The sequence below is a fragment of the Ursus americanus genome, chromosome 4 (genome assembly GCF_024610735.1).
Source record: "Ursus americanus isolate L20-20 chromosome 4, mUrsAme1.1.p, whole genome shotgun sequence".
In the NCBI taxonomy this organism is placed as follows: domain Eukaryota; kingdom Metazoa; phylum Chordata; class Mammalia; order Carnivora; family Ursidae; genus Ursus; species Ursus americanus.
In genome coordinates this window covers 5352621-5424709 of record NC_142130.1, presented here as the reverse complement: position 1 = coordinate 5424709, position 72089 = coordinate 5352621, and the positions used below count along the sequence as shown (strand labels likewise).

Here is a 72089-nt window from a genome sequence, read left to right as displayed (position 1 = left end):
AGGCTGATTCCGTGGATGTTCAGGCTGGTATGGTACCTATCCAGCTCGACTCAGGGGACTGGCTGAAAAAGGGGTCCCCTACTCCTCTGCCATCTTAACTCAATTCCGAAATCCAATACTTGTTGACCACCTGCTCTCTGTCAGGTACCACTCTTCACCCCAGATGCCTCAGGGAAGACCCTTTGTGGAGGGAGCTGCCTCTGTAACTACAAGGCATGAAAAGATTACCTTCTGACAGTTCTCTCCCTGAATTCTGAAATTACGCAGCTTTTCAGCTGTCTGGTTAGTTTGTTGTTGTTCTTCTTTTTTTTTTTTTTTTTCAAAAGTTCCTGTGAATTATTTCTTGTAGAAAGTGGTCACTTTTCTGTTCATACAGTTGCTGTTATTCTTTTCTTCATTCTCCAGTTGAGTTTGTAGGTATTCAGAATGGTTTGATAGCTCTCTAGCTGAATTCCTGGGACCAGATGAAAACTAGGTCTTCTGCTCCTCCGCCATCTTGGACTCTCAATCTCCAGGTCTGTTTTTCTGTTTCTCTCTTTTTTTCCTTGTTTTATTCCTTAAATCCACATATGAATGAAATCATGTGGTATTTATCTTTCTCTGACTGATTTGTTTCATGTAGCACTATATCCTCTAGGTCCATCTGTGTTGTTGCAAATGGCAAGACCTCATTCTTTTTAATGGCTTTTTAATGGAATATATATAATTTTCCACTATATATACAGTAGAATATTAACACACACACACACACACACACACACACACACAACACCACATCTTCTTTATTTATCTATGGATGGACACTTAGGTTGCTTCCATTTCTTAGCTATTGTAAATAATGCTACAATATAGATGGGGTGCATGTATGCTTAAAAATTAATGTTTTCAGTTTCTTTGGGTAAATACCCAGAAGTGGAATTATGTACTGGAAAAGTCAGCTACATCACCTGATCTTGAAAGTAGTTGCTTTACAAAGAAGAGATACTATGGTGCTTAGGACATAATGCGTGTTCACCAGCCCCTGGCACCTCATGGGTGTCTCCTGTGTGCCCGTGTGTGCCCGACTGTTTTGAGATTCATAAATAGATCCCCTTCAGTATACCCCGGAGACCCTAGGCACTTTTCAAACTGCTGCTTCTGTGCTGTATCTTTGTTATGCTGGCTCTTTAAGCGCAGGGACTCAGTTTCCTCTAGTCCTTAGGCTCTCTCAGAGCTAAGCCATCTGATTTTTAATTTTTACCTAGAGTTAAGCCCCATTGATTGTAAAAACTAGAGAAGTTAAGCTCCACTGGTTTTCACAGACAGTGTTATGGGGCTCATCATCTCAGTGCAGGTCCCCCGTGCCTGGAGTGCCTGGTGTGGTGTCTGATCCTCTCACTTCTCTGTGCCTGTGATTTTTGTTTGTTGTTAGTGTCCCAGGAGCTTGATTCCAGGCCGCGTCTCTGCCCCTTCCTACCCTTTTCCACTTGGCTTCCTCTCTATGATTAACTGTGGAAAGTCTGTTCTGCCAATCTTCAGGTTATCTTCAGTTAGTTGTGTTAATGTGGTTGTTATCTTGGTGTGTCCATGGGACAAGGAGTGCTCAGGATCCTCCTACTTCACCTTTCCAGAACTCCCCTGGATCTGATCTTCACTTTCATGTTTTCAAAAATCCATATTTTTTTTTAATTAAATGCCAATTCTTTGTAGAACGCATCCAAATTTCAGAGATAAGGATTTTAGAAAGTTAAAGTCATGTATAATCAATCACATTTTACTATATTAATTCTAAAAAGCTAGGCATTTGTTCTTAAAGATGTCCTTATGTGCATATACACAGAATCATACTACTGATTCTATTCTGCAAAAAATTGAAAGATTTGGTATTAATTTATATTTTGGTTATTTACAATTCTTTGTCATTGCTGTTGTGTACTAGTGCACTGAACATGTAAATATATATCAACACTGGGCAGGTAAGCTGTGGCATTTCCTTTTGGTTATGATAATATGAATTTAGCCCTCTGTTTAGGGTTAGGGGTCTGAGGCACCTCTGTTCTTGTCTATACTTGGACATTTTAAATTCTAATAAATATTTATTTCCACTCTCACCAATCATGCATAAAAATTCCCATCATAAGGACTTCTTTGAGCATGCTAGGATTAATCTTTATATTTTTCTTTTTCCAGTTTTTTTGGGGGGTTTGTTTTAGCCAATATGTTAAGAAAGAATGATAAAACAAAACAAGACTTTTTTTTTAATTGCATTTTCTTAATGATTGGTGAGGTTGAATATTTTTAGATAAGTTTAATTTTCAATTGTTGTTACTTATTTGTATATTTTTCTATTTTTTAAATTGGAACTCACATTTTAGAGTTAGTGCACTAACATATTTTAGCATAAGTAATCTATACTCTTTATGACAATATTGCCTCTTTTCTCCCATTGAACTGTGTCAGCTGAAGTCAGCTGATAATAAGTCAAGAAATCCTGAATTTTAAAAAATAAGGAAAAGGAGAAGAGTGAACAAAAATCACCCATTTATTTTTATTACTCGGAGAAAATGATTGGTAATTTCCTTTTAGTGCATTATCTCTGAGTCTAAAGCAATTCTGTCTTCACCTTCTATAATTGTGATTATATGGATCATATGTTCTGCATCTCAAATATTTGTTTTTTAAGGCCCACACATTACGTGGTCAAAATATAAAAATGCCTGGAAGCTCCTTGTAAGTCACATCCATTGCCATTCCCTTCTGTGATTGTCCTATTTTTCTGTCCAATTCTTATTTATTTTTCCCCATTATTGTCCATATTCTCCATTAAGGGCCCTTGTAACAGAGCCTCCTAGCATCACTCCCATAGTGTTTCTTTTTGGCTACAATACCCGGCTCATGCCATAACCCTCAGGATGCTCATTTCTGCTTGACCTGGCTGCCATCAAGTCTATTCTTGACTACATAGCGTCCCTGGTGATTCCACTAATATATGCAGTGGAGGCTTGTGCCCAGGCTGAAGCCCAGGCATGACTGAAGTGGCAGGGAGAAGTCATGACATAAAAAAAATGGTTGTCAGTGATGTGGGGCCTGGAGAGAGCTTGGTGGTAGCAGTGCAAGGGGGGACCCATGGTATTCCATTCACAGGTGGAATAAGCATCAATAATGCTTGGTTGTGAAAAGGAAAAGTAGTTTACAAAATCATATAAGGGAAAAAATTAATATTAGTTGGCTTCCTGTGAAATTGGTATTTGACTATTTTTTGATCTATCAAAGTACCAATTTCATATGGTTCAAACTAATATATATTTTATATATTATATATATGTATATATTATATATATATATATATATATATATATATATATCCAGAGATCAACAATCTGTTGCTTTTTTAATTTCTGTTTTTCTAGCTTAATTTAAAAAAAAATGTTTTCTGTACATTTCCTTGTAAACTGCTCTTTGTAAATAAAGGTTTATTATTTAAATTTTCATAATTTTGTACATATAAGGTTGAATACCTTTCCACTTTGAATATACTATAGATAATTCCTTGTTATTTGAATTTAGGTTACTTCCATTTTTTCCCTTTTTATAAATAATTGTATAACATTTGCCCAGTAGCTAAATATTTTGGCTTATCTGTTGTTTCTACCTTAAGAAAAATTTCTTGTAATATAAGTCTTAGTCCTAAAGCGATTTAAAGATATTTGATATGTATTTTGAAATTGTGTTCTGGAGAAGTTTTATGAATTTGACTGTGAATAATAAAGACTGTTTCCTCATAGCATAACTGATGATATATTATTCATTTATTCTTACATAATAGCAAATCCATATTGTTTTACTTACATTTCTTTGATTGCTAGTGAGTTTGACTATTCTTCATATGTTGACTATTTAGATTTCTTATTCCGTCCAAGTTTTTATGTGTTTGTTCATTCAAAATTTGGTTCATCATTATATTTAATAACTATTTTCCCACATTTGTCTTTTTTTCTAAAAATAGTATGTAGAAGATTACATTTTTTAACCTGAAGGTGTCCATTTTTTTCCGCATGATTTACACATGAGGGGATATGCTTAGATTTTTCTCACACAAAGGATTATGTAAAAATAAGCCTATATTTCTTCTATTTTTCCATTTCTTTTATTATTTAAATATTCATTAAAATGCATTTGATATACTGTTGTAAGGTCAGGAATTTACTTCTACCAAGTTTGGTTAGTTATGTCAACACCATTTATTGATAAATTTATCCTTTCTGTAGTGATTTGATATGATCTTTCGATAGACTCGTAATAGATCTCTCTCTTCCCTCTGGATTACTCTGTTGCATTCTTTACTTTGCAGCTACTGTCAACTCTTCAAGGTACTAATATTATTTCACTGTTCTACTTCAGTGGCTTTCTATCACTTCTAAGATATTGACCAAATTCTTTATACAGAGTAGAGGACTCTACCTTGATCAGACCCTTGCTGATCTTTTATTTATTCCAAATTGTTCTGTTTCTTCATTCTTAAGAGTATTTCCCATGTTTTTCTTCTCGGTAGATCACTCTTCCTACTCTTCCTCACTTATTTAACTCCTACTCATCATTTAGATCTTAGCACAAATGTCTTCTTCCAGATCACAGCAGATGGCACTGCTATGAGCTCTTATAATTCTCATACCCTTTGTTCTTTTCTTCAAATAACTTATTACCATTATAATCATATAGTTATGTCATTAGTTATTTAATGCCTAGCTTCACGACTAGACTACAGACTACATAAAGACAGGGCATTTATTTGTCATGAGCATGCTATAAAGGCGCACACATGAGTTGTGTCTCTCCACAATGTCAGCTTTATTCAGTCATAAAGCAAAATTAAATCACAATTATAAAGCAGGTTCAGGATTCCAAACTCAATGACATTTCACCATGCGATTAAACTTGGCTTCTTACACAGCACACAGAGCAGGACAGAAGACAAGCCACACAACAAACAAGATAACAGAAGGGTGTAGGAAGTTAACGAACCAAACACAAAGTCATTCTGTGGGTGCACAATTGAGTTAAGACCTCCCTCTCCTCTGGGTCAACTCTGGCCACTTACTGCTTCAAGTTCAAGCAGTGAAGGATCTCCATTCTGTTCAGAGATCAGTCGGGCAGAGCGTTTCATGGCAGTTGCCTTTTCTTAAGTGGTCAGACATAGTGGGGTCAGGTCTGAAGAGTCTGACAGCTTATTGCCAAGATCCTTCAGTTTTTAAAGGGATTTAATCAGTTTGGGGTCTCTGCAGACCTCCTCTGGTTTTGCTCCTTATCAGTTCTGGGGTGTCAGCTGACATTGGTCCTGGCGATATCTCCTAGCTACAGTCCCTTAACTGCTTGCATCATTGCTTGACACATGCTCCTTCTTGACATGAGGGACTCTGTACAATAGTATTCCCCAGAATGTGGCACAGTGCCAAGTATGTAGGTCTTCATGATAGCTGCTTAATCAACATTTATTGAATGAATAAACTTTCTATGACTTTTTCAAGGGACTTTTGTGACAAGAGTGAAGTTTTTTCTTTAGTGTCAGAATTTGAAACTCAATGACATCTGTTTCTTTCAATAGCTCTGGTGCATCCCTTTATAATTATTTTTATTTGTCCCTTTCAGGTAACACAAAGTCAATGAATAAATCAAATTACTCTTCAGTGTCTGAATTTGTGTTGCTGGGACTTTCTACCTCTAGACCAGTGCAGCATTTTCTCCTTGCCTTCTCTACAGTGTTTTATGTAACAATTGTTGTGGGAAACTTCCTTGTTGTGTTTGTAGTGACCTTTGACCCTTAACTTACGTTCTCCCATGTACTTCCTTTTAGCTAATCTCTCATTCATTGATTTGTGTTTTTCTACCTTGATAGTACCTAAGATGATTCATGACCTGTACTCTGGGGACAAAACCATATCCTTTCAGGGATGTGTCATCCAGATATTCGCCCTTCATGTCCTGGGTGGATCAGAGATGGTGCTGCTTGTTGCCATGGCCCTGGACCGATATGTGGCCATATGTAAGCCCCTCCACTACCTGACTATCATGAGCCCACAGATGTGCATTTTACTTCTGTCTGGTGCTTGGGCTATTGGCTTCATTCATTCGGTGGCCCAGTTAGCTTTTGTTGGCCACTTGCCTTTTTGTGGTCCTAATGAGATAGATAGCTTTTACTGTGACCTTCCTTGGTTTATCAGACTTGCCTGCACAGACACCTACAGAATGGAATTCGTGGTTACTGCCAACAGTGGGTTCATTTCCATGGGCACCTTCTTCTTATTACTTATGTCCTATATCTTCATCCTAGTCAGTCTGTGGAAACGTTCCATATGTGGTGGTTTGTCTAAGGCCTTTTCTACTCTGTCAGCTCACATCACCATGGTGGTTTTGTTCTTTGGACCATGCATCTTTGTTTATGTGTGGCCATTTCCCACCGTGTCAGTGGATAAATTTCTTGCCATTTTGGACTTTATGATTACACCCATTCTGAATCCTGTTATCTACACACTGAGGAACAAGGACATGAAGATGGCAATGAAGAGGCTGCGTAGTCAACTCCCGAGTTTGAGAATGATCTCCTAAATAACTCACAGGAGCACAAATTACTCTTTGCATTTTCAAACAACTTCAACTAATACAGATTCTTAAATAACTATACAAAATTTGAGGCTGTTTTTTTCTAAACTCACCATTTTTTAATATTCAGAATAGATCACTAATTATGAAAGTATATGGAACTATCAGTTAATTCTCTATTTAACAAGTTGTTTGACAACTGAATTAAAGTCCCAAGAAAAGTTTATGGGAAGTTGATAAAAAAGCACAGATTATAGACTTAGAATCTGCTGAAAGTATGACCTCAGACATTAATTAGACTGTCTGGATTCAAACTGATCAATTTAGAGCTAATATATAGAAACTTTTGAGGGAACTATGAAATATACAGCTTTCCTTCAATTTAAACCCAGGATATGAATAATTCAATTTTATTTTTTCTGAAAGAAAAAATATATGAGAGATGATTTAAACTCTGGAGGAAAAAGGAACAAAGAGGGAGAGTGAGGTAGATAGAAGTAATAAGGAAAGATTGAAATACATAGGTGGGAAAACAAGAAGGAGAGCCTCAGAGATAGCATGTTTCATGTATTTGGCCTATGTCTATTACTCTCACCCTTGCTTACCTCAATTCCATGGACTGAAGCCACCTCCAGTTGGCCTAGGGCAGGGAAATTATATATATATATATATATATATATATATATATATATATATATATATATATATACACACACACACGTATATATGTATATACACACACATGCATACATATATAATCTTTATTATACATATCTAATATTTATATTATACAGATTTACATATCTTATTGCACAATTTTTGAACTTCTGACTTAATGTCTATGACTCAATAAGCAGATAGATACTAATCTGATCTTTTCATGATTGATATCATTATTGAGCAATTACTTTGTCCACATTGTTTGTTGACAGTTTTTCCTCTAGTAACAGGTCTTGTATAACTCTTTTCTTAAGCTCAAGCTATGGGTCTCAAGTATATGTGTGTGCGCGCGTGTGTGTGCAGAATCTGTAGAAATTGCGAAACTAATTTAATGTATGTTTTGGTTTGATAACAAGAAAACCAAGCCAAATTCACTGCTAGACTATGAAAGGACTCTACATCCTGAGTATTTGCAATTCTTTCTGGTTATACAATCAGTAATATTTTACATTTTTCCTGTATTGTTGCTTAATATTTATGTTTGCAATGGATTCTTACTGGGTACATTAAATTGAAAAGGACAAACATTAAGATAGATTTCTGAGTGAGGAATCTGCCATATTCTTGAGGCTAGTAGAAAAAGGGAGAAGACTAAAGTTCTAAGCTCAAAAATTCTGAAGGACAGGGCACCTGGCTGGCTCAGCTGCAGAGCCTGTGACCCTTGATCTCAGGATTGAGTTTGAGCCCCACATTTGGGTATAGAGATCCCTTAAAAATAAAAAATCTTAAAAATTCTGAAGGGCAAAACTGAACCACCTAAAATCTTTCAGATTGAGAAGCAAGAGATCCATTAGAATCATAATTAAAATTTGGAAGGGATATATCCAAGGAGGAGGTATAAACCAGATGTATACTAAGTCTTTTAAAAACTACAATCCGATTCAAAGAAGCTCAGTACTTGATTGGAGTGAGGTGATTACACTTTAACTTTTTATGCCTGATAGATGAAACAGTAAGGAGTTTCTGGAGGAATATATAATGTCAAATCTATAAGATTTTTTATACACAATGCCTAAAACACATAAAATAGGAACATGCAAAGAAGCAGGGATATATGCCTCATAATTAAGGGGAAAATAGTTAAAAGAAGAACACAGAGAGCTCAATTGTTAAGATTAGTAGAGTATAAAATCACTATTTTAAAGAAGAACTTAAAGAGTTGAAAAAAATTGAGAAAACAATAAAAATTTTAACAGAGAAATGGAATATCTAAGGAAGACCCAAATGATATTTTAGAACTGAAAAAGCAACATAAAGCTATGAATTTAAGTGGGCTCACAAACAGTGAACACAGAAGAATCAGTGGACTCAAAAACAAGTCAACAGATAGCATCCAGACTGAGGTACAGAGATATAAAAGACACAAAAAAACTAAGAACATATACACACACGCACACATAGAAATAATAATTATTGTAAATAAGGTTCATGTTTCAGGTGCTCTATTTGGGGATGTTACAAAGTACACAAGACCATGTTGCTTTTAAAAAACAGTATGAAATTGGAGCCTACTCCTCGGCCTGGCCCTTGGCCCTTGGAGCCCATTGCCACCGCCTGTCTTGAGGGCCAGGGCCCGCGTGCTCGCCTGCAGCACTGGGTGGGGCAGCAACTGCTGGAGGCCAGCGTGGGGAGGATCAAGGTCTCCCAGGCAGCAGCAGAGCTGGAGCAGTATCGCAGGCAGAATGCCTGCAAGGATGCCCTGCTGGTAAGTGTTCCAGCTGGAAGCAATGCCTTCCGAGAGCCCAGATCCTGTGCATTATTCTAAAGGCTGTAGAGGAGAAGTTTGCTGAGGAATGCTTTTCAGTGCAAAGCGATGAATGCCTTCAAGTCTCAAGAAAACGCTTTTCTCCAGCCAAATGACTTTCATATATTTTAGACCTTTCCTGTGGCTTTGGTCCTGTAGTCAAAATTCTACGGAAATTGATGAGTTTGTACTCAGATAAGGAAACTGGATGAAGGAGTACACTTTAAATAATAATGGCCTGATTCTTTTGGTAAAGTGTTTTATATTTAAGATCAACAAAAGTTTGGGGCACCTGGTGGCTCAGTCTGTTAAGTGTTTGACTCTTGATCTCAGCTCAGGTCTTGATTTCAGGGTGGTGAGTTCGAGCCCCATGTGTACAAGTAGTCATGAGATTCTTTAAGAAAAAAAAAATGATACCGCCTAATACACCCCTTTCATAAAGGAATTACTAGTGTTTTTATACCCAGAATATTATGTTTGTTTTATTTACTGGATGTTTCCATTTTGGGAAGGAAACATTTTTGTCTGTTAAAAAGTTGAATATTTGTAATTTGTTGTTCCTAAAGTTTTTATACCCTAACAAAACTTGTTCTTTTTTCATGAATTTACAGTTTCTAAATGAAGACAAGCAAGTACAAAACTGGGGGAAGAATAGGCTTTATTAATCAAATCATGTCTTGATTTTTTTTTAAATGAGAAGATTGTTTTATTTGTAACACTAAGGGAGCTGCGTCTTAGCAAACTTGTTTGGAAAGATTCATGTTGTGTTGGGTATTAGATTACCTCATCCTGTGTACAAAGCAGACTTGTCTCTGTCTTCTTAAGTACCTCTACTTTACAGTTGTGGTTATACTTAAAAAAAAATACTACATTATTTCATGTCTTTAAAAAAATGTTTTAATGTGGGGCGCCTGGGTGGTACAGCGATTAAGCGTCTGCCCTCGGCTCACGGCGTGATCCCAGCGTTATGGGATTGAGCCACACATCAGGCTCCTCCGCTATGAGCCTGTTTCTTCCTCTCCCACTCCCCCTGCTTGTGTTCCCTCTCTCGCTGGCTGTCTCTATCTCTGTCAAATAAATAAATAAAATCTTAAAAAATAAAAATAAAATAAATAAATAAATGTTTTAATGTGACCATCAAAACATGCAAATGATTAAACACAAAGTAATGTGAAAATATGACAACCTAAATGAATTCTTAATGTCACAAGTGTTTTACTTAGATGATGTGCCTTTGATTTTATTTGGGACACTTTGGAAAGGATGTTTTGTGTTTGTAATAATCTTTGATGAGCTTGGAAATAAAATTTCTCCTTAATTCATCACTTAAAAACAGTAACAGGAACTTTGAAGTATGTCTGGTCCAGGGATTTCAGATAAGGAGATGTAAATTTGCATACCTTTTTGAGGCATACAGTGGGAAGAATTCTTAAGAAAGTTATTGATGTGGGGCCTCCAGGGCATGGTCAAGAAAGAATTCTTGAGACGTTTTGGTGCAAAAAGGTGCTTTGGGGATGTGAGGGTGATCTGGCTGCAACATCTGTCACCCCATTGATCTCCAGGGTTGATTCAGCTGATCTGGCTGGCTAGGCGGGTGTCCCCTTCCTCCCTCACTGCTCCATGTGCAACCCTCCCAAAGCTGTGCACTCGGGTGAAGAGGACGACCTTCCCTGATAGAGGAGAACCATTCTTCAGTCAAGTGTATAGGAGTAGCTGCGCTCCCCTGCTAGAACCTCCAAACAAGCTCTCAAAATGTGCTTTTGTTACAGCACGGGGATAGGACCCATGGGCAGAAAGGGCTGCACTTCTGCTGTGTGAAGCTGGTGGTTATATGCTTGGTGTTCAAGGCAGAGGGAACATGCAAGGAGTGTTAGATCACAAATGTTTTCTTCAAATTTCTACTCCTAAACTACTTTTGCGAGACTTCTATGGTGTTTTACAGTAATTTTAACTATTGGTGAGATGTACAGGCAGTCATGAGACCTTTTAAAACTGAAGCAACTGGCACATATTTGATCCTTATTGGAGCTATGCAAGCTTCAGATCAGCCTTCTGGGCTAAAGCTGAACATTCTGCTTCCATTCCTCTTCAGTTATGTTGTATGTAGTAATAACGAACAGTTCACAAACTTTGTATATAATCCAGTTGCTTACAGGCCATCTGAACACTGAAGTGAATTAAATGGATAATTTATTCTAAAATCAGACTTTTGGGCCTCACTTTCAGAAAACTTTTCCCTATTTTTATCTGAAAAAAGATAATGAACTTTCTAACCCATTTACAAATAGAAAGAAGTAAAATCCCCAAAGGCCGTTAGTATATCCATGTTTGTATTTAATTTAGCACATGTTCTGAAGGTAATTACACTGTTTCACAAATGACTAAAATATGAGGTTGAGGGGACAATACTCTCATCAGATTATAACTATGATTCATTTCTTTTCTGAGTATGATAGGGAATACTTAATTATTATCTTTACAGCTGTCTCTCCAGATAAGGTAGCTAAAATATCAACTGAGAGACTAAGTATCCATTTATAAATATAAAGAGCAACATTCAATACACTGACCTATTGACCAAAATTTAGAGATCTATGTGAAATGCTTTGCTCAAAGAAATGCTTAGCATAATAGAAAACTTTAAGATAAGTTGTTGAAGTAGCAGCACTAATACTAGTAAGTAACATTAACTTGTTATTAATTTTAAGTCATTCTTGAGCACAACCAAAATCATAGTCGTAGAGATTTGCCAAATTTTCCAGACAGGAAATCATTTTGCATTCCATGATCAACAAATGATTATGGAATATGATAGAATTGGCATAAAAGTTTTACTAGAGATACACATGATTACCATATGTGAATTGGGGAATGCTTCCCAGTCCCAAGCAACAGGACAGGCATGGCTAATTTAGAGATCCTACGGTGGACATTCTGATACTGTGAGACCCTGAAATACAGAAATCCATATGCCGACATCATAGTCTCTTAATGGCATTTTTAATTTCTTTGTTCCTTAGAGTATAAATGGCTGGATTTAGGAGAGATGTGATGACAGCATAAAATACAGCAAGAAACTTGTCCACCCAGGTGATGCTGAGTGGCCACAGGTAGATAAAGATGCAAGGCCTGAAGATACACTACCACTGTAATGTGGGCAGTGCAGGTGGAGAGAGCCTTGGATGCCCCATCCTTAGAGTGAAGGCAGATGGAAAGCAGAATATAAGAGTAAGAGATTAGCAACAGAATGAAGCAGATGGTTGCCAGTACCCCACTGTCAGCATTTATCCACATTTCTAAAACAGAGGTGTCTATGCAGGCCAACTTGATCACCAATGGAAAAAGCTATCCAATTCCCTTGGTCTACAGAAGGGCAGCCTTATAATCATGGCTAGTTGGCTTATTGAATGCACAAACCCAATGATCCATGATGTCATCACTAACCCAATGCACATTTGTCTGTTCATGATGCTGAAGTAGTGAAGTGGCTTGCAGATGGCCACGTAACTGTCATAGGCCATTGACACAAGTAGCACCATCTCACCCCCTCCAAAGAAATGTCCAAAGAAAATCTGACACATGCAGCCTTCAAAAGAGATGGTCTTGTTTTCCTTGAGAAAGTCTGTGATCATTTTAGGGGTAGTGACTGAGGAAAGGCAGAAATCAGTGAATGAAAGATTGGCTAACAGGAAGTACATAGGGGAGTGAAGATGAAGGTCAGCAATAATTAGGAGCACAATGCAGATGTTGCCTAAAATGGTGATCAAATAAAGTGAAGAAAATATCACTAGTAGGAAGGCCTGGAGCTCCCATGAACTACAAAGCCCCAAAATAACAAATTCAGACACCACAGGCTGGTTTACTTCTTCCATTTAGTCCAGTTTGTTCTAAATTTATCTGAAGAAAAGACAGGAAATTAGATTTTCTGAATAAACAGTATGTGAATCAAGAAGATTTCTTCTACATTGCTGATGAAAGTGTATACTAATATAATCAGTCTAGAAAAATCTTGGCCTTATCTTGTAAAGCTCAATATTCACAAATTCTGTGGTTCATCAGTTTCACTCCCAATTCCATACCCAAGATAAACTCTTATGTATGTACATAAAGAGAAATATAATAATCCCCATAAACAAGACAATGGAATGTTATTCAGAACCATAAAAATTACAATTATAAAATGATATAGATATATCTTAGACATAGTAATGAAGGAAAAGGAGTCCAAAATGGATCCACTCAGTACAATTTTTATAAAATGAAAAGCAATAGAAAAATAACAGTATACATTGCAGGAACTCAGATAAGTGATAAAACTATATGCAGAAAGAGAAGATGTACAATGTAAATAACCTCAAGTAAGGGGAGGCGAAAGGTCATCATAGAGATGAGCACATAAGCAGTGTATGTTATTAACAACTGTTTAGATCTTGTATTAGATCTTTGGGTCATGTTTTTATCAGCATAATTTTATCATTAAATAAATAAGCAAAGAAACACAAAATGGGCTTGCAAAAATAGTGAGACTATGTTATGAATCAAGAATTATGATCAATTTGGTGTGCCTGGCTGGCTCAGTCAGTAGAGTATGCAACTCCTGACCTTGGGTTTATAAGTTCAAGCCCCACGGTGGGTATAGAAATTACTTTAAAATAAAATCTTTTTTTAAAAAAAAGAATTACGATCACTTCAATACTATAGACCTGAGGTAAAATAATATTTTTTAAAATGATATTTTATTGTGTAAGGCATGTATGTTAGAAAAATAGTTTCTATTTATAAATTGGAAAAACGGAGACAATGTTTAACACATTATTGAAGGTTAATTTTTTTAATGAATAAATAGATGAATAAGTTTTTAAAAAGAGATAGTAATACTATTTTTGACAAAAGACAAAACTTTTTGACTAATGAACATAGTTAACTAAGTACAAGAGGAGATAAACTATCAAAAAGAAGGTAGTTAAAAATCATTAAAGAATAAATGTTCCAGGCGTAAAGAAAGGATGAATCATGAGCAACAGGAAGAAATTGTTCTCTGTTCATGAAATTCAAAGCTTATGTAACCTGTAAGAAATTACTTACAGCCTGAAGTATACCTCAGCCATAGTGCATCCTGAAGTTTGGTTTTGAGTATCAAACTCTAAAATGTGTTTGGAAGCCATTGTGCCAGACATAGTATAAGACCATTGAATACAAAATCTGCTGTTAGGTTTCCAATTCCAAGCAAGATGGCTTCTGAGAAACTAAAATCTGGAAATCTCCGCATGGACTAAAATGATCCAAAGTCTGTAACTAACTCTGGGGGAGACTCTGCATCAAGCTACCAGAGGAAAATATTTTTTTGAATTACAAATGAGAGTTTCAGAGTTAGGCAAATTCCTTCATTTCCCAATATCCATTGGAAGCCATTTCTGTTCAGTCTCATTTGCTTTAGCCTAAGAAGTCATGATTTTTGAAAGATGTTCCAGGAAGAACAAGAAAAGAAAATCTTTGGCAGAAGACTTTTGCAATAGCAAAGTAAATGGCAAATACAAATTAATTAGATGTCTTATCAAACAAGGTAGAGAAATTTTAAGTTTGCCTTTGAACTTGTCATTTTTGCTGTTTAAATTAATTACTTTAAAAATCGAATAATCCTATCAAGCTAGAAAATAGATTCATATTCTTTCTCTCTTTTCCTTTTTGCATTTCTCTCTTCCCAGTTTCCTTTTTCCTTCTTTTTTTTGCCATCTGCTTCTGCCACTTTCTTTTGAAACTGTGTTTATCAGAAGGGCTTTGCACAGTGGCTCAGTTGTCTCCAGCAGCCACTACTAGTTCTTGATGACTGGTGTTCGTAGCCCTCTGTGAAAATTGGAGACCAGCTCTGCAGTGTTGTTTTCCTTTTCTCTATAACTCAGAGCTATGATGAACATTTTTAATAATTGTTTCATAGCCGTGAGGACAATCATACTTTACTGCTGAAAAGTTGAGTTAAAAGGTAAATGCCCAAAATATCACAGTTAATAGAGTCTATTTGGAGTAAGCTCCTGGAAAGAATGTTGGTGTAGAGAAAAGTTTAGTTCAGTTGAGAAGAAATAGCATTTCTATGAATCAAGAAAAATAATAAAACTCTTTATAAGAATACATGTCCTATGAAGAGGTAATTGACATAAGAAATATAAATGGTCAGTAGCTATAAGAAAAGTATTCTCTGTATCTGTAATATTCTGTTTTTGCTCTTGGCACTAACTGCTTCAAGTTTCCTCTAATTTAGTCTGTTACCCTCACCTCTGTCTATAATTAATGTGTTGTTGATATTATTGTTTAAATCTACAAAGGTGGTCAGATACCAGTGATGAAAATGACTAGAAAGTACTAAATATAGGAGGGCCTTTTAACTTCTTCTAATATGGTCAAGAAGAATTTATTGAGTTTATTTTTACTGCGTACTCTGATCACTTTTGAACACTGCAGATGAAAAAGAAACAGTCTGTAGGTGCTGTAGGTTACACCAAAGAAATAAAAGCTTATTTATGTTTTCTCACTTAATACTTGCCTTAAAAGTTGTTAATATTATTTTAGTTGAATTACAAAAGGCAATATTACTGCTAAATTAAGTATATTAATAGTCATATTAATAATACTGTTATAATTTATTTTCAAGCGTGTCCTAAATGGGGGAGTTAAATCTCCCGATTCCAAGAGTATAATTTAAAAATCAAATGACTTAAAGTAGACCTACCCAAAGAGAATCAAAACTTAGGGGAAAAAAAGAAGGAAAGAAAGGAAGAAAATGAGAAAATTCCTATTTTTGTTTTTTTAGCTACTATTTTCAGGTGGTGTGGAAACTAATCTCCCTGTTTCTTTCTATGTCTCCCTCTTCCTCCCCTGAATACCCACTGTGTACCAGAAACTTTCACTCACATTGTCTAATTTAATCTCCACAATAATCCCATGAAACAGGTCTTATTAGTCTGAGGCTGACTCCCAGTGTAACCTTATAGAAGTCTCAGAGCAGAGAAATAGTGTGACTGGGGTGTACACTCAAGGTCTCTGACTTTAGTCCTTCTCTGACTTTGGTACCATTCTGCATTTCCTTCTGTTCATTTCCAAAAGCATAATTTCATCCCCATGGTAGCTGTTGACTGTTAAAACTTTTGAGAGAGTTCATTCCATATTTTCTATCAGTATTTTTCCTGAGCTTAATTATTAACAACCAATTTTCTCCATGTTTGGAAATTTCTGTTAATTATGCCTACATATCTGTGTCTGGAACAGTCCCGTAATCCAGAAAAACTGTAGACCATGCTGACTGTGGTGCTATGAGAACACAAATGCTTCCTCAACCAGGTATTTAGGGAGGGGTGACACTGAATAGAAGGCATTCTTTCTGATGCTATGGGGAGCCCAAAAGTCCCAAGATGTAGCTGGGTGAAGAAACCCTTGATATTTCTGGAAGCTGTGCAGAAATTCCATGCCATCCCAGTTAGTATGTATGGAAATATGATATTAAAACATTATGAAAGTGTCTTAAATGTGATAGAGGAAGGGAATTAAGGGAGCAGTTAAGAAACTTACAGAGTATAGACTGTAACTTCTTCCCAGAGGAACACCGTATTTGATCAAATTTTTTCCCATGGATAAAGCACAGTTTACATTCTAACTAGAATCTGAAATAAAATCATATTGCAGCAAAACAAATAATCCATTTTCAGTCGTGACCAGTATTCATGTAAGAGTGTGAAGCTTATATTCACTGTAGAGAATAGCCTCTGGAGGAGGAAACTACCTATGCTATGTTCCCATGGGACCTCTTAATTTCTGAGTTTCTCTGAATTGAGAATATCACCTGAAAGTGTGCCTTTTGTCAAGATCAAAGACAGACCTGGTCAGTACAATCATAAAATTTCCAATGATGGAAGTTAAGTACAGTTTTAAAACATTTCTTTGGCTACCTTTTTTTTTTTTTTAAAGAAAAGTATTATTTTAGAATGAAATTGCCATTTAGTTCTAGTCCCTTTAGAAGCCAGATGATTTAGGTAGTGGTCAGAAATGCACTAGCCACATTGCATGAGAATGATGATAAAAACTTGAATAACTGCCTGATAGGAGCAAGCCAAGTAACCAAACAGTAGAAGCTCAGGTATGAGAGGTAAGACACGTGCACACAACTCAAAAAGACTAAAAACCTGAACAATGCCTGTTGGATTTATATTATTCATTAATGTTCAAGGTGGAGGAGGGAGGTGACGTTTAAATAATTATGTATGCAAATGAGTTGTTGCCAATTTAAAAAGGCATCCATAGGTATTTATCTAGGGGATGTTAGGAAAAAGATGAAGACATTCATGTCTTAAATCAGAATGCTGGATTATGTTAGAAAGGACTATTCTAAGACCACTGACTCAACAAGAATTATAATTTGGAGTTAAGTAATTATTGCACAAAAAGGAATTTACTTATACAAATAGAAATTTTCTTGAATGCTGGCCTGGGTCTTCTCCCAGACTGATAGTGTAAAGAGCAATAGGCTAGTGGCATTGGGATCCCTAATCAGCAGACAGCTCATAATTTTCAGTTTGTGCTGGCCACCTAAGTTCAGATGGGCTTCTATGAAGTAACATAGAGGCAATTAAAAACTTTGTTTTTTTTTAATTTTGGTTTATTGTCTTTTGTATCAATTGCTTGTTTGAAAGAAAACTAGAAATTATCAAGGCAACTTAAAACGAGTCTAAGTTGTTTCTCTCACAAAAATTTGAGAAATACCATCTTTTGTTTGTCTTTGGTTTTTGGTCTAAGTAGTTTGGATAGCCAACTAGATTAATAATTTCAATGGCTTTAAAATGTACTTGTATATTTCTCCAGCTTCTAGGCAATGGGGCTCCTGTTCAATTATAATGAGAATAAAACACTGAAAACCCCACCCTGATTAATATAATTATAAATAAGGTCAAGATATCTATGAGCTAAGAATTGTTGTGCAAGGGTAATGAGGAGGTAAGAGTTAAGTGGTATAGTTATGAATGGGCTCCACTTCCCACATTTTTAACAGTACCATTTTGATGATCTCTTTGTAGGCCCTAAAGAGATGATGCTTTCTGTGTTGCTAATGATTATCTTTTGTCTAACCTCAACTTCTGGAAGCTTGGGATATATAAGGTTATGATTTCTTTAACCTGCTGTTTTCAAAGCAAAGTTTTCTTTGGTGGAATACCACCTGCTTGGTGCCTGTCATTTTCTAGCCATCATCTTCTAGCAATCTACCCACGGAAGAGACTGAGTTATGACTATGTCTTAGAAGAAATGCTAGATGTAAATACATATAGGTAAGATCCCTTACCTTAAAGAATGTACTATTACAGTAATAAATATTAGAGTAATAAAACAATGAACAGCAGAAGGTAGTATATAATTAAGGGCTACATATTTCAAAGGATTAAAAGACCAACATGGGCAGCACAGATTGGTGAAAAGTAATATGGAATATGCCAAATTTGACTGAATGGTAGATAGCCTTTCCAAAGATATAGGGAGTAAGCAGTGTAATTTCAAATAGTGAGGACCCTATTAGCATAGTGCATGAAAGAGGATAGTGAATGGTATAAACCAGAGAGCCCAGGCTTTAAAGACAGGCAAATGTAGTCTGAAATTTAGCTCTATCTGTTATAAACTATGGGAACTTAGTCAAGTTACAAACTCTGAGCCTCATATTTTTGTATCTAAAATGGGATTCTTTTATTAGCTTAATATTTGTGTGTGTGTGTGTGTGTGTGTGTGTGTGTGTGTGTGTATTTCTAGACAGTATCCAACCAAAGTAGTTCAGGTAAACAAAGAAATGCACAGTATGTAAAATGGTGATAATAGTGTACTAGATTTAGTTTATGTATCACAGCAGATATTCACTCTTGCCTTCCTTGCTTTCTCTCTAGCTGTAGTATCTATGACAATGATTGTCTTTGCCTCTGCCATACAACCAAGGTCCCAATGTGGGTGGTTGTGTAGGTCCTTTGTGTCTCTCACAGGCACGTTGTCTCCTTCCAACACTTCACCTTTGGCTTCCCACCTCTGGACTCTTAGTTTAAGTTTCCTTCTCCCAAAGAGGAGCTTGAATAGAAGACTTGTATGTAGCTAGTTTATGTGAGAAGGGGATCTCTGGAGGTAGAAATGACAGAAAAAAGGAGATGAGACAGGGAAGGAGGGAAAGGCAACATAAATGCACATTTTTGAGGTCACTGAGGAGAGCAAATGCTATGTCATGTGTCCACAATGTGCAAGGCAGTGGTCCTAGCATTGGGAATATTAGGTTGACTAAACTATGGACAAGAACTTTGAGTTTCGAGGGAAGATCAGATATCAAACAAATACTTATATAAAGAAATAACTGAAAATTATAATTTCTGGGGAAGAAAAGGTATACCGTGTTGTGAGAGAGTGAAAGGGGGAATAATTTATTATTTAGTGTTTTTTATTTGAGTATATTTGACACACAATATTACATTAGTTTCATATGTACAGCATAGTGATTCAATTTCTCTTTATATTATGCTATGCTTACCACAAATGTAGCTACCATCTGTCACAACACAACACTATTACAGTACCATTGACTATATTTCCTATGCTGTGCCACTTATTCCCATGTCATTCATTCTATCACTGGAAGCCTGTATCTCTGACTCCTCTTCACCATTTTGTCCCCTACCCCACAGTAATTATGACTTTGTTCTCTGTATTTATAGGTTTATTCTGCTTTTTGTTTGTTTTGCTTTTCAGATTTCATGTATAAGTGAAATCATATGGTATTTGACTTTCTCAGTCAGATTTATTTCACTTTACATAATACCCTCTAGGTCCATCACAGGTGTCACAAATGGCAAGATCTCATTCTTTTTTATGATTAATATTCCATTAGATAGATAGATAGATGATAGATAGATAGATAGATAGATAGATAGATAGATAGATATAGATCGATCGATCTGTAGGTTGCTTCCATATCTTGGATATTATAAAATAATGCTGTGATAAATTTAGGAGTGCATATATCTTTTCAAATAGGTGTTTTCATTTTTGGGAGGTAAAACCCAGTAGTAAAATTATTGAATCATATGATATTTCTATTTTTAATTTTTTGAGGAACCTCCACAGTGGCTGTGCCAATTTGCCTTCCCACCAACAGTGTACAAGGATTCCTTTTTCTCTACATCATTGCCAACACTTGGTGTTTCTTGTCTTTTTTATTCCAGTTATTCCAACAGGTATGAGGTAATATCTCATTGTGGTTTTAATTTTCATTTCCCTGATGATTAGTGATGTTGAGCATCTTTTTCATGTGTCTGTTGGCCATCTGTATGCCTTTTTTGGAATAATGTCTATTCAGGGCTTCTGCCCATTTTTTAATTGAGTTATTTGGGTCTTTTTGTGTGTTGAGTTGTATGAGTTCCTTATATATTTTGGATATTAAACCCTTAGGGGATATATCATTTGCAAATACCTTCTCCTATTCCATAGGTTGTCTTTTTGTTTTGTTGATTGTTTCCTTCACTGTGCAAAAGCTTTTTATTTTGGTGTAATCTCAATAGTGTATTTTTGCTTTTGTTTTCCTTGCCTGAGGAGGCATATCTAGAAAAATGTTGCTGTGGCTGATATCAGAGAAATTGTTGCCTGTGTTCTGGCATTTTTATGGTTTCAGGTCTCACATTTAGGTGTTTAATCCATGTTGAGTTTATTTTGTGTGTAGCATGTAAGAAGCTGGTCCCCAGTCTTATTTTTTGCACATATCTCTCTGGTTTTCCCAGCACCATTTATTGAAGAGACTGTCTTTTCCCCATTGCTTATTCTTGCCTCCTTTGTCATAGATTCATTGGCCATGTAAGTGTGGGTTTGTTCTGAGCTCTTTGTTCTGTTAGACTGATCAATGTGTCTGTTTTTGTACCAAACCATACTGTTTTGATTACTCCAGCTTTGTAGTATATTTTGAAATCTGGGATTATGATATCTCCAGCTTTGTTCTTCTTTCTCAGGATTGCTTAAATATTCAGGGTCTTCTGTGATCTGTAAAATTTTTACATTAATTGTCCTAGTTTTGTGAATAATGCTGGTGGTATTTTGATAGGGATGGCATTGATGGAATATCTTTCAGTTTCTTTCCTCAGTTTTATAGTTTTTGGAGTACAGGTCTTTCACCTCTTTGGTTAAGTTTATTCCTAGGTAATTTATTCTTTTTGGTGCAATTGTAAATGATCTGGTTTTTTAAATTTCTTTTTCCTCTACTTTATTGGTGTATAGAAACACTACCGATTTCTGGGTATTGATTTTGTGTCCTGCCATTTTACTGAATTCATTTATTACTTGCTGCAGTTTTTAGGATTTTATATGTATAGTATCATGTCTTCTGCAAATTGTGACAGTTTACTTCTTTACCCATAGGGATGCTTATTTCTTTTTCTTGTCTGATTGCTGTGGCTAGGACTTTCAGTACTGTATTGAGTGAAAATGTTGAGAGTGGACATCCTTGACTTGTTCCTGATCTTAGAGGAAAAGCTCTCCATATTTTACAATTGAGTATGAAGGTAGCTGTGAGTTTTTCATATATGGCCTTTATTATGTTGAGGTATATTTCCTCTAATCCCATTTTGTTGAGAGTTTTTATCATGAATCGATGTTGAATTTTGTCAGATGCTTTTTTTGCATCTATTGAGGTGGTCATATGATTTTTATCCTTTTTGTTATTGATGTGGCATATGACATTGATTTATATATGACTATCAAACCACCCTTGTATCCCCAGAATAAATCCCACTTGATCGTGGTGAATGATTTTTTTAATATATTGCTATATGAAATTTGTTAATATTTTGTTGAAGATTTTTGCATCTGTGTTCATCAGGGATATTTGCCTGTAGTTTTCTTTTTTTATGGTATCTTTTTCTGGGTTTGGTATCAAGGTAATTCTGGCCTCAAATATATTGGGAAGCTTTCCTTCCTCTTCTATTTTTTTGAATAGTTTGAGGAGAATAAGTATTAACTTTTCTTTAAATGTTGGGTAGATTTCACCTGTGAATCCATATGCTCCTGGAATTTTATTTTTTGGTAGTTTTTTCTTTTTCTGATTTAATTTCATTACTTATAATTGATTTGTGTTGTATTATTTGTCCTAGTTTTGTGAATAATGCTGGTGGCTCTTCAGATTTTTCTATTTCTGTTCAGATTTTCTATTTCTTCCTGGTTCAGTTTTGAAAGATTGTGTGTTACTAGCAATTTATCCACTTCCTCTAGATTGTCTAGTTTGTTGGTATATTAATTTTATAATCCTTTGTATCTATGTGGTGTCCATTGTTACTTTACTTTCATATTTGATTTTATTTATTTGGGTCCTTTTCTTTTGATGACTTTGGTTAATGATTTATCAACTTTGTTCACCTTTTCAAAGAACAAGCTCTTGGTTTCACTAATTTTCTTTCATTTTTTTTTTCAGTGTCTCTGTCATTTATTTCAGCTCTCATCTTTATCTACACACCATGGGCTTTGTTCTTATTTTTCTAGTTTCTTTAGGTAAAAGAGGGAATAATTTGGATTTGTAATTCAGAGAAGCCTATGTCATAAGTGATCTATGATATTCCTGAAGCACATAAAGATAGAAAACAACTGTAATTTTAGAGTAATAGTAACTAATATACATAGTCTTTGTGTATTCACATGTGATTTATCATATAAACTTATTTTTATTTTTTGGCTGAACGTGAACAGTTGGCTCAAGATCACAAAGTTATTAAGTGGTAGACCTAGATTTCAAACTGAGGCAGCCTGACTCAGAGAACCTGTGCTCCTAGACACTATACTGTGAAGAATAAAGAAAAAAATGGTGGAAAAGATCAGTGGAACAAAGAATATTATGTGGGATCATGCTACAAGAGCCATCGATAATTTCTTATTGGCCTCTGTTCTCCTCCTTCAATGAACAACTATAGTGAAATTAAAAATTCTGCTTGAGGATACCTAGAACAGATCCAGTCAAAGCCAAGTCCTCATACATTTCCACAAGTGCTACATGACCTGATCCCTGTTTATTCCTTTGATTGATTTTCAACTACTCTGTCCCTCATTTACTCTATCCACCTTATATTCCTTACTGTTCCTCAAACATGTTAATCACGCTTTATGCTTTAACTGTATGGATTTTGCCATAGTTGCCCTTCTAGTTGACACATAACTCCCCTAGTTGTCCTTGTGTATAAATCCCTCGGTTTCTTTAAGTCTTTGTTTAAATATTATCTTCTCAAAGATGCCTTTCCCATGCTGACCATTCAGTTTAATACTGCAATCGGCCTGACCCTGGGTACTCATTTTCACTCTTACTCTGCTCTACTTCTTTTTTTGCCCCCACTGCACTGATCAGCTTCTAACATAAACATGTGGTTATTTATTATGTTTATTAATTACTGCATATTGAGTATTTTCTTTCTCTAGTAGATCCTCAAAGAGGTGAATATTTATTTTGTTTTCTAATTTACCTCCAGTTATCTGTACAGTAAAAAGTAATGTATAATGTGTAATCAGTATCTGTGAAATTAATAAACATAATGATTATGCAATATCTCAGGTTATCACAGCTCATCAAGTATATGCAGTATAATTTGATGCGTTATACAAATATTTCTTAGTTTGGAACGTTGATTCCTGGTTGTGAAGTAAACTTCAGGAACATCGCCAACATCATTTTGATATAATTTTTTTTGTCTATATTACTTTTTTATTGCAACTTGAGCTGATTAACATAGTGTCCTAACAACCATTAAAACAGATCATTTGAGGGGCGCCTGGGTGGCACAACGGTTAAGCGTCTGCCTTCAGCTCAGGGCGTGATCCCGGCGTTATGGGATTGAGCCCCACATCAGGCTCCTCTGCTATGAGCCTGCTTCTTCCTCTCCCACTCCCCCTGCTTGTGTTCCCTCTCTCGCTGGCTGTCTCTATCTCTGTCAAATAAATAAATAAAATCTTTAAAAAAAAACAGATCATTTGATATAATTTAATGGCAAGCAAGACAAGACTGAATATGTGTAGACATGTCATTTTGGTAATAAAGTATTTGTGGGTCAGGACAAAAAAGAAATGGTTGATATCAATCAGTTCTGAAAGTGCTGCTCTTAGTCAACGAGAGATATGTAAATGTTAAATTATCACTTGAAGAACATGTAACATATTATGTTTATCCAGCCAGGTTGGTTTCTTGTTACTGTGAAAATGAAATTATACCTCTAGAACAGAGGGTTGGTGAGAAAGCATTAAAATAGAATAGCCACATGTTTTGTGCAAAAATGTCTTACGAAGGTGTTTTAGGAAAAATCTCTTCCCACTGAATGTGGTTAACAAAGTTGGATACAATTTCAAAAGAATCTTTCATTAAATGCATATTATAAGAGATGGCAAGGAAATAAGGATGTTTTAAAATCAGGTTTATTTCAAGGCACAAAAAAAGTAAGAGAAAATGCATTTTTGAGACAAAGCAATCATCAGAACCTGAGGCAGGTATGACTAATTTTGGAATTATTGGATAAGGAATTTTAAATAACTATAAGTAACACATAAAGCGTTCTAGTGGGAAAAGTAGACTATATGCAAGAACAGGTTGTTAATGTAAACAGAGAGATAGAAACTCTAAGAATGACAAAAATAATTCATGCAGAATATTCAAGAATGGGGGACAGTAATAAAGGGGCATATATATAATTGGAATTCCAGAGGAAAGGGAAGAGAAAAAGGAGCAGAAAACATATTTGAAATAATAATGGCTTGAGAAATTTCCAAAAGTAATGGCCAACATGAAAAAAAAAAAAAAAGAAGAAGAAGAAAAGCCTACACATAGGTATATTATATTCAAACTATAGAAAACAAAAGAAAAGAGAAATTGAAGGAATTCAAAGAGGGGCAAACACATTATTTATAGTGGAACTGTCATAAGCCATGTTGTTAGAAAGAGTGAAGTGAAATATTTACCATGTTAAAAAAACTAATCTACACTTGTATATTTAGCAAAATTATCCTCCAAAAGTGTAGGAGGGAAAAAAACTTTCTCAGAGAAAGAAACAGAAAGCATTCATTCTTCAAAAAGACATAACATTCCTTAGTGTGCATGCATCTAATAACAGAGCATGAAAATACATGAGGCAAGACCTGATATAAATCCAAGGAGGAACAGACAAATCCACTATTATAGTTGGAGACATCAACTCTCTGTTTTAAATGACCGGTGCATCTGGAAGGCAGAAATTTAGTAAGCACATAGTTGCTCTCAAAAGAACCATCAGTCAGCTTTATCTAATTTACATTTATAGACCACTTCATCCAACAATAGCAGAATATGCATTCTTTACCAGTTCACATGGAATGTTCTGCAAGATAGACCACATTCAGGGTCATAAAATATACCTTAACAAATTTAAAAGAGTAGAAAGCATACCAAGTATGTTCTCAGATCACACAGGAACAAAACTAAAAATCAACAGAAATATAGCTGGAACATTCTAATATATTTGGAGATTAAGCAAACACGTCTAAATAACACACAGATCAAAGAAGAAGTCTCAAAAGATATTTAAAATGATTTGAACTACATGAGGATTAAACTACAACTTATGAAGTTCTGTGGGAAACAATGAAAGAAGTATTTAAAGGGAAATTTATACCATTGAATTCATAAATTAGAGAAGGATAAAATTTGAAACTCAGTAATTTAAGCTTACACCTTAGAAAACTGAAAGAAAAGAACAAGTTAAGCCTAAAGCAAGTGAAAAAAAGACACAAATATTAGAGCAGTAATCAATAAAATTTAAAGCAGAGAAACAATAGAAAAACTCAACAACAAAAAGGTGGTTTTTTGAATAAATCAATAAAAATAATAAACTTCCAGCCACAGCAACCAAGGAAAAAAGAGAGGAGACACAAATACCAATATATTAGAAATAAAAAGGGGTCATTACTAATGATTGAATACTATAAGAATAATAAGGAAATGTTATGAACAACCTTAAACCCATGAATTCGATACCTTAGATGAAATGGACCAATTAATTCCTTAAAAGACACAAACTACCAAAACTTACGTAAGGTAGAAATAGATAATATGATAAGCCTGTATGTAATAAGAAACATGAATCAGGGGCGCCTGGGTGGCTCAGTCGTTAAGCATCTGCCTTTGGCTCAGGGCATGATCCCAGGGTCCTGGGATTGAGCCCCATGTCTGGCTCCCTGCTCTTTTGGGAGCCTGCTTCTTCCTCTCCTACTCCCCCCACTTGTGTTCCCTCTCTCGCTGTCTGTCTGTCTCTCTGTCAAATAAAGAATTAAAAATCTTTAAAAAAAAAGAAAGAAAGAAAGAAAAAAGAAACATGAATCAATAATTAACAAAAAAGTCAACTGGCCCAACTTTTTACCAAACATTTATGAAAAAAATGATATTAATTCTCTACAATTTCTTCCAGAAAATAGAAACAAAGGGAACACTTCCTAATTTACTTTATGAGGCTGGAATCATTCTTTTAACTTAATAAGTGCTAATTATTTATTATTTTTATTATCACTTATTACTACTACTACCGTTACCATCATCATATATACCTCCCTAGTGTTTTTCATTTTGTTTTGTTTGAAGTTTTTATTTAAATTCTAGTTGGGGGGGGGGAGGCGCCTGGGTGGCCCAGTCGTGAAGCATCTGCCTTCTTCTCAGGGCATGATCCCAGGGTCCAGGATCGAGCCCTGCATCAGGCTCCCTGCTCTTTTGGGAGCCTGCTTCTTCCTCTCCTACTCCCCCCACTTGTGTTCCCTCTCTCGCTGGCTATCTCTCTCACTGTGTCAAATAAATAAATAAATAAAATATTTTTAAAAATAAATAAATTCTAGTTGGTTAACATAGAGTGTAATATTAGTTTCAAGAGTAGAATTCAGTGATTCAGCACTTACCTGTAACACTCAGTGCTCATGATGATAAATGCTCTCCCTAATGCCCATCACCCATCTAGCTCATCCTCAGCCCACCTCCCTGCATCAACCCTCAGTTTGTTCTCCATCTTTAAGAGTATCTTATGGTTTGCCTCCTTCTTTTCTTTTTCCCTTCCCCTATGTTCATCCGTTTTGTTTCTTAAATTCCACACATGAATGAAATCATACGGTGTTTGTCTTTCTCTGACTGACTTATTTAGGAGTCTAGCATTATTCTTATACCTGAAGCAGGTGTAGACATTACAAGAAAGAAAAACTACAGACCAGTATCTTTCATGAACATACATGCAAAATCCCTAACAAAATATTAGCAAATCAAAATCAACAATATTTAAAAAGATTATACCCAAGGCCAAGGGGAAGTTATTTTCATATTCTAGCAATCATATTAAAAGGAGGCACTATAGTGTAGGGATTAAATTCATGTACAATGAAATCGGAAATTAATTGTGTTTGAATGTTAGATCTGATTCTAGCATAGTGACCTTGGCCAACATATTTCATCTCCATGGTATATAATTTAGTATCTCTAAAATGGGGATGGTAATTGCATAAATGAGGTAAAAAGCAGGTACAGTGTTTTCATGGATAGTCCATGAATATGCTTCCAAAAGAATTCTAAATAATTCTTAATGAGTTTGTTAATAACTATTCCTTTTTCACTGGTATTGATCTAAATGATAATTTATAAATGGACCTTAAAATATTAGAAGATACTGCTTTTCCTTGAAGATATTTTTCTGTCAGAAAAATACAACTATACATTGCTTTATTATACATTGCTTTCCATTTACTTATTTAACCAAAATTCTGATACCTTTTCCTTCTCTTAATGTCATGCCATGATTATTAAAAGTAAAACTCCCATGATGAATGGCTTGGGGACTCAGGTCATGGAATCATCAAATGGTCACCAAAAGCTGTTATTGTTTGAGCTGGAGCAGTTGTGAGCAGCACCACCCATAGAGCATCAAAGAGGGAAACGTTTTTTAAAAGATCCATTTTAAAATGAAAATACTGCTTTCTGGGTTTGTTTGTTTGTTTGTTTGTTTGTTTTTAATTTCGTGGCCAGGTAAGTGGAGGTGATATACGTAAATAGCCTGCTAAAAGTATTGGCTGTTTTTGTTATACTGGTAATGCATACATTTATGGCACAACAGTATAAAGTTTCTCTCTCTCTCCTTCCTTTTTTTTAAATCTGCATTTCTGTTTTTGAATTCAACAAGCACTTTTTAAACACCGTGTGGTGTCAGTCTCTCCAAGGGAAGTGAGAATTTTCATTTCAGGTTTTATGCATTGCTCCATATGCCTAGATTAAGTCTTAATTTACAGGGAAATTTCTGACTCTTGATTATATTACATTTGGATAGGGACAAGAAAGGACCTTGGAAATTGGTTTTAATGTGAATAGCCTTACACCTGCCATATGTTCACAACAATTTCTAGAGTAACGATTATTTTTTATTCTATTGGCGTTAGTTTTAAATAGGAATAAGATGTAAAATAAAAGTCTTTACCACAAACCATTATCATCAATTACCCACACATTTTTGTACACATGCATGCCCACATCCATCCAACCACTCATCATCTTTCCCAAACTCACACCACTTATGTGGGCCAGGATTTAGGGCTAGGACAGTCCCTTCTGTCGAGAAGCTCATAGATCTAGCAGAGGAGATGGAGAGACTATTTAATTGTAAATTATACTATTATGAAAAGTTTATTATGAGAAGTTTGCAAGTATGATGTGAAAGCATGGAGAAGGAGTCTATAATCCAGACTGGAGGAGAGGGAGAAATCCTTGAGTAATTGTTGCATAGGTGGAATGAATTTTTAGAATGAGAAGTAGTCAGCCAAATGAAAACAGGATATGTTTAGTGCAGAGCAAAAGGATGGGTAAACCTGAGCGTTCATGAAAGTGCAAAGGGTGTCCTTGTAGTTCGTGTCATGATGTTTGTGAGGTGAGGGGGAGATGGGCTGTGGACTGATCCCAAGAGTTTTATATGCCAATCCTGTGACATTGAGAGAGCAGGAAAAATTACTGAGGAATTTGAAGCAGTGAATAGGCAACAGAAGAAACAAGAAATATTCTGTTGGTATGTCTGTTAACTGCCTCTCTTAAAACCTTTATGGTATTCCTTGCTTGCTTCTATTCCTCTCTCCTCTTTCTTTTCTTCTTTGTCCCTGTCCCTTCTCTTTCCTCCCTTTTCCTGCCTCTTCTTACCATCTCCTTCCTTACTAGTATCCATTAACTAAACGATAGATACATTTTTAGCAATAGACTGCTCACATGAGATTTTATCATGGTGATGAATCTCCAAAAACATTTTTTAAGTGACTGTTGTGATACTTCATGACTATACAGTTGTTCACATATTTGTCAGACTTTATGTCATATTTTAAATGCTTATTTGAATGATACTGACATCACTACAATCTGAATTTGAAAGACTGCACATCTTGAACCCCTTATTTTGTATTTAAAAATCATACTTTTTTAACATTTAAAAAATTATCTATTTATTTATCTTTTTAAAAACATAACATTTAAATTTCATTACAGAGAAATAATGGATCTTACAAAATGGAAGTGGGGATTCCAAGTTGAAAGATCCTAAGAGAGAGGGAAGAAGTGCCTTTTGGGTGCCTTCCAACTCAGAGATTCTCAGAGGTGCTGGATTCCAGAACTTTGTACTTGTACTTGCATTCTGAGGTTGGACATGACAGTGACAGATTAAATTTAACCCTCTTAATTTATTACCCTATTCCAGGCTCCTCCTAGGGCTGATTACAGTTATCAATTTGAAGTATACCCTTCCAGAACCATTTTATAGGCATGTACATACAACTATTTGTTTGAACGGAAAAATTATGGCTTTATTTTGTGAGTCCCATGCCTTTTTCTTGGAGAGAAAAAAAAAAGTCATGATGTGTTTTTTTCTGCATATAAAAACACATTTTTAATACTTGAGCCAGGCCCCAAGACAATAGAGGTTATTTCCATAGTGTATACATTTGTAGTGCTGCCTCATCTAAAACGTTTCCACTTTAACCTTGGCAGTCTTTCTTAGTCCCAGGCAAAAATAATTGCAAGGAAGGGATTTGGCAGAAGCCTCTTACAGGTAGCCTCCTTCAATGAGGCTTAGGGAATTGTGACCCCTGGTGGCCAGGGAAGGACTTTAAAGAAAGAGACCTGCCAGCATTCCGTCAGATCGGTAACTTCTCTCCCTCGCCTCGTGGAGCGGTTGGCTGGGGATGAGCTCCTGCCTCTTTAAAGAGGTCCCACTACGGGGACCCCAAAATCATGACCGACCCCGGGCCCTCCTACGTCGCCTCTTCTTGGAGCCCTCTGCTTAGTGGCGCCCCCGGGACCAGCTGGGGCCCTGCTGCCCTACCGACTGGCGACTGGCAGAGGCCCCACTGGACCACGCCTCTCCCGGCGCCGGCTTGCCCCGCAGGGCTGCCCAGTCCCGCCCCGACCCGCCCCGCTCGGCCCCAGCCTGCCCTACGGAGTTGCGCCAGGAGCTCTGACTCTCACTCCGGCCGCGTCTCTTCGGCGGAGTCAAAGACGCGAAGATCCCTGGCCGTGTGGAGGGCGGCCCAGGCCGTGCTTGGAACCCCCGGAATCCCCTTCCTGCTCCAGAGGTCGATATCCACATCGGCCCCTCTCTCCCAGAAGGCTGCGACCCTGACCATCACGCCTAAGACTGGGCTGGCCGACGAGCTCCTGGATGTTCAAGTGGAGGCTTAGGCCCGAGGGAGTGGGTGACCCTGAGGGCGTCGCCGTCAGCTACCGAGGCCACCTCTTCCACTCGCTGGCCCCCTACAAACCGGAGGGCCGCGGGGGCTTGGACCTGCAGGGACCGGGCTCTGGGTGGCGACTCCACGGGTGTGGAGCCCATGGGGCTCCTTGGCGCCTCACACCGGTTGGCTCAGAGGATCCCTGCTTCAACCAGATGCCGAGGGGCATGATGAAAAGCCCCCTCGAAGTGGAGGTGACCGTCCACCACGCGCCGCGGCAGCCGGCGGTGCCCCTGGGCCCAGTGCTGGCCTCTGCCCAGGTGCAGCGCTGGTTCTCCAGTCCGGAGCTGTGCGGTGCTCAGCTGCGGCCGGCCTGTGGGGCATCTTCTTGCTGCCCCCGGTGCGGGAGGTCTTTTCCATAGAGGGCTTTGCATGGATTTAGGGGATCGATTTAGGAAAGCTGGCCTGCTTTGCTGGCTGATTTATCTGCTGAAAACAAAACGGGCGCCTTAATTGCTTTATTTTGTCACCCTAGACGCCAGGTGGGACAGTCACTCTCCTAAATGGTGACTGGGATTTAAATTTAACCTGCTCAGGGACCTCTTTTCTGCCAGCTGCCCCCTCCCCCCCAACTCCTAGTGCGGCCCACGCTAGTCCTTGCGAGCATCTTTGCTATGCAAGCATAACATTGCTGTACAGGTGCTAGCGTTAAGTACTTTTTAAAAAGATTTATTTATTTATTTATTTATTTATTTATTTATTTATTTATTTATTTATTTATTTGAGAGAGAGCGTGTGTGCACCAGCTTGCAGGGCAGAGGAGGGCCGGAGGGAGAGAGACTCTCTCAAGCAGACTGTCTGCTGAGCGCAGAGCCCTACTCAACACGTGGGGCTTGATCTCAGGACCCCCAGATCATGACCTGAGCTGAAACTGAAAGTCGGATGCTTAAGTGACTGAGCCAACCTGGTGCCCCTTAAAAATCATACTTTTTTTTTAATAATAATTTTGTATTATGTTATGTTAGTCACCATACAGTACATCCCAAGTTTTTGATGTAAAGTTCCATGATTCATACTTTTTAAGTCAAAAGCAATGTAAATTGTTTTAGACCATTTAAACAGTCCAGAAATACAGACTTCAGGAAGTGAAAGCCACATGTTACCTTACTTTTCAGGACTTAACGATTTATAATATTTTGTATTCATTCTTGGATAATTCTTTTATTCAAACACAAAGTTTCTCCTTAATTTTATGCACTTTCTTGTGTTTCGCTTAAAATTTAAATCTTTCCAAGATCTGTATGCATAGAATCATTTAGTTGATTTTAAGAGCGTCATAGTATTCCATTGTATATATGTACTAAAATGTGATTAATACCTTCTCTGTTGATTGACATGGGTCAAAGTATTCTACTGTATGTATACATGTCTGTATCTGTTTGTAAATACATATATATTATATGAACGTATATGCTGCATACTAGGAATAGATTTGTACATTTTAAATTCTAATAAATATTATCAATTTATAGTCCCTTCATGAATGTATAAGAGTAACTTTTATATTGAAACCTTGATAATACTGAGAATTCTCTTTCTCTTTCTCTGTTGATCAGTAAAACAAAAAACAATGAAGGTTGATGGTGATCACTGATGATGATGAGACTGAACAATAAATATGTTTACCAGACAGTCATACGTGTTGCTGTTGTTCCTGGTGTTAGTTACCTGTGTATGCCTTCCCACTTTTTAAAGTTAGACCTCCTCCTTGTGGAGTTAATATAGATTTCTTCTATCAAATATAGTACTCTGATTGATGACAATATTTTTTCTTCTTATTGAAATGCACCAAACTAAGGCAGTTTGTATTAATAAAGGAATTTTTGACATTTGGAAAATTTTTAAAAAGAGAAAAACAGGGTCAAACACCCAGTTTCCCTACTAAGAAAAAAATTATTATTTTTTTCTTTTTACTGACTTTTCTGTTCGTTGTTAAAGTATTTTTATGTATTTTATACAGTTGGGAACATACTAAATGTGTATGGTTTTTTATATTCTGGAATATCCCCATTTTAAAATATCCATGCATTGTGTGCTCAAAATCTTCAGCTGGAGTTGATTATAGGTCCTTTGAGATGTCATGTCCACTGCTATTCACCTCTGTGATTATCCTATTATCCTTTGCTTAATTTTGCTGTATTTTATCTTAGTTGTTGGCTGTAAAATTCTCCATCCATTGCTCTTGTGGTGGCTCCTCCTAGCACCACCCTTATAGTGTTTCCTTTTGGCTACAATACTGTATTCGTGTCCATAACCCTCGGGATTCCCATTACTGCCTGGCCTGACCCCTCAAGTCCATTCTTGGCTGTAGAGGGATCCTGATCTTCCACCTCTGCTGCTTTCCTGCTGAGGAAGCACAGACTTGTGACATGCAGAAGCCTGGGTATAATGCGGGGTGGCAAAGGGAGGAATGATGATATAAGAAAGATGGTTGTTAGGAGTGAGTGTGGGGTCTGGACAAAAGCTTGGTGTTGGGGGCGCCTGGGTGCCTCAGTTGTTAAGCATCTGCCTTCAGCTTAGGTCATGATCCCAGCGTCCTGGGATCAAGTCCCGCATCGGCCTCCCTGCTTAGCAGGGAGCCTGCTTCTCCCTCTCCCACTCCCCCTGCTTGTATTCCCTCTCTCACTGTCTCTCTCTGTAAAAAAAAAAAAAAAAAAAAAAAAAAAAAAAGCTTGGTATTGGCAGTGCAGGTGGAGGAGCGCATGTTATTTAATTCAGGTGTGGAATAAGCATCCATCATTGGATTTGGTTGTTTAATGATAAGGTATCATTAAACATAATTAGAAAATTATGTAAGAAACAAATAAGTTACTGTATTAGATTGAAATCTGTAACATTAAAATTTATCTTTGGAGCTTCACAAAGAACAATACCATATGGTTCAAACTAATAAATACGTAGAAGCTCAGAGAGTAACAATTTATTGATAAGCATTAAAGATAAGCATATTTCGGGGCGCCTGGGTGGCACAGCGGTTGAGCGTCTGTCTTCGGCTCAGGGCGTGATCCCAGCATTGTGGGATCGAGCCCCACGTCGGGCTCCTCTACTATGAGCCTGCTTCTTCCTCTCCCACTCCCCCTGCTTGTGTTCCCTCTCTCGCTGGCTGTCTCTATCTCTGTCAAATAAATAAATAAAATCTTTAAAAAATAAAAAAATAAAAAAAAGATAAGCATATTTCTATTTTTTCCATAGATATATAAGTTTTAAAAATGGGTTTCCGGGGCGCCTGGGTGGCTCAGTCATTAAGCGTCTGCCTTCGGCTCAGGGCGTGATCCCAGTGGTCTGGCATCAAGCCCCACATCGGGCTCCTCTGCTGGAAGCCTGCTTCTTCCTCTCCCACTTCCCCTGCTTGGGTTCCCTCTCTCGCTGGCTGTCTCTCTCTCTGTTAATAAATAAAATCTTAAAAAAAAATGGGTTTCCTATTAATTTTTTTTTCTCAGATCTAGGGTTAGGGTTAGGATAGGTGCCTGGTATCCTGCTGTTCAGAGACTTCTCCGAAGGATTAGGGTTAGGGATTAGGGTTTCCTATTCATTTTATTTTATAACCATTTATTTTTATTTAATGAAAATTATTCATATCTTTCATAGTATGGACTTTGATTTCAATATAAAAAATTGAATGCCTCCTCAGGTGGAATTACTATTAATAGTTTAATTCTCTATTGTGGACATTTAGGTTATTTCTTTTTTCTTTTTTTTTTTTGAGCAAGTATGTGGCTTTCATGATTTAATTACAGAACATTTACAGGAAGTGATCCCATATAGATTAAGTCATGTGCCTTCTGAGAGAAGTCAAGGATCACTTACACACTCAGTTCAGCACTGATAAATAGAGCATAATCCATTTTTTCCTATATTGTTCTTTAAAAAAATCGGTCTACAGTTGTGCACCCATACTCCTGCCCATGGTGTATTTATATTTGATTTTTAATCTCAATGTGGACAAATAGATTTTATTCTTACTCAGTTTTTCAAAATAAAATGTCGTTAACCATTTGATGTTCAAATTGTCCCCACTTTGGCCAGTAGAAGCCTCTTCAAGCTGTTTTATGTATTGTTTTGACGTGGCATTATCTATGTATATGAATAAATGTATATATGCGTATATCTTCATGTAATCATATATGTATGTATATATCTATATGCTTGCATGCATAACCACATACATATGCATATGTATATTTGCATATATATTTTTTGTTTTTATTAATTGTAAATTTATTCTGATGTTTTTAATTTTTTTTGAAGTTTTTTATAAATAATTTTTTTATTATATTATGTTAGTCACCATACAGTACATCCCTAGTTTTTGATGTAAAGTTCCATGATTCATTACTTGCATATATTTTTTAAATAACTATGGTGCTAATAGGTAGCCCTATAACTTTTTTTTAATTTATCTATTATAACAGTAAGCAAATTTTCTTGAAGTGAGATTCTTGGTCATAAATTAAGGAAAATTAATACCCATCACCAGCCTATGGTGCACTGGGTGTGGTACGCAAGTAATGAATCATGGAACTTTACATAAAAAACTAGGGATGTACTGTATGGTGACTAACATAATATAATAAAAAATATTATAAAAAAATAAATTAAGGAAAATTAACCTTTTTTGGTATGTATTATTGTTATTTTAAAGAATTCTGCAGCTTGTTTTATTGAAGTATTGTTGACATACAATACTATACTAGTTTCAGGTGTACAGTATAATGATTCACCAATTCTATACATTACACAGTGCTCCCCATGATAAATGCAGTTACATCTGTCACCAAATGTTATTATAATATTATTGACTATATTCCCTATGCTGTATTTTCATTCTAATGAGTTACTTATTTTAGAACAGAAAGATTGTACCTCTTAATCCCCTTCACGTACTCTGCCCATCCTACCACCCCCTCCCCTCTGGTAACCATTAGTTTCTTCTCTGTGTTTATGAGTCTTTCTCCTTTTTTTTAATTGTTGTTTGTCTTGCTTTTTGGATTTCACATGTAAGTGAAACCACTTGGTGTTTGGCTTTCTCTGTCTTGACTCATTTCACTTAGCACAACATCAAAGTAGTCACAAAAGGCAAGATCTTATTCTTTATTATGGTTGAGTAGTATTCCATATTCCAGTAATAGTCCATATATTCTAATAAATATATAACCCATACAATCGAATACACACACACAATGTATCTGCATCCATTCATCTATCAGTGGACACTTAGGCTGCTTCCATAGCTTGTAAATAATGCTGCAGTAAACATAGGAGTGCAGATATCTTTTCGAATAGATGTTTTTGTTTTCTTTGGGTAAATACCCAGTACTGGAATTGTTGGATCATATGGTATTTCTATTTTTAATCTTTTTTTTACATTTTAAAATCACTTTTATTGCTGTATAATTTACACAGAATAAAATTCACTAATTTTTAGATACACAATTCAGTGACTTGCCAAATATATGCAGTTATGTAACCACAAATGCAAGAAATGCATTTAAAATGTACTTGGTGGCTAATCGTTATTTGGAGAAAGTTTAAAGAATAACACAAAATCCATAATTTATAAAGGGAAATGTGGATATATTAAATCTAGGTGGTTAAATGTGGACAAATTAAATTCTAAATAATAGAAAGCACTATTAATGACTGTATCTGATTCCTCACAGCCTCATCCATGATAAATCATCAATATTTTAAAAACTTAGATGATGTGTTAGAACAAAATGGCACTCTGGCATAATCTTATTTATATTTAATTGATTACTGAGTGTTTTATTTTCATGATTATGATTAATAGACATTTTGTTTTGGTTAATAGTTTTCATGTTTTATTCATTTTTAAATTGGTATATTACATTTTTGAAATGTATTTGGAAGAATTAATTTCATATTAAAAATGCTAATCATCTGTCTGATATTTTCCACAGTATTTTTACTTTTATTTTTATAGTGTTTCCATTTTCATATAAAAATATCAATATGCATATCTATGTACACTATCTTTCTCTATCTATGTATAGCTATGTATGATATGATTTTGATTTTAATGTCTTGGTTACTGTCAGCTATTTCCTCTTTGTTTTGTTAATGAAGAATGTTAAGAAAGAATTTTCCAGGGGTGCCTGTGTGGCTCAGTCAGTTAAGTGTACGACTCTTGATTTCAGCTCAGGTCATGGTCTCAGGGTTGTGAGATCTAGTCCTGCATTGGGCTCCACACTGGGCCTAAAGCCTGCTTAAGATTCTCTTCTTCCCTCTCTGTCTGCCCCTCCTCCCTCCCTCTCAAAAAAAAATGCATTTTCCTTCTTAATGTCTAAGTATTTATATATTTCTTTTGTTTTTTTCTTGACATTTAAATATCCATTGAAAATTTCCTTGAGTTCATGTTGAAAGTCAAAGAACTACATTTTTCCAAGTTTCATCTCCTTGTGCCAACACTGTTGATTGAATAATTAACCTTGTCCACACTGATATATGATTCTTCAGTAATCTGAGAGGTCACTAAGTTTACTTAGGCTTTTCATTCAGTTCTTTACATCGAAGCTTTGGTGACTGCTTGACAGCAGAACTATAGCAAGCAACTCCTTAAAATCCCCAATAATTTTCTGTTGCTCTTAGGATGTAAGGCAAAGGTCAATTCACGGATACAAGCTTGCATCCTGGCTGGCCTATTACTCCAGCCTGATTTTAATTGTTCATCCTCTTGCCCTGCTAACCTTTCTGTCTCATGATCTTTACACATGATGTTTCCATAGTCTGGACTCTACTTTTCAGTAGTAAGTCCTTGTTAAGCATATTCTGAACAATCACCACTTGAATGAGTCACATAGTTCTGATGGTACTCTGTTCATTTCCTGTAAATCTATTATCAGAGTTCTATTTGTATAAAGCTGTTTAATGTCTAGATCCACCATTAGCCTGTAAACCTCCTGAAGTCAAGATCAGTGTTTTACCTCAAAACTTGACACAGTACCAGGCAGATGGTAGATCCTCAGTAGGATTATTACCTTATTCTCTTTATGTATATTAGCTGAATGGATAAATTAATATATGAATGCTTTTTAAAAAGTTAATGTTTAATTTTTTTTTTAAATGATGCTTTAAAGAAAACACCTTATGGCTGTTACTGAAGATTTCTTCTTAAAATCAGACTTAATGAAAGCTCAAATCTGTGTTTTTAAATAATAATTTTTGATAAATTCTTTCTTCGTTATTTTGGTTTGGTCTTTTAGGTTCACCAGGCAAAGCCAATGTATGAAGCAAATTACTCTGAAGTGCCTCAATTTGTATTCTTGGGACTTTCTACCTATAGACCAGTGCAGCACTTTCTCCTTGTTTTCTCTACAGTGTTTTATGTAACAATTGTTTTGGGAAACCTCCTTGTGGTGTTCACAGTGACCTTTGACCCTTACTTACACTCCTCCATGTACTTCTTTTTAGCCAATCTCTCATTTATTGATTTGTGTCTTTCTACCTTAATGGTTCCCAAGATGATATCTGATCTGCACTCAGGGCACAAAACCATATCCTTTCAGGGATGTGTCATCCAGATATTTGTCCTTCATGTCCTGGGTGGATCGGAGATGGTGCTGCTCATTGCCATGGCCCTACATAGGGCTGTTGGACAAATATTAATAATGAAATCATTTATGGAAATAAGAAATCATAAGCAGTTTAGCTGTCCGTCATTTGGTGAATAGGAAGTAAAGTAAGTTTATTCGTACTGTTGAATAATAGCAGTGCTTTGAAGTAATGAGCTCTCTTTATATAAAATTATATGAATTGTATTCAGAGGAAAATAAAATAGAATGGCATTTTTGTAAATTAAAGCACCTAGATTCATAAAATAACAGTTCCTATTTCATAAAGAAATTGACATATTTAAAGGGAAATAAATACATTTAGAATGAAAGAATTGCAGTCAAGAATTAATTTAGAGATGAAAATAAATACACTCTAATTGTACAACAAACTGAAGCATTGTTTTTATCTCAATGCTACAAAATGGTTACAACAGAAAAAGTAGGGGAAAAATGACTGATAAATGTTGTCTGGTGTTCTCAATCTTTTCTTGCCTGCATGATATAAAGAAGCAATTAATTAAGGCCTGTCATGAAGAAGAGGGTCTCTCAAATGTTCAGCTAATAATTTCTCTTAAAAATTACAAAGAAGAATGAGCTTATGTAGCTGACAAGTTATGTCAGCGATGCCTGCAATCTAATCAGTCAGTCGGTCACGCAGTGTTTAGTAAGTAACTGCTTTATGGCAGACAGCCACTAGGGATATTCCAGTGAATAAGATAGACATGGTCCTTGACTTCATGATTTCTTTATGTCCTAATGGGAAATATAGATTGATGCAAGCATTTGATTAAAATATTATGGTCTGACAACCACTACAAAACAGCATGCTAGGCTGCTTTGGAATAATACAACACAGAGTCCTAGTCCAGTTTGGAGGGTTAGGGAAGGCTTCTCTCAGAAGATGCTGCTGAAGCTTTCCCTGAAAAGTGAGCAAGCTTCAGTGTAGAAAAGATGGTGATAGGTGGAGGGGCTTATACTCAACTTTTAAAAATAAGCTGTCATTACTGCATTTTAAACTGTTTTAGACAATAGAAAAAGAGAGAAAGTTGTAGAAAGAACAACTCTAAAACAAACCAAAAGGAAAACAACTAGTAAATTAAACCTGGAAAGATGAAAGGCAAAAGAAAAACCGTATTATTACAAACTGGAGCTTAAACTACAAATTCAAGGAAATGTTGACAATATTAAGTTAATCCGCTAGTATAACAGATTAAATGAAAAAAGATACAATTATCTTAAAGTGTGCATAAACTTTTTATAAATTCAGCAATCACTTACAATTTTAAAAAGATTAGAAATTAATAAAAGAAACATATCTTAATTTTAAATGATATTATTTTAGAAGCAAACACTTATAAATTCAGGGGGGAAAATGCCTTCCCTTCAGCATTGTACTGGTGGTTTTAGCCAAAAGCAATACAACCTACTAAAATATCACTAAATATTATAAAATAAAATGTAACAAAATAAAAAGATATGCTGCATTGATGAATTATTTTATTTACAAATTAATCTGTAAATTCTGATTTCAATTGCTGTTCTAAAATTGTTTTTGTAGAATTTGACAACTTATCTTAAAATCATCTGGAAGAGTTAATTGACAAGAACTGGGATATACTTAAAGTAGAGCATTTGAGACTGCAGATTCACTATGACAAATAACAACTATGTTTAAGATAGTGTAGTGTAAATGACCAATGAAAGTATTGACAGAGGCCAGAAACAGACCCAAGCATATAATGGGGGATTCTTGATATATGGCAAAGGTGACATTTCAATCAGTAGGGAAAAGCTTTTCAGTAGATGGTATTTGGATGGCTGTTTATGTCCATATAAAAATAAATTAGATTCCTATCAGATACCAATACAAAATTTAACTTCCAGTTGGATTAAATAACTAAATGCGATAAAAGAAAAAGTTTAAAATTATAAAAAAGAGAAGACAGAATATTTTGGACAATCAGTTGTAAAGGTGTATTACATAAGAGACAAAATCACAAACCTAAAGGAAAAGATAATTAAATGTAACTATTTTAAATTTTGTGTATTTATAAACAGCACAAAGTTTTATAATCTATAAGAGCAAAGATATTTTCAATTCATATAATAAATATAGTGAAAAGGCAAGCTATAGAATGGAAGAAAATATTTGCAAATCATACATTTGTTAAACAGTTAATATTGAAAAATAAATGAATAAATAAACAAAAAGCAGAATCAGGCCTATAAATACAGAGAACAAACCAATCTTTGCCAGAGGGAAGGATAAATGGAGGTTGGGCAAAGTGGGCAAAGGGGAGTGAGAGATACAGGCCTTCAGTTATGGAATGAATAAGTCACAAGGATGGAAGGTACAGCATAAGGAATATAGTCAATGATATTGTGATAGTACCATATGGTGACAGATGGCAACTATACTTGTGGTGAACATAGCATATATATGTATAGACTTGTTGAATCACTACATTGTATGCCTGACACTAATGTAACATTGTGTGTCAACTATATTCAAATAAATTATAATACAAAGAGTTAATATCCAGAATCTATAAAGAACTTCTACAATTTAACAACAAAAACCAAACAGTTTAATGGGCAAAGGACTTGAATAGACATTTATCCAAGAAAAATACACAAATAGCCCACAAGCATATGAAAAAATGCCCAACATCACTCATTATCAGGGAAATGCAAATCAAAACAACACGTGTTAGGGTGGCCACTATCAAAACAAAAACAAAAACTAAGAATTCAGAAAATAATGGGTGCTGGCAGGGATGTGGAGATGTGGAAGAATTGGAAACTTTTGCTCCGTTAGTAGGAATGTAAATGGTGCAGCTGCTCTGGAAATCTATGGAGGTTCCTCAAAAAATTAAAAACAGAATTCCCATATGCTACACCAATCTGACTTCTGGGTATATCTCTAAAAGAATTGAAAACAGGCTCTTGAAGACATGTTTACACACTTATGTTCATTGCAGCATTATTCACAATAGCTAAGAGGAGGAAGCAAACTAAATGTCCATCAGTGGATGAATGAATAAAGAAAATGTGGTATATACCTAACATGGACTAGTATTCAGCCTTAAAAAAGAAAAAATCCTGTCACAGGCTACTGTATGGTTAAAATTTGAAGACATTATGCTAAGTGAAATAAGCCAGTCACAAAGTGACAAATACTGCATGATTCAGTTATATAAATCTCAAGTAGTCGAAGTCTTAGAAGGTGGAATGGTGATTGCCAGGAGCTAATAAGAGGTGGAAAGGGGAGTTTTTTGTAAATGAGGTTAGAATTTTAGTTTTGCAAGATGAAAAATTCTAGAAATCTGTTGCACAACAAGGTGCACATAGTTAACACTACTGTATACTTAAAAATGTTTAAAATGTTATATGGTTTTAACCACAATAAAAAATGAACCAGAGAAGCATATATTTAAATAGGTAAGTCATTAAAACATTAAACTGAGTAAAAAAATAAATTTTAGAATAATAATATTTATATAGATTCCATTTATATCAAGTTAAAAACATGCAAAATGTTTTTATACACAATATATGAAAAATGAGGGAAATAATTCTTAAAAACAAAGGAATAATAATGGAGTTGACAGTGATGTTCTTTGCTACAATAAAATAACTAGATGTAAATGGTTGCTTGGGAGTCTTTATTATCTCTTATAATACATTTTTGTAGTAAAAGAATCTGAAATAAATGTGGCAAAATGTTAGAAATTTGGTAAAGCTACATGTTATATCAATGTCTACACTTAATTTTATGATTGAATTAATTCATAAGAAATAGATACAAATATATATATGCCCAATGATCCTTAGGGACCCAGTTCCTATCCTCTTCAATGTGTTTTTTAAAATAAAATTTGAGTCTAAAATATGTCATGCACATATGGCTAAGAATACATCTTTAAAGCACCTTTTAGTCTATAATTAGTATATTACACATATAAGAGGCAGTGATGAACAAGTACTGGATAAAAGCCTGCAAAAATGTTCCTGAGTGTGTGGGAGAGAAGAAGGCACATCAAAGAGGCCATACAATGTCTTTTTATTCTAATACCCATGAACCACAGATGAAACATTTTAATTGAATACACTTTATACGAGGTAGGCAGCTTGAATACTTCCTGTTTTGTTGTGATGTGATTGCCTGGAATATGTAGGCGCTTCTTCATTTTCCCTTGTCCATGGGAATCAACATAATAGTAATGCTCTTACTTGATCCTTGAGAGATACATGAGAACAAATACGTATACGAACATGAAGGAAAGAGTGAAGTAGAATGAGCTGAGTGTAGCATATATGTCAGGTGGAATTTCTATTTTTTAAAGAAAGAAATATGTGTTTTTTGTGAGTAAATGATACTTAGATCTATCTACTCACAGAAACTGGCCCATTTGCCTTGTTAAAAGATAATTCTTACATGTATTAGGATCCACAGAACTGTGAGTTTATGTGTGTGTGTTTAGGAGTTTACAAGAGTTCATATAATTATATGCACATTTAGTCAACTAGAGAATTTAGTTGAAAGTTCCCTAATTCTGAATTAAAAATAGATAAATAAATTCCTTTTTGATTCCTCTTTATTTACTGAAATTTAGTCTTGGGCATTTCTTGGTTTCCAACTATAGTTAGTGAGTCAGTTTTTTTTCTATTTACTTCTTTATTACATTAAAAAGTATTAACCCTGACTTAATCGAATTTTAATTAAAATAATTATTCTCCAATAAAACCGAACATGTTATAGAAGTGTAATGATGGAACATTTGACAATTTCAATATGTATTATGAATATTTAAAAAAATCTACAAACAAAATGAATTAATATCAACTTATTCTGAGATGTATTGTACATAGATTTTACACTAAAAAGCTTCATCATTATGATTGTTGCCTAGAAGGTCTGTCTGGATCTGATGTGTTGGGTCCTCAGTCTATTCATGGCTGCTTTCATTTCCTGGTTCCTTAGACTGTAAATAATGGGGTTCAGTAAGGGTGTGATAACGAGTAAAACACAGAAAGAAATTTATCCACTGAAAAGCTACTGAATGGCCAAGCATAAATGAAGATGCATGGTCCAAAGAACAGGGTGACCACACTAATGTGAGCAGACAGTGTGGACAGAGCCTTGGAGAGTCCACCAGAGGATCGACATCGGACACTTACCAGAATGACAGTGTAGGAAATGAGCAAGAGTATGAAGCAGATGAAAGACAGCAGACCACTGTCAGCAGTTACCAGTAACTCCAGAACATAGGTCTCCATGCAGGCAAGTTTTAGAACTAGAGGAAGGTCACAAAAAATATTGTCCACTCTATTGGGGCCACAGAAAGGTAAGGTGATAGTAAAAACCATCTGGCTCATGGGATGCACAAAACTGACAGCCCATGATAGCAGCACAGAGCCCACGAGGACCCGGCGATTCATGATGGATGTGTAATGAAGAGGTTTGCATATTGCAATGTACCAATCAACAGCTATGACTATGAGAAGAGTCATCTCACTGCCACCTAAAAGGTGGAGGAAGAACATCTGAGCCATACAGCCCCACAAAGAAATAGTTTTATTCTCCCTGAGGAAATCTGTGCTATTGTGGAAATCGACATATCCAGGAAGGACAGATTTCCAAGGAGGAAGTACATTGGCGTGGAGTACAGAAGTGAGTCAAAGGTTACGGTGACCATGATGAGAAGGTTTCCTGCCACAGTCACTGCATAGGCCGACAAAAATATGAAAAAAAAGAAAATCTCAAGTTCCTGAGTGTTGGTGAGACCTAACAATACAAACTCAGATGTTGACCTATTCATTATATCCATCTACTCTATGTAGGGGTTTTCAGAAAGGCGTTAAAATGTAGAAAATCTGGAAAAAGTGGTAATTTAACCTGTGATAGTTTTGAAGCTATAGACATATAGAAAGTATTTGATTCCTATAGAAAGAGAAAAAAATGAACATTTCAGAAAAATACATTTAATTTATTAATTCAAGCAACATTCACATTACCAAATTTATTTTCAGCCAGAAAGGCACAAAAGATAAGAAAGTCATTGTAAAAATTTGTAAACACAGTTTGCAGGCATAGAGTGCATCTCCACAGTGATTTGCTGTTTCTGTCATGAGTTTGTGTTTATGAACCATGAGTTCAATAGGCCAATACGTAAAAGAGCCAAATGACCCTTAGTCAAATGATTTAGTTCAAGTGAGTAGTAATATAGTTGTGTAACTCTGTGGTGCTGGTGACTCGTATTTGATTTTTGCCTCTTTCGCTCTCCCTAATTTAAAATACTCAGGTGCACGGAAGTTGTTATATTTTTCAGCAAATTGCTTTAGCGTAATTTCCCTATCAGCTATACTGTATTATCACCCCTCTCTCTCTCCTTTTAAAGATTTTATTATCTATTATTTATTTGTCAGAGGGAAAGAGAGAGAGAGACAGAGAGAGAAAGAGCGAGCACAGACACAGGCTCCCTGCTCAGCAAGGAGCCTGATGCAGGACTCGATCCCAGAACCCGGGGATCATGAACTGAGCCCAAGGCAGAAGTTAACCAACTGAGCCACCCAGGCGTCCCTCCCCTCTCTTTTATCCTAAAGAGGTGTACCAATGATTTCACTTATTCCTTATTATAATAAATTATAATAAAACAACCTTCCTAGGAAGTTTCCAGACAAGACCATAAATGTTTCTCAGTGTCCAGGTTTCTTTCTTTACTTCTTTCTCTCTCTTTCTCTCTCCCTCCCATCTTTCCTTCCTCACTCCTTCTCTTCCTTCTTTTATACTTTCTTCCTTCCTTATTTCTTTTATTCTTCTTTCTTCATTCCTCCCCTCATCTCCTTGTCCTCTTCCTCCTTCTTCTGAATAGTGCTGTGTATCTCATACTTTGATTTCTGAACAAAACTCGTGACCTCCACTGTTGAGCCTTTTTGCCTGTTTTCCTGAATCTATTGTTGCCGGGTTCTTGACTAGAATTTTCTTTCTTGTTCCTTTACATTGTGTATATAGATGGTCTCTGAACAACCAACAAACATTTGACTAATAGTTTTTATGTTTCCTTGGCTCCTAAATGCTTATCATCTTTGTACCCAGTGCTTTCCTCTGACACAGTATCACACTTGCGTGCAGACTGACTCAACTCTTATTTTGGCTCATACAGCCTTGACACTTGTACTCTGTATGTGTTTCCACATTGACCTGATATTGTTGGCTAACTTTTATCTACTTTTCATTATGATTTAGATCTTTTGGTCCTAGGTTTTCTGTTTTGTTTTGTTTTGTTTTTGTTTTTGTTTTTTCCTTTCTTTCCTTCCTTTAAAAAAAAAAAAAAACACTGTTAGTGAGTACACCAAACACACAGATCCAGACTCATACGTATGCAGTCATAGAAGCACATACTTAAACCATGTTCTAGTCCTGAAGCACCAAAACAGAGTGTGGAAAATCTGCTCTGAATTTCCATTTTTTTGGCTTAATAGTTAATGAAGTATTCAGAGGTTATTGTTTAGCTTAACTATCAGAATTTTAAAAAAACTGAATCAAGAATGAAGATTTAAATTCTAGTCCTGGCCTCAGCATTTACTAAGGAAATGTACTCGTAGCTTTTGAACATTGATTTACTTTTCCATAAAAATGAAATGATACCTACACTACTACCTCACATATTGTTATGAGACCCCAGGGTAACATATACGGAATATATTTGTGTGTTTCATTGACTACATATAGCTCTTATGTATGTGCATTCACATAATTCTATCTTTAGCATTTTCTCATTTTCTGATGATGTAAGGATACTCAAATCAGTAAGAACCAGAGAAGAATTTTACTATGGAAGACTTGCTAAACAAGACAGTGTTAATGAAAGCATTTTTCTCTATGAAATATAAATTGTATAATTACCTAGTTGTCTTCATTATTAAGATTTAATATTATCAATGGTATATATTTCATGCAGTAATTGAGTCTACATACTGGTTATGCATAGCTTTGAACTATGCAGCCCTCAGTCTCAAAATACTAACAAGAGAGAATCTTGAGAATTATAAAAGTAATTTTTTAGTTTAATTTGTAAAATTGGAAAATTAAAAGCAAAATTTATATTTATTAATTTAACCTTTTTTGAAAATTTATAAGCCCCTTCATAAAATATTTTTTAATAATTTTTTATTATATTATGTTAGTCACCATACAGTACATCCCCGGTTTCTGATGCAAGGCTCGATGATTCATTAGTTGCGTATAACACCCAGTGCACCATGCAATATGTGCGCTCCTTACTACCCATCACCGGTCTATCCCATTCCCCCACCCCCCTCCCCTCTGAGGCCCTCAGTTTGTTTCTCAGAGTCCATAGTCTCTCATGTTTCATGCCTCCGTCTGATTATCCCCCCTTTCTTTATCCCTTTCTTCCCCTACTGATCATCCTAGTTCTTATGTTCCATAGATGAGAGAAATCATATGATAGTTGTCTTTCTCTGCTTGACTTATTTCACTTAGCATTATCTCCTCCAGTGCCGTCCATGTTGCAGCAAATGTTGAGAACTCGTTCTTTCTGAAAGCTGAGTAATATTCCATTGTATATATGGACCACAACTTCTTAATCCAGTCATCTGTTGAAGGGCATCTCGGTCCCTTCCACGATTTAGCTATTGTGGACATTGCTGCTATGAACATTGGGGTGCATATGGCCCTTCTCTTTACTACGTCTGTATCTTTGGGGTAAACACCCAGGAGTGCAATGGCTGGATCATAGGGTAGCTCAATTTTTAACTTTTTAAGGGACCTCCACACTGTTTTCCAGAGTGGCTGTACCAACTTGCATTCCCACCAACAATGTAGGAAGGATCCCCTTTCTCCATATCCTCTCCAACAATTGTTGTTTCTTGCCTTGTCTATTTTTGCCATTTTAATTGGCGTAAGGTGGTATCTCAGTGTGGTTTTGATTTGAATTTCATTGATGGCTAATGATTTTGAACATTTTTTCATGTGTCTGTTAGCCATTTGTATGTCTTCATTGGAAAAGTGTCTGTTCATATCTTCTGCCCATTTTTTGAATTGTTTATTTGTTTCTCGTGAATTGAGTTTGAGAAGTTCTTTGTAGATCTTGGATACCAGTCCTTTATCAGTAGTGTCATTTGCAAATATATTCTCCCATTCCGTGGGCTGCCTCTTAGTTTTTCTGACTGTTTCCTTGGCTGTGCAGAAACTTTTAATCTTGATGAAGTCCCATAAATTCATTTTATCTTTTGTTTCTCTTGCCTTTGGGGATGTGTCATGAAAAAGGTTGCTTTGGCAGATGTCGTAGAGGTTGCTGCCTATATTCTCCTCTAGAATTTTGATGGATTCCTGTCTCACATCGAGGTCTTTCATCCATTTGGAGTTTATTTTTGTGTATGGTGTGAGAGAGTGGTCAAGTTTCATTCTTTTGCATGTAGCTGTCCAATTTTCCCAACACCATTTATTGAAGAGACTGTCTTTTTCCCACCGGATGTTTTTTCCTGCTTTATCAAATATTAGTTGCCCAAAGAGCCGAGGGTCCATTTCTGGGTTCTCTGTTCTGTTCCATTGGTCTATGTGTCTGTTTTTGTGCCAGTACCATGCTGTCTTTGTGATCACCGCTTTGTAGTACAGCTCGAAATCCGGCATTGTGATGCCCCCAGCTTTGTTTTTCCTTTTCAACAGTTCCTTGGAGATTCAGGGCCTTTTCTCTTTCCATACAAATTTAAGGACTATTTGTTCCAGTTCTTTGAAAAATGTCATTGGTATTTTGATCAGGATAGCATTGAAAGTGTAGATTGCTCTGCGTAGCATGGACATTTTAACTATATTAATTCTTCCGAACCATGAGCATGGAATATCTTTCCATCTTTTTATGTCTTCCTCAATGTCTTTCAAGAGTGATTTATAGTTTCTAGAATATAGGTCCTTTACGTCTCTGGTTAAGTTAATTCCAAGGTAATGTATGGTTTTTGGTGTTATTGTAAATGGGATGGATTCCCTAATTTCTCTTTCTTCGGTCTCGTTATTCGCGTATAGAAATGCAATTGATTTCTGGGCATTAATTTTGTATCCCGCCACGTTACTGAATTGCTCTATAACTGATGAAGTTTGGGAATGGATTCTTTTGGGTTTTCCATATAGAGTATCATGTCATCTGCGAAGAGTGTCATTTTGACTTCTTCTTGCCGATTTGAATACCTTTGATCCCTTTTTGTCGACTGAATGCTGTTGCAAGGACTTCTAGTACTATGTTGAATAATAGTGGCAAGAGTGGGCATCCTTGTCGAGTTCCTGATCTTAAGGGAAAGGCTTTCAGCTTTTCCCCATTGAGAATAATATTTGCTGTAGGCTTTTCATAGATGGCTTTTATGAGATTGAGAAATATACCCTCTATTCCTACACTCTGAAGGGTTTTAATCAGGAAAGGATGCTGTATTTTGTCAAATGCTTTTTCTGCATCAATTGAGAGGATCATATGCTTCATGAGTCTTTTCTTGTTGATATGATGTATCATGCTGATCGATTTGCGAATGTTGAACCACACTTGCATCCCAGGTATGAATCCCACTTGGTCATGGTGGATAATCCTTTTAATGTACTGTTGGATTCTATTAGCAAGGATCTTGTTGAGGATTTTGGCGTCCATATTCATTAGGGAAATCGGTCTGTAATTCTCTTTTTTGAGGGGGTCTTTGCCTGGTTTGGGGATCAAGGTAATATTGGCCTCATAGAATGTGTTTGGTAGCTTTCCTTCTGTTTCTATATTTTGAAATAGCTTTAGGAGAATAGGTATTATTTCTTCTTTGAATGTTTGGTAGAATTCCCCAGGAAAACCGTCCGGGCCTGGAGTTTTGTTATTTGGAAGGTTGTTTATCACTGACTCAATTTCTTCATAATTAATTGGCCTGTTTAAAAAATCAATTTCTTCCGGTTTCAATCTAGGTAGTTTATAGGTTTCCAGGAAGGATTCCATCTCTTCCAGATTGCTTAGTTTATTGGCATATAGCTGTTGATAAAAATTTCTAATAATCCTTCCAATTTCAATGGTGCTCGTCGTGACCTCTCCTTTTTCATTCATAATTTTAATAATCTGGGTCCTTTCTCTATTCTTTTGGATAAGTCTTGCCAGTGGTCTGTCAATTTTATTGATTCTCTCAAAGAACCAGCTTCTAGTCCTGTTGATCTGCTCAACTGTACTTCTGGTTTCTGCTTGATTGATTTCAGCTTTAATTTTGGTCAACTGCTTCCTCATGCGTGTATTAGGCCTGTCCTTCTCTGTTGCTGTTCCAGCTTCTTGAGGTGAGAATATAAAAACTGCATTTTAGATTTTTCTATTCTTTTGAGTGAGGCTTGGATGGCTATGTATTTCCCCCTTAGGACTGCCTTTGCAGTATCCCATAGGTTTTGGACTGTTGTATTTTCATTCTCATTGGTCTCCATAAATTGTTTAAATTGATTTTTGATTTCCTGGTTTATCGAGTCATTCCTGAGCAGGATGGTTCTTAGTCTCCAAGTGTTTGAGTTTCTTCCAAATTTTTCCTTGTGGTTGAGTTCCACTTTCAGAGCGTTGTGGTCTGAGAATATGCAGGGGATAATTTCAATCTTTTGGTATTGGTTGAGACCTGTTTTGTGTCCCAGAACATGGTCTATTCTTCAAAATGTTCCATGGGCATTAGAATAGAATGAGTATTCTTTGATTCTGGGGTGTAGTGTTCTATATATATCTATGAGGTCCAACTCATCGAGTATGGCATTCAAAGCCTTTGATTCTTTGCTTAGTTTTTGCCAGGGTGTTCTGTCTATTTCTGATAGTGGAGTGTTGAGGTCCCCTACTATTAATGTATTTTTATCTCTATGTCTCTTTATTCTGGTTAAGAGTTGGCTTGTGTATCTTGCTGCTACCCTGTTGGGGGCATATACATTTATAATTTTCATATCCACTTGTTGAATACTTCCTTTAAGAATAATATAGTGCCCTTCTGCATCTCTAACTATAGTCTGTAGTTTAAAATTCAATTTATCTGATATGAGAATTGCTACCCCAGCTTTCTTTTGAGGTCCATTTGCGTGAAAGATGGGACTCCATCCCCTTATTCTCAGTCAGAATGCATCTTTGGGTTTGAAATGAGTCTCTTGTAGACAGTCATTTCTTTTTATCCAATCTGCAACCCAGATGGGAGCATTCAAACCATTCACATTGGCACTAAGAACTGAGAGATATGATTTTAATGATGCCATATTGCTAGTAAAGTCTTTGTTTGTATCGGTTGTGACTTTCTTTTGTGTATCACTCTTGGGGCCTTTTTACCTTTATAGAACCCCCCTTAATATCTCCTGTAGGGCTGGTTTCATGGTTACAGAATTGGTTAATGACTGGCAATTCTGAAATGTCTTTATTTCTCCATCAATTCTGTATGACAGCCTTGCTGGATAAAGGATCCTTGGCTGCATGTTTTTCTCTGAAAGAGCTTTAAAAATGCTCCCCCAACCCTTTCTCTCATTCCAGGTCTGTGTAGACAGGTCTGACGTAATTCTGATGCCTTTGCCTTGGTACGTGAGAAATTTCTTTGCCCTGGCCACTTTCAATACTGCATCCTTGGATCTAATATTTGCGAAATGCACTATGACGTGACGTGGCGTAGGTTTGTCGTGGTTGAGCTTGGGAGGGGTTCTCTCTGCCTCTTGGACATGAATGTTTGTTTCCCTTGCTAGATTAGGGAAGTATTCAGCTACAATTTCTTCAAATATCTCTTCTAGACCTCTGTTTTTCTCCACCCCCTCGGGGATGCCGATGATTCTAACATTGGATCGTTTCATTGAGTCAGTAATCTCCCGTAACCTACATTCATGGGCGTGGATTTTTTTAAAACCATCTCCTATTTTTGTTTTTTCCTCTATTAACCCATCCTCCAATTCACTATCCCTTTCCTCTGATTCGGTGACCTGGCCGTCAGAGCCTCTAGTTTTGACTGCATTTGGCTCATAGAATTTTTAATTTCTGTCAAATTCGCTCTCACTTCTGTCCTTAGGGATTCTATATTCTCAGTAACCTTTTTGTTAATACTTTTTTCAATTCCACTCATCATTTTGACCATCGTGACTCTGAATTCCATTTCTGATACTTTGGTTACATCCATATCCATTATTTCTGTGGCAGAGGCCACAGACTCACTGTCTTTTCTTTGCTGGGGGGGGCTTCTCCTTCTTGTCATTCTGATGAGGAGAGGTTGCAGGGTTGTCCAGAGCCCAAATTATTGACTGGGTCTCAGGCTGTGCCCCTTGTTTTATAGGGATCTTAGGGACGTGGCCTTCTTCTTTAAAGATTTTATTTATTTATTTATTTATTTGAGAGAGAGAGACAGACAGTCAGCAAGAAGGGGAACAGAAGCAGGGGAGTGGGAGAGGAAGAAACAGGCTCCCAGTGGAGGAGCCCGATGAGGGACTCCTCTCCGGAACGCCGGGATCACGCCCTAAGCTGAAGACAGGCACTCAATGACTGCGCCACCCAGGCGCCCCGGGATGTGGGCTTCTTGATTTTTCAGCCTGCCTTCTGTGTTCTGGGCGAGGGGCCTGCCACGCCGATACTCAGGTAACCCTGTTTGGGTAGAGTTTCCGTGTTCCCTGCGAGGGGGGATGGGGATGGGCATGCTGTGAGCTGGTATTTCCAGGCTTTTGTTCTCTGGTGGCTTTCCCTGGCGGTCTGTTATGCCTCTTCTGAAAGTCAGAGCAGCAGAGGCTGAATTGTCACAGAACAGAGGGATTGCGGCCCATTCTCCACTGATGTTCTGCCCACTTTAACTCCGTTACTGTTGGTGCTGCTCAACCCTGCAGTGTCCCGGGATGTGTGCCCCACACCCGGCGTCCCAGCCTTCATTTCCAGGGCCGGCGCGTCTCTGTTTTGTGTTTCTAACGCCGCCAGCCGCCAGCTGCCCCTGCACGCTCCTGGATCTCCGGGTCTCAGTCTATGCCCGGTGAGCACACCTGGATTCCTGAGTTCCGTGAGAAGCCTGGTGGCGCGCGCACCCGGTTCAGGGTCTCAGTCTGCTGTTTCTCGGGTGTTGACCCTGAGTCCGCCCGCTCCCCCATGCAGGTGGCCCGCCAGCCACCAGCCGACCTGCACACGCTCCGGAAGCTCCCGGTCTCAGTCTGGATCCTGTGAGCACACTGGGATTCCGGTGTCCGTGAGATGCCTGGTGGCATCCGCTCCTGGCTCACCGGTCTCAGTCCGCTCTCTCGCGGGTGCCGTCCGTGAGTCCGCCTGCTCCCCTGTGCAGGTGGCTGCCGCTTCCTGGCGCCCGAACGCGGCGGCTCCTTCCCCCTTCCGTTTTTCTTCCGATATCTGTGCGCGGTTTCACGGCTCCCTGCTTCATACCTCAATACTCAGCGCTGGAGATGTTCATTTGTAGAGATCCAGATGTATCTTCCTGTGTCTCAGGCTGATTCCGTGGTTGTTTAGGCTGGTCTGGTACCTATCCAGCTGGACTCGGGGGACCGGCTCCCCTTCATAAAATATATCCAGCAGATAGATGGATCCAATTCTGTTATGATAGGTGAAATCATTCATTATGACAGCTTGAGATTTCTTTTATTGAAGTGTACAGTTGCAGTTTGTTATTAATACTGATATTTAAACCTACCGGTTCTAGCTGAGGAGTGGTCTCTTCAAAGATGCAGACACTGTGTCATCCTGTATATATATTATCTTTCTTTACCCCCTTGAATATATATGACAGTCATCTGCAGGTGAAAAAAAACGACAAGAATCATATACATAAGGTGCTGACCGGTGATCAACCCCCAAAGGGAATTATTAAAATAAACATGCTAGTGTTCCCTCGAGTTCAGAACAGGGACTTACTCTCTCATTATTTAAGTGGATTGTGAATTCACCAAGAGTATCAGCCGTGTGAACTTTCTCTAGTAAGTGCTTTGCACTAACTCAAGTGTTTTGGTTGGGCAGTGATGAGCACATTTATAGAAAATGGATCTATTATAGATGATAGACTTGAGGAAATTATAATTCTATCAATTTGATTACATCAGTCTGGATATTTATGATTAATTTGATAATCGAATGCATTTATTCAAGTAAAATTAGAATAGTGCCCACACTGAACAAGGCATAGAAGGAACTTCATGGTATAGACCAGTTAACAGAGCCAAATCTCCTTTTATCATGTAAAGGGAAGAGAGAGAGAGAGCAGAGAACTTGAGGGAGCAAGCAGGGGAGTCTTTCACCATGGTAATCAATAAATGAGTAATGGTAATCAATAAATGATTACTTAGTGGATTTTTGCAATCAACCATTCTAAAGATACAGAATTCTGTTAGCCCTTTATAATTCTATAGAACTTTGTGATGACTCAAAAATATTAAGAAAGATCTGTAGCAAAACCTTTATAAAACAATGCAGTTAAGCAAGTAAAATTCTGAAAGCTAACAGCCTAACAGTATATGATTGCAGATGAGTTCATATGCTACAGAAATTTTTCTATATTTACTCTTATATATGACTTTTCCATGTTGCTCTGATTAAAATCCTCTTGAAAAGGTTACAAGAAAGTGAGGGTAGTAAATATATGATAAGTGTGGTGCCACATTCATTTCCAAAGCCCATAGCAGACATTGTTAATAGATTTCTCATACTTTTTAATTGAACCCCAGAATTTTTTAAAAATTTGGTTCCTTATATAGCCGCTAGCAAGTAGAATTGCCACAAAAAATAAACCTTTTAAAAATATTTATGGATGGGGTCCTTGGGTGGCTCAGTCAGTGAAGCATCTGCCTTCAACTCAGGTCATGATCCCAGGGTCCTAGAATCCAGCCCCATATTGGGCTCCCCACTCAGCAGGGAGTCTGCCTCTCCCTCCCCCTCTAGCTCTGCCAGTCCCCCCCCAACTCCTGCACTCTCTCTCTCTCCATCAAATAAATAAAAAAATAAAATAAAAACAATATTTATGGTGAGGAAATATATACCATGGTTTGTGTGGCATTTGAAGAGATGTTTGCAAGAAGAAGATTCTTAAATATAGAAATCAGAAAGATAATATTAGAACAATATTGGGAACTCTGACCCGATTACCGAAACCAGTTGGTAAGGATGGTACACATAGAATTTTTTAGAAGAAAGCTGAACTGTTAGGAACACATGGTCTAGGCCAAATCAAAGTAGGGCAAATATACTTAAAAAGGGGATAAGGAGGGAAAATATGTAAGTTTGATATAGTAAAGTTTTGCACAGTAAATGACACCATCAGCAATACAAAAAGGTAACCTACTGAATATTTGGGAGTGATGGATCCAAGAAGGGGTTAATATCCAAAATATATAAAGAATTTCTACAGCTCAACACCAAAAAAACCCAAACAATCCAATTAAAAATAGGCAAAGGACCTGAATACACATTTTTCCAAAGAAAAATTGTTAACGGCTCATGCAAAGATGCCTGAAATGATTAATCATCAGGGAAATGCAAATCAAAACCACAATGGTGTATCACCTTACACCTGTCAGAATGGCTAGAATCAAAAAGACAAGACATTATAAGTGTTGATGAGGACTTAAAGTTGTGCTCTGTTGGTGGAACTGTAATTGGTATAGCCACTGTGGAAAACAGTATGGAGATTCGTCAAAAAATTAAAAGTAGAATTATAATATGATCCAGTAATTCCACTGCTTGTTATTTAACCAAAGAAAGTGAAAGCACTGATTTGAAAAGATATATGCACCCCTACATATACTGCAACATTATTTACAACAGCCAAGATATGGAAGCAACCAGTGTCCATCACTAAATGAATGGATAAGGAAGGTATAGATTAGATACAGATATAGATGTAGATGTAGATATAGATATAGATATAGATAAATGATAGATAGATAGATAGATAGATAGATAGATAGATAGATAGATAGATAGATAATGGAATATTACTCAGCCATAAAAGAGAATGAATTCTTGCTATTTGCAACAGCATGAATGGACCTAGAGGGTATTATGTTAAGTGAAATGAGACTCAGACAGAGACAAATACCATATAATTTCACTTATAGGTGGAATCTAAAAAACGAATTAAAAAATAAAAAAGCAGAATTAGACATATAAATACAGAGAACAAACTGATGGTTGCCAGAGGTGAGGCAGGTGGGGAAATGGGCAAAATAGGTAAAGGCGAGTGGGAGATACAAGCATATAGTTAGGGAAAGAACAAGTCACAGGAATAAGAAGCACAGCATAAGGAATATAGTCAGTAATATTATAGTAATTTTTATGATGACAGATGGAGCTACACTTCCGGTGAGCATAGTATAATGTATAAATTTCTCAAATCACAATGTTGTATACCTGAAACTAACGTAATATGTATTTCAACTATACTCAAAAAATTTCATCATAAAAAAGCAAAAAAATATTAAAAATTTTTTTAAACTGAGACATTTTAAAAATTTTAAAAAGACATCAAAAGAGATGATCCCCAAGATGTTCAAATAATTTTAGGTTTTCAATTTGCCTTTGAAAGTCTTTACAGTTTTCACAAACTCATGTATTATTACTATTATTTAATATTTAAATATTGTTTTATTCAATATTATTGTATTATTTAATAAATTCAGGCTTACTATCTGAAATAGTCCACTATTTCCTCTGCTTTTACTTTTGCTACATTATGTTCTCTATTTAAGAGGACAGAGCTATACCAAACTGTAATATATGGGATCCCAACTTTCCCTTTATCAAAACACATTAATGGCTTTATATTGACAATAAAAAGGAATCCACTAGTCTGAAAACTCTGGTCCTTTCCTTTCTACAAAGTCTCAGCATAGATCTTCTCTCTTTTGTTGATCAATCTCCTTCACCAAGGTCTCTCTTTAATACTAACATAAACTCTTTCTCACTTAACAATGTCTAGGTACACTGACCTCTTGCCTGGAATACTCTTTTCCCTGCCTAAATGTCTAATTCTAGAGCTTTCTTAATGTGTTAGTATAAATGTCTCCCCTTAAAGTGATCTTCTGAGACCATCACGCCTAACATAGATCCCTCCCCTTGGTTACTGTCTCTGGAACAGGGACTAGGTCTGTATCTATAACCATGTGATAGATACAGTGGTTGGTACCTAGTAAATATTTTTTTAATGTTTCACGAATGATGGAATTCAGTTGAAAAAGTATTGTGTGTCCATGTGATCTGGTAAAGCAAGCTGCACTGAGCAGTTCATGGTTTTAATCTTTAATATTTCAGTTATATTGATTCTGTGAAAATTATTTGAGTACTCAAAGATATGTTGGGAATATTTATTTTTAGGCATATTTTTACCTTCTACTAAATATACAGTGTATTGAGGCTATCCAGTGAGAAAGTATTCTTACCCTCAATCAAATCACAACCACTCTATGAAGTTCCATACGGTTGCCAAATATTGATAGACATTTGAACACCTATTAAGTTAATATAACTTTAGAAATAAAAATTGATACTAAATACCATCTAGTGTGCTATCTTACTAAAGTTACCTATTTTTCCATACTGAGCCATTAAAACTTTATAAAATTTTTGTAAGACATACACTTATGTATTTTAAATGTTCATCAGGGTTGTTTCTCTGAATTCTTTCTTTTTTTTTTTTTTTAAAGATTTTATTCATTTGAGAGAGAGAGCACAAGTGGAGGGGAGACAAAGGGAAACAGCAGAAGGAGAGGGAGAAGCACACTCCCCGCTGAGCATGGAGCCTGATGCAGGGCTCAATCCCAGGACTCTGGGATCATGATCTGAGCCAAAGGCAGATGCTCAACCATCTGAGCCAGCCGGGCACCCCTGTTTCTCTGAATTCTAAGACAAGGAAGTAATTAAGGCACACTTATTTATGTGTTGAATCTGTGCTGTGAACATTTTCCATTAGATTTTTAGTAAAACTGACCTTAATAATTGCATGGATTTTGAGGGAGGAAAATAGATAGTATTTAATATTTTCATTTTAATTATTCCAATAAATATGTAAGACTGTAAACCCCCAAATAGCAGAGACCACAAACAATCAGTTGTTGTAGACATTACTTAGTAAGTGAGCCAAGAACCAAGATGCTGGCTGCTGAGTCTCTTAATGGCTGCTTTCATTTCCTGATTCCTCAGAGTATAAATAATTGGATTAAGGAGGGGGGTGATTATAGAGTAAAACACAGAAAGAAACTTATCTACAGAGTAACTATTGAATGGGAAAGCATAGATAAAGATAGTGGGACCAAAGAAGAGAGTGACCACAGTAATGTGAGCAGATAGTGTGGACACTGCCTTGGAGGATGCACTGGAGGAGTGCTGCCAGATGGTGACCAACATGATAACGTAGGACATGAGCAAGAGAATGAAGCAGACCAGGGACAGGAGTCCACTGTTGGCAATCACCAACAGTTCTAGGATATAGGTGTCCATGCAGGCAAGCTTGATGACCAGGGGAAGGTCACAGAAAATGCTGTCCACAACATTAGGACCACAGAAGGGTAAACCTGCAGTGAAAACCATCTGGCTTGTGGTATGTGTGAACCCAACTGCCCATGAGAGCAGTAGAAACACAATGAGCACCCTGCGATTCATGATGGTCTTATAGTGCAAGCGTTTGCATATTGCAACATACCTATCCATGGCCATAGCTATTAGAAGAGACATCTCTCCACCCCCAAAGAAGTGCATAAAAAACATCTGGGCCATGCAGCCCCACAAGGAGATGGTCTTGCGTTTTCTAAGGAAGTCTGCAATCACTTTGGGAGTTGCGGCAGAAGAAAGACATAAGTCAAAAAATGATAAATTTGCCAGAAAGAAATACATGGGGTAGTGAAGATGGTTATCGACTATCACAGAGATCACAATGAGGAGGTTTCCTACTATGATGGCTACATAGACAAGAAGGAAGATTGCAAAAAAGAATATTTGAATTTCTTGAGAATTGGAAAGTCCCAGCAAGATGAACTCAGAAACACTTGATCTGTTGTTTGGGAGATCATTCATCCTTTTGTATGAGTTCATCAGAGGTTGCCTAGAAGAGGGAAAAACACACAGGATGTCATAGGGACTGACAAGTCAATAAACCTGATCTTTACTTACATCCTGTCTCATATGCAGGCAAACAGTCCTTTTGGTAATATCTCCTGTATTTTGCAGGAGATATTTCACAAGACCACATGACAGTAGAAAGTGTGGAGGGAATGGAGCCAACTAAATGAAATGTGCGTGTTGATTAGTAGGGGCAAGGTCAGTTGGACATTTGAGAAAACCTCTCCCTTCTTGTTCAGCTGCAGATCAGACTGTATGTGAACACAGCTTATTAGAATGATAGAAAAGAGTTTTCAAAGGCATCCACAAAATAGATTTTTATCTTTTTCAGGAAGTGCATTTACTAACACATTTTTGTGACATTCTCAGTATGCACTAAAAAGTTTCCCATATTAGGGGCACCTGGGTGGCTCCGTCAGTTAAGCATCCAGCTCTTGGTTTCAGCTCAGGTCATGATCTCATGAATGGTGGGATTGAGCCCCTTGGAGGCTTGCACTGAGCCAATGGAGTCATCTTCAAATTCTTTCTCCCTCTCCCTCCCCCTGTGCTCATCCTCTGTCTCTCAAACAAATAAAATCTTTAAAAAAGTTTGCCACATTAAATAGTGCTGAAATCACAAAATCTACATTATGCATCTTAAAAAGAACTGATTACAAACCATGAGCATATTGTGGTTAGAAGGTTGAATATGGAGACAGTTATATTATTAACTGAGATTAAAGCCTATTACTTTAGGCTTTAATGAGGAAAGATTAAGGTTTTTAGAATTGAATGACCCACATTGACTCTCAAAACTACTGATGTTCATCTACATGTCCCTTCAGTTCATTTGCTCAGACATCAAGTGTATCCCATCTGTGCGTTCTTATCCATTGTTGCAAAATTGGATCAAATAACCATTTTTATCTGATATTTGTTTTAAGTTGCATTTTTTCATATATATGAGTATATACAAACACCTAAATCACTATTATTAAGACTAGTGAAGTTTACCATTGTAGTCTTGTTCCACTTTCCTCCATTAGTGAGGGGTAACGAGTAAGGTGAATCATTTACCTTTGTAAACATGACTTTAAAAATTTTTAAATATGATGTATTGTTTGAAGAGAGTACCATCTTTGGTTACTTAGCCTCCTTGGACCTATCCACCCTCGCAATTATTTTCCTGAAAATTCTTTTAACCTTTAACATCGTCAAGGATGGGAAAAAGTCATAGATATTATGTTACTGCCTAAGGTGAATTCTGCTAAGCGAAATGAACTATTAAAAAATGCACACATTTAAAGGGAATCGGTCAGTGCTCAATTTATATAAATTCACTTGTTTAAGCCCTTCCTAATTTTCTTGATTTTAGCTCTATTTTTCAAGTTTTATTCCAGGCTTGTTGTTCATCTCCAGTCCTTTCCTTGCTACTTTGAGAGCCTAGACCCAGATGTAATGCAGATTGTCAGAAAAGAAAATAGAATATATATGGTTTTGGGATGCATTTTAAACTTTTAGTTACACAGTTCAAATTTGAAAAAAATATAGTATGTTTAGGTAACCATAATAAGCATTTAGTCATATTCTCATATATATATATATATATATATATATATATATATATATATATATATATATATATATAATAATACAGTTACTATCACTAAGACACACAGTTATTGTAAATGGCCCATAATCTCCCATTATGTTTGACACCATCATTCAGAGTAGCATAAAAACTTCCTTCTTTCACAAGGTAATAGAACTGGAAATGGAAATCTTTGTTAGTTCTCATTCACAGATGTGAATGTGTATTTCTTTTTTGTGCTTCATACCCTTGCTATAAGATAATGATCTTACCTAAGCTATGGCTCCTGGACCTTTTGTATTTGTCTGACGTATGAAGTAAATACATTTGCAGGTGCACATGGATCTGGCAGAGATAGAGTCCTAGATAAGATGCTTTCTCTAAATTTTTTTTCAGCTTAAAAGTGTTTACTTGCCCATTTTCAGACTGTTGCCATAGGAAAGTTGAATTTTCTCATACGTTTTTCTAATAATTTCTAACAAGTATTATGATAGCATCAATATTTTATGAGTGGTGATATTCTATGATTTTCAAAGTCATGAATCAAGCACTTTATCCTTGCATTTCTATCATTTATCTCTCTTTTAAGATAATTGCATTTATAAAAACAATAAAGGAACTTTCTCAATCTTTCTGCTACATATAATTCAAAGAATATTATCATTTAATCTGATAAGGATAGCCAAACAATTTGATTTCTAGATTTCTTTTCTCTAAGCACAATTTAGTTGGCCTGGATTGCTGGGACTATTATCTTAATTTCCTGTAATCATTGGTATAGTGTTTCTGAATCTTGTATTTTTTCCATTTCTAACAAAATCAGGTATATTCTAGTTTAATTTTCCCCTTTCAGCCCTCCCTTCAGTTATCTTTTTGGCATTTGTACTTATCACTTATGGACACATTTAAGGTTATTAATGAAAATAATGAGATAGATGTGGTATGTACGGTAGAGTAACAGGTCAAGATTATGTAACCTACCAGTTTGCAGTTGGACTTCAGAAGTAACATCAGTACGAAATGGATGCTTAATCTTTCTCATCCAGTGATTTTATTTTCTGCTCTGAACTTCAAAAGACAGCAGTATATCAATGTATCCCTTGGTAGAAGGCACAAAGGAGAAACTCATTTGATTGTTTTAGATTCCTCAGAGACTACTAGTAAAAAAGTAATTGGGATGTTAAAATACACTTTTGACATTACAGAAATGAGACACCATTTTTCATCCGTAAAATTGATAATACTTTAAAGACAATTTTCAATACTCAGATGAGCAGTGGAGAGATAGGACTAGAGTTGAATTATGAGAATTTTGTATGATGTTCATTCTTTTGTTGTAGTTTGTTTTCTATAGTAGACATTGATAAATATGATATTTAGGAAAATATATTCTAGATTATTTTAATTCTAAATTTTATTAAGGCTGAAATTTTCACATTTAAACTCTAATCTGTCTAGAATTTATTGGTAAATAATGTGAGATAATTTTTCATCTTTGCAATTAAATAATAATTCATTTCACTAAGAATTTGTTATGCTTTCTTTATAACCTTTTAAATTTGCTAATAGATCAGGCTCTTCTTCAGGTGTGCTCATTTACTTTTTTTCCCCCCTGATAGTTTTTGAGGAGGTGCTACGTATTTTACTACTCATTATGTTTACAGTGTATTTCATGTATGGAAGGGCACGTTTGCTCCCACCGCTTTATTCATTCACAGTTTTCTTGGGTAGTTTCATATGTTTTTATTCTAAATTAGATTTATTTTCTAATGTTAAAACAAGCTCCACTGATATTTTGATATCACAACATTAAACTTATAAGAAAGGTAGAAAAATGAACAGAATTACGAAATTGAGTCTTTGATCCAAAAGAATGTTATGTCCCTCTTAATATCTGCCTACTTATGACACAGTAAAATTTTCTCATCTTCATTATCAACACTTTTTTTGTAACACATTTTTGTTATAAGTAATTTTGCCTATTTCCTACTTTGATGCTTTACTTAATGTGATCTTTTCCTTTATCATAATTGATTTTATCACTCTAGTTTTCATTTTTTACATATTTAAGTGGTAAATGGTATTGTGGAAATCTCATTTATAATTTTTCCCCAGTTCATTGTCTTCTTTATTTCAGGTTACTTGTAAAATAATCTACAAACATTAATAACATATTTTTAATGCCTTTCTTGTACCTTATTGCATTAATTAGAATTTTAGAGCAATGTTGAATAACAGTGATGATAACTGGCTATGGCAGAACTTGTTAGTTTCCCACCCATGACCCTTCCTTCTTTCTTGAAAAAGAAAGCTCATTTTCTTGGGATCAGGTGTCTGTGCACTTCCATGGAGTTTCCAGCCCCATGCGCAAAGCTGCTTCTCACTACCCTGAGCCAACCACAGTTCTTTATTTTCCTCACCAGTTTAGCAATGAGTCCAGACCATGTACCAGAGACTGCTGAGTAGCCTTCTCCCATTCTTCATTAGTAACAGACACCTGAATTCATTAAATGACATTGCGCAGCCCTCCTTACAAGTAAAAGTGGCCAATAACATGAAAGTAAACAGTATTATTAGGCAGCTACTTGGTGAAAATTCTTTATAGGGGTTGACTCCTGGGAGAGCTATGCCCTTTGTCTTTCCCCAACTCCATATTTTCTCAGGTCTAATTGGAAAAGAGTGAGTTTTTGTACTAATATTAAGTACTGTAAATGCTTAAAGTTTAATGCTATCAGTTAAATATTGTACAAACAGAAGGATGTTAAGTAATTACTCAAGTGACAAAATATCTGAGTTGCTAACAGGAAATGTTCAGGGAAACCAAAGACAAGCTGTTGCTGGAAGCTACCACCAAATCTAAGCTGCAAGGGCAAAAGAAGATGCAGTCGTACCATAGCCCAAAGGTGTGATCATGTGTTCATTTCATTCCTCTCCCTTGAAAAACTTCCATAAACATTGAGGCCTCATCCAACTACATTTATTATCTCATAGCAGTGTGGGTCCAAAATCCAACATTGGTCTCACTGAGATATAATAAAGTTGGCATGGTAGCATTCCTTTCTGGAGGCTTTGAGGGAGACACTGCTCAGACTCATGCTGGCTGTGGACCAACTTTAGTTCCAAGTGGTTGTAGAATAACATCTCATTTTCTTGCTGATTTTTAGTCTGGGGTTATTCTCACTGTTTAGGCATTACCTATATTCCTTTGTCATGTCTTCTTCCTCTTCAAAGCCAGAAACAGTACATTAAAGCCTCCTCAAGTCTCATCCTTCCTGGCTTTTTTTTTTCTTTCTCTGGATCCATGAAAGGTTCAATGCTTTTAAATACTCACATATTAGACTGAGTCCACCCAGATTATCCAGGATAATCTCCCCACCTGAAGGTTTATAAATAGTCATATCTGCAAAGTTCTTTTTGCCATGTAAGGTAACATATTCACAAGTTCCTTGATTAGGGTGTGGACTTCCTTGGGAGACCATTATTTTGGTTATAACAGCTTATATACAAAAGATGGAAGTGTTGTGGCACATTTTACTAGGAGAGCTAGAGCCAGGGAAGTGTTTCTGAGTTCCAGAGTGAGCCACAGAAGTACTGCAGATGTTGGGGCCAGTTTGAGTGTGTGTGTGTGTGTGTGTGTGTGTGTGTGTGTGTGTGTGTGTGTGTTCTTTGTTGTCCTTTCCTCCCACTGTATGTTAATCTAACAGTGATGCTCATTTGTAACCATCTGGAAGTCAAGTGACTTAGAGTCCTGGAAATGCAGTCTTCGTGGATTAGGGCTGCCTATAATACAAAACAAATTTGTAGAAATGAAAAGAATGTATTGGAAAGAAAATGGACCTATAATGGCACACATCCTTTTATTATTCAGTCTTTCTGGAATACAAGCGTGGTGTGTGGGATTTTTACAGATAATTTGTGACAAATTATTAAAAAAGAGCACACACAGGAGGTTTGGGAGTGTCTGTAGATACCGTGGTACTACTATACCAACATTGGACCAAGATACTACTTGTTTTACTCTAGAAAATAAACTTCTATCTAATTTAACTATAACACTGTAATCATGGTTGATTACTAGCAGACCAACAATTTTAGTCAAGGACATGTGATATATAGTTATTTACAGGGAAGTTAAGTGAAGTTTTCAATATTCCTAAGATAGGGCATAAGGAAAACAACATTTTCTCTTCCCAGATTAAGTCACTGTAAAGGATAAATTGTGAGGACAAAAACCTCATTCATTGAAGATAGCAGGGTCCTGCCATATTTGTGAAGTTTGGTGGAGTTTATATAGGGCAAGTATGCTGAGACATCAACTTAAATGTTAAAGTATTGCATCTTGTACCCCAATTACTATACCACTAAGAAGAAAGCATAATGTCTGGTAGTCCTGTCTAAGTTCTAGAAGCAGTATATTCCAACATGTATATATTACTTATTTATTGATTAAAATGAAGGTTCTAGTTTTTGTGAACTTAGCTCAGGAAAGCATCTTAGCATATTTAGTACAGAGTGAAAGTAGCCTTACCACTAGGGCCATATGTCCAGGCAAATTCTACAATATTAAAGCTATCTATGCTGGGAAACCATTTATAAGGTTTTCCATATCCTAATAGGAGAATCATAATGTAGTTTCATAAGATTATGTAGCATGGCCATGCCATGTGCAGGAGAGAACTATACATGAGTTCGAAATCAGCTCCTGGTATTCTGCTATGCCCATGTAGGAATGGATCTTGTGACCATAGAACTTCAACTGACTATTGAGATGGAGCTGTTCTTCATGTTTGTGTTCTTTTATATTAAGACTGACTAGAGAGCATCACAATTTTAAAATTGTATCCTTCTATCTTGGGATGGCATCTCCTAGGGTGTAGCATACACTCTTATTTAATGACATTATATGTAATTTGTTCCCAGTAAGAAGAATCTGCAGGGGGGCACCTGGGTGGCACAGCGGTTAAGCGTCTGCCTTCGGCTCAGGGCGTGATCCCGGCGTTACGGGATCGAGCCCCACATCAGGCTCTTCCACTATGAGCCTGCTTCTTTCTCTCCCACTCCCCCTGCTTGTGTTCCCTCTCTTGCTGGCTGTCTCTATCTCTGTCGAATAAATAAATAAAATCTTTAAAAAAAAGAAGAATCTGCAGGCTTTTTAGGATAGTCCCCATTCTTCATTTCCCATAAAACAAGTGTAGAATTTATGTTTTCTTTTTCCACAACTTCAGGTTCCCTAGTTCCAGAAGTTCTGGGATGTTTTCAGCAGTGATGCAGTAAAATTTCTATTAACCTCAAGCTCAATCACTTTTCAATTTTCTTTCCCAGAGACGTAAAGCCAAGGAAAGGTGTTACCATCTTGTAAAGGATAATTTACCTTATCACCCGAAGAGGTAGCACTGCTACTATACAATGATTAAGTAGGATCATGGAAGATTTTTTTTTTAATCCAAATTGAAATGTGGAGTTGAACTCTCCTATTTCTGAGGTGAAAAAAATGCATTGGATGGTTATACTTACAGAGATGACACTGAAGAAAAAAAGATTAGTGAACATGAAGACATAGCAATAGTACTATACAAAATAAAATATGAGAATAAAAATAATTTTTATTATATACATCTCTTTAAAAGGTAAAAGACCATACACAGCAAAGATAATAACAATATATTGTTGAATATATTATCTCAATGTGTAATAGTAGATGTTAATATAAAACAACACAAACACCAGGACCAAGAGAAGGTGAGTGGAAGTATACAGTTAAACTTTCATATATGATACCTGGAAAGATATAATATTGATCTTAGACTGTGATACAGTAAAATGTTCAGTATGTATTTTTAACCATAAAATAAACACTAAAAACCTCACAAAAAAGATAGCTAAGAAGTCAAGATTATTAATATGAAAAAATTTAGCTAAACAATAAGTAGAAAGAAAGAAAACATAAATGACACTCAAGTATCCAAGAAAATACATAAAAAAACTGAAAACAGATGAAACAAATATAAAATAAAAGCATTGTCAATTTTAACTGAAATGGGTCTTTTATGATATATATAAATGAACTAATAACCTATTTAAAGGCAGAGATTATTGTATTGGATAGATATATGTTGCATACAAGAAACAACCATTAATAATAAAGACCTATATAGATGAAAAGTAAAAGGGTAGTGAAAGAAAAATTACTTTAATATGTTCCTATTAAACCAGATTGTGTTGTTTCAATTTACTAATTCACTGTAACAAATTACCACAAACTTAGTGACTTAAAATAGCAAAAATTTATTATCTTACAACTCTTTAAGTCAGAAGTCTGGTCCAAGTCTCACTGGGCTACACTCAGAGTGTTGGCAGAGTTGCATTCTTTTCTGGAGACCCTATGAAAGAATGTTTCCTTGCCTTTTCCAATTAAGCCAAAATGAAGCAGAAAATGTGAAAAAATATAAATATAAAACATCTGACAGGAAAGCAAATTTTAGTCCACTCATATTGATAATAATCATATTACATGTCATTCATTTTACAGGACTATCTTCATATATATATATATATACACACACACACACACACAAACCCAACAAGACATCATACTATTTTTTGTACAGTCAGTATTAGTACATACTTATTTACATATATCAACATATTTGACAAGCTACTACATTCCTTTTTTGGTCTTGAAATGTACCAATTTGTAAGATCTTTGTACCCTTGCACTGGTCATCCTCTCTTTCTAGAATTTTTTGTCCCCATGTAATTCCATGGGTGTTTCTTTCAGATTGTCTGGTTATCAGCTAACCACCACTCTAAAAGACCTTGCTTAACAACCAAAAGTAAAGTAACTACCATCTCCCAGTCAAACTCTATCATAACATTAGTTTTTATTTGCTTCAGAGCACTATCTCTTTTGGATCTTATGGGTTGTTTTCAATTTAATAGTTTAATCTGTGTTTATCTACCTGAAAATAACCCCAAGAGACCTGGAATCTTACCTGCCTTATTCACGTAGCTAGAATAGTGCCTGAAAATTGAAAGTACTTAATAAATGTAGTATTTGCTAAAATGACTGACTGATTCAGTGCATTATTGAGGAAGTGATTTAATCGATTCCAACTGGATTTTCTCCTTTGTTGCTTGTCTCATCTTCTATTTTGTTCAGCAAACCATGTGACGACTCAGTAACTTCTTCATGGAAGCTTTCGCTTCCTGATTGCGAAGGGTATAAATCACAGGGTTCATCAAAGGAAAGATGACTGTGTGAAAGAGAGAAACCACTTTGTCAGCTGGGAAGGCTCTGAATGGGCGAGTGTAGATGAAGATGGCAGGTCCAAACATCAGAAACACAGTGATAATGTGTGTGGTACATGTAGAAAGAGCCTTATTCTTCCCTTCAGAGGAATATCCCTTCACACGGCAGAGGATGACCGCATAGGAGGCCAGAAGTCCCAGGAAGCAGAGCAGGGTGAGCAGGCCACTGTTGGAGACCATTAGGAGCTCCACCACAAAAGTGTCTGTGCAGGCCAGCTTGATGACCTGTGGCACATCACAGAAGTTACCCAGCTGGTTGGGGCCACAGAAGGGCAAGCAGAGAATAAGGGCTGCTTGTACAATGGAAAGAGTAAAGCCCCCAAGCCATAGAGCCAAGAGCAAGGCATAGCAGACTCTAGGGTTCATGGCAGTGGAATAGTGCAAAGGATGACAGATGGTGACAGAGCAGTCGAAGGCCATCACAACAAGAAGGAACATCTCCCCTGCCCCCAGGAAGTGCAAGAAAAAGAGCTGAGTGATGCAGCCTCTGTAGGAGATTATTTTCTTCTCAGAGAGGAAGTCCACCAGCATCCTGGGAGCCACAATGAAGGAATAGGATGCATCCAGGAAAGCCAGATTTCCCAGAAAGAAGTAGAGGGGGGCTGTGAGGCCAGGGTCTGATCTGATGGTGAGGATGATGAGGAAATTTTCAGGGAGGATGATGAAGTAGAAAACTAAAACTAGCACGAAGATTAGGAGTTGAGCATGTTGAGACTGGGTTAGACCAAGGAGGATGAATTCAGATACCACTGTGCTGTTCTCCCTCTCCATCTCCCCTCTGTCTGCAGAATAACAAACTATTATCTGTTATAACCACCTTTCATCTTCTCCATAGCTCTTCTCCAGATAAATACATTTACCACATGCAACACTTGCCTACCTGAAGAAAATGCATGTCCTGTAAGTGTCTCCTGTTTTGCATTGACCCTTCTACCCTCCATTTCTTGATCCCTCCCTAAGGCATCATTCTCATAACTACACTCTCATTCCCACTTAACCATGTGCTTTTATATAATTGTGCTCCTCTAGGACTCTGGGCTACTTTGCTTGAAGAGTAGTCGAGATTTCCTGATTAAAACAAAACATAACCATTATTAAATTGTCAGATGTGTTGTTATCTTAGTTAGCTGTGTTGCACTGTCTCTAATGTTTAGATTTATTTAGATTTATTAGATTTATTTATTTTTTGTCGCTTCTCTTCATTCCCATAGAGCAGAGTGCTTTTGCAAGTGCTTCTTTCCTTTGGCTTCTGTAGAATCCCTATTTCTTGATTGATATCTCTATGTTTTGTTTTCTAAATGTGTGCCTTACTTGTTCCTATCACACTGTTCTGCTTTGGCGCCCTTGTGCACTTTTGTTCCGAACTGGCTTAGGGTCTCAAACAAGAATCCTACATTCTCTTTACATAGAGGTATCCCCTACATACATCCTTGGTTGGGTCCCAATACTGAATCTGCTACACACCCTGTTCTTAAATCCTAATGAATACTAATCCATGTTTATTTGCTTGCCATGTATTCATAACCTAATTTTCCCTCATATCTCAGAATGATAGGCAAATGATATCCTGCCCACAAATATTTCCATATAAAACTTATCAGAATATATAAAATATTTTTAATATCTCAACTAATATAATCAAAGCATGATAGAGTTGGAATTGGGTATATAGAACATATAGTATGACATACTCTTTGGATAAATGAGAAAAACAAAGCAATTGCAGTTAAGATTTTTAGTTTTGCAATTACTTCTCTTCTTCATTCTCATTCACAAGTGGTAAGAAAAATATGAGGTATGCATTCCTCAGTTTAAACTGATTAGGACATTAATAGTCATCATCCATCCATTGGCATTACTTTATTTAGGCTTTTAATTAATCCTAATTTTGCTTGCATAAATATTTCCCCTTTTCAGTCTGTAATCTGATCTAAATAAGAGTTCTATTTAGAATCATGTTTGTGGTTATTTTCTAATTTGCATATTACTATAATTGTAGAACCATATTTAATAAATAAATACTCATATTGAGATATCTGTACGTGTTTGACTGTTGACATGAATGATTTTAAAAATGAAAGATTATAATTGCAACACAATACTATAATGTGATATATAACTATATTTCTCTTGATTTTGAATTACATGAAATAGTTGTTTTTCAAAAGTACTATGAATACAATGGAATACAGTTTGTCAATAAAGAGGAATGACATATTGTAACATGCTACAACATGGATGAACTCTAAAACATTATGCTATGTGAAAGGAACCAGTCACAAAGGACTACATATTGTTCGTTTCTTGAAAATCTGTAGACATGGCTAATTAATAGAGGTAGGAAGTAAAGAGTGGTTGCCTAGGGCTATAGGTAGAATGAGGAGTGACTGCTAATATGAGTTTTCTTTTGGGGTGATTAAAATGCTCTAAAATTTATCGTGGTGATACAAGCATAACTCTGTAAATACACTTAAAACAATTGAATTATACAACTTAAATGGTAAATTTTATGTTATGTTGATTATATCTCAATAAATCTCTTTTTTAAGATTTATTTATTTGAGAAAGATAGAAAATGCATGTGGGGGGGCAGATGGAGAGGGAGAGAGCATCTTTAAGCAGACTGCTTTGCTGAGCATGGAGCTGGATGCAGGGCTCTATCCCAGGAGACCAAGATCACAACCTGAGCCAAAACTAAGAGTTGGTTGCTTAACCGACTGCACCACCCAGGCGCCCCTCAATAAGTCTTTTATTATGTGTGGAGGGGAAAACCGGAGAAGGAAAAAGTCCCAACTGAAATTTGACAGAAATTTTTGATAACATTCCTGGAAAGAAAATGTAGGAAGAAAGGAAAAAAAGGAGAAGACTACAGAAAAATCAACCTTAAAAAGTCCATAAACTCCTGGGAAATTTAGGCAATATGCTGGTATTTTAGGGCACACTTACTAGGAAACATCAGAACATATGTTCTATGTGACAAGTAACATTTGTAACTAGCAGCTAAATGTTATGGAAAAGGATTTATAACACATGGGCACATATCTGTGCATAGAGATACTTATTCACATATGTATAAACACACACATAGTGAGTCTAAGAAACAAAACAAATGAGGGACACCTGGGTGGCTCAGTCTTTAAGCATCTGCCTTCGGCTCAGGGTGTGATCCCAGGGTCCTGGGATCGAGCTCCACATCGGGCTCCCTGCTCCTCTGGGAAGCCTGCTTCTTCCTCTCCCACTCCCCCTGCTTGTGTTCCCTCTCTCGCTGTCTCGCTGTCAAATAAATAAATACAATCTTTTTTTAAAAAAAGAAACAAAACAAATGAGCAAAGAGAGAAAAAGAGAGAGAGGCAAACCAAGAAACAAACTCTTAACTGTAGAGAGGAAACTGTTGGTTACCACAGGGAGGTGGGTAAGGGATGGGTTAAATAGATGATGGGGATTAAGGTGTGCACTTGTTGTGATGAGCACCAGCCCTTGTATGGAAGTGTTGAATCATTATATTGTACTCCTGAAACTAATGCTACACTGTATGTTAACTAACTGGAATTAAAAAAAAAAAACTAAAAACAAAAGAAATAGGAGAAAAAAAACACTTCTGGTGTCCTTGAAATTAGCTTAGGAGCTTCCTTCTCTCTTTTACCCAGTATGCCTCCACATTCACTTCTTATTCTGTCTATAGAAACCTATAGAAACCTGCTCTTAGGAAAATAAGTCAGTAGCTCCTTCTGCCTACTCTTAGGTTTTGTGCTTTCCAGGTGCTCACTGACAGTTGTTTCTTGCTTCTCTGGATTGGCAATTCCAAGCCACAGAAAGCATTCTAAGAGTTACAATCTCCCTCTCTTCCTCTGCTTTTGTTTTTCCAGATCCACCTCTATTCCCTATTACTAATAGATGGAATTGTATACCACTCCCCACCCCTTTAATCCACTTTCTTCTCCCTTCCATTTACATACCTTCTGTTCCAGTGATTCTCAAATTGTGCTCATCACAGAGACTGAGGACAGACATGCATCAGATGAACATAACTCTGCATAAAATGAATTCTTGGGAAAAGAAGCCCAAAACATTGGCTCTCACAGAGACCAGTGTTTTGCTCTAGTCAGAGAAGGCAAAGAAGTATTGTCAGTGTAGGCTAGGATAGAGACCTGAATGTTTTCATCATCCCTAATCTTCCTTGTTATTTCAATTGATACAAAAACACATCTGGCATTGAAGATGTATAGGTGGAGAGAGGGCTCATATCCTCCGCTGTTTCTCAGAGTGCAGACACACAGCATCCACAGGCCACACTGAGCATGCCTAGATTCCAGCTGCTATCAGATCAGCTCCTGGAACCAGGTGTTTGGGGACTGACCACCTTCCTAGAATCTCCTCCTTCATCTCTCCCCATTCATTTCCTCTTGCTCCTTTTTTATTTTTCCTATTTGTCCATTTTCTTCTGGCTAATTCTATTTTATACACTCATTTTCTCAGTTATTTTTTTTTTACATTTGCCTTATCTTTTATTCCTATATTTTTCTTGCCATTTCTCTCCATTGACCTTTTGCTTTTCCTTCCTCATTGCTCTCTTATCATTCTCTTTCTTTCTCTCATTTGCCCACATTCTTTGAGTCTTACTTCATTTTCATTCTGTTTTATGCATGTATTCCACTTCATTATATCCAATGCCTGTTTTTCCATTAATTCTGAGACAATAGATTATTTTTCTCCAAGATAAAGGGAGTACGGTACATGCTTCCTAAGTGTTCCATTCCAAT

The 72089-nt window shown here is 36.4% G+C and overlaps 2 protein-coding genes and 3 pseudogenes across 2 annotated transcripts; 1 reads left to right on the top strand and 4 right to left on the bottom strand.

The window, feature by feature from the left end:
• Positions 1-5624: 5624 nt before the first annotated feature.
• Positions 5625-6582, top strand: LOC123784861 (olfactory receptor 4F6-like; annotated as a pseudogene).
• A 5436-nt stretch (positions 6583-12018) lies between these two features.
• On the bottom strand, positions 12019-12912 carry LOC148110182 (olfactory receptor 4K3-like; annotated as a pseudogene).
• Positions 12913-43303: 30391 nt separating this feature from the next.
• On the bottom strand, positions 43304-44225 carry LOC148110181 (olfactory receptor 4L1-like; annotated as a pseudogene).
• Positions 44226-57461: 13236 nt separating this feature from the next.
• On the bottom strand, positions 57462-58406 carry LOC148110180 (olfactory receptor 4K13-like). Its single transcript, XM_087861281.1, has one exon. It carries the CDS (start codon positions 58404-58406, stop codon positions 57462-57464), a length of 945 nt encoding a protein of 314 aa, XP_087717407.1.
• Positions 58407-67176: 8770 nt separating this feature from the next.
• On the bottom strand, positions 67177-68100 carry LOC123786345 (olfactory receptor 4N5-like). Its single transcript, XM_045788577.2, has one exon. The coding sequence runs from the start codon at positions 68098-68100 to the stop codon at positions 67177-67179; it is 924 nt and encodes a 307-aa protein (XP_045644533.2).
• Between the last annotated feature and the right edge of the window lie 3989 nt (positions 68101-72089).

Coding starts and splice junctions, on each gene's coding strand:
- LOC123786345 (XM_045788577.2), bottom strand. CDS start 68,100: ATGGAGAGGGAGAACAGCACAGTGGTATCTGAATTCATCCTCCTTGGT.
- LOC148110180 (XM_087861281.1), bottom strand. CDS start 58,406: ATGAATGATCTCCCAAACAACAGATCAAGTGTTTCTGAGTTCATCTTG.